Consider the following 57539-nt stretch of genomic DNA (forward strand, 5'->3'; position numbering starts at 1 on the left):
AGTCGTGACTGGAACTGGGATTCTTGTAACAACTGCAAAATGCTAAATCGTTTGAGGTCATGGTGCTCCGGACTAGATCTTAATCACTGCATTTTAATCCTTAATCCAAGCAATCTCTTACTGACGACTGATCGTCTGGCAGTACATGAACAATTTCCAGACAAGACCTAGTGGGTAGGCAGTAGCAATATATAGCCAGCTAATTTTAACATTGTCTGGTTTCCAAGTTAGAGACCTATAAGTGGTAAACTGGAATAAGGTCTTAAAACGGGAATGTAAAGTCGCCATAGTAACACGCTAACGATGCAAGTGCTTTTTTTTTTACATCAGTTCACTTCTTGCAACTTCAGCTTGACTTTCAGCAGTGAATCCCAGTATCAACAGAACTGATACATCATCAGATGTCTGAACGGATGTCCTGAATGGAACCTATTTTAAAAGGTTATTTAAATCCAAGGTGAAAAGCATCTCCAAGTAAGAGTACTTATCTAGAACCAGCCTTGTTATCAACTCATTACAATGTATATAAATCTGCAAAAAAAGTAATGCACTGATTGTACTTGATCCAAGCATCAACATTATTTCCACATGAATAAAATATTTTGCATCAAAAAAATACACAATTCTAATATAAATAAGTAAAATAGAAGACGAAGTTTTGCTGATGTGATATATTTTATTCATGTGGAACTGATGTACACATTTAAATCCAGTGAATTCAATGCATGATTTTTTTTTTGTTCTATATATAATTTAGCTGTCTTGACAACTTGTCCTCTAGGTCTGGGTCTCAGTAGCACAAACCAGTTATGCCCCAACTTGCCTATACTATGAACGAGCTATTGTTGCTATATTGTGGTTAGTATACATTATGGCTATATAACTGTGTTTAACTCATAGGGGTCTAACTCCCTCTGAGCCCAAGAAATTCTAAAAAGGCACCAGCATCACCAAACCACAACAAGGCTCTATTTATAGCCAGCTATATTTGGAATTTGTCCTTCCATAGGATAGTGCTGGAACAATTAAGCTGTGCATCAGTTCCTTGGCAAATCCGATGACTGCCAACTGATTCCTAACTGAATTTGACAACTGCACTGTGGCCCATGGCAGTGGGGCTTCCTCTCTTAGTGGAAAATGTTCCATTGTAGACACAGCAGCCTGCCCACATACAGCACTGCGCAAAAGTCAGAAACCATCCTTTCATTTAATTTCTAGTCAAAACAGCCTTTGAATACAAGTCACTCATTTTCAGCATCATGAAAAAGGCAGAAACAGAACAGAAAATTACCCAGAAGCTTCAACAAGTGAATATACTATTGAATTTTTCAGTATTTGGTGTACTATTTCAGTATTTGGTGTACCCTGTGCCTTTATTACAGCTACCATTCTTTTCAGAAGACTCGCTTTCAGTTTTTCAAAGAAATCTGCAAGGATATTGTTCAACATCTCCCGAGTTCAGTCTTAGAAGTTGGTTGCATTTTCTGTTTCTCACAATCCAATTCATTCCAAACACATTCAGCAATATTGAGGTCTGGACTCTGAGGTGGTCATTCCATTGTTCTGAGACCACCAGCAGCTTCTTTATTTGATAAGTATGTCTATAGAATGAACAACTTCCCAGAAGGTCTTGCATGATGTATGAAACTTTGCATATACTTCTCAGCATTCTTGATGCTTTCAATCAAAAACAAATCACAAACTCCAGATGTTGTTAAACATCCCCAAACTTGGTCTGATCAACCTCCATGTTTGACTGATGGTTGTAGATGTGGTTTGAAAAGTCATTGCTTAGACAGCATCCATACTGCCTTCTGATACTTCTAAAGATCTCAGATTTAGACTCATCAGCCCATAGAACCTTACTCCACATCTTAAGCATCTAGTTTCTGTGTTCTAGTACAAATATTCCTTTTCTTTGTCTATTTCCTTTTCTCAATATAGGTTTTTGACAGCCACACTCCTTCAGACCCCTACCACTGAGTTGTCTTCTCACAGTTTTTCAGATCAGAAGCAACAGCTATAACCTGTAGGTTTTTCAGATTAGAAGGATAGAATAGTTAAAGTGGCAGTAGAGTGCACAAAGAAAAGACTGGACAAATTAAATACTGAAAGACTGATATTATACTATATTATGTTGGAGACGTGCAATTTTCTGTTAAATACATGTTTCTTGCTTTTTTTCTGACAATGAAAAATCAATAACTTAATAGCTGTTTTGACTGGAAGTTAAAGTTTTGCAAATTAAAACTTTTGCACAGTACTTTCGCTTATAATTCTTTTTGGTCAAACAATCTGGCCCTATATCAGCACTTACTCCTAAAAGTTTATTATCCCAGTTATGTATATACAATATTTAAGAAGTGTTTCTGCTAAAAGTTAAGTAATAAAACCCTTTTACACTGAAAAAAGTCAACTTTGCGCAAGAGACGTTTGTAAGGCCGACTGTTATTTTAACACAGAGACAAATACGGTACGTTTTATACCACTGAACAAGAGCTATTAAGGGTGCTTTTACATATGCCGGTTTGATCCTTTTCAGGATGCATTTGAGACCCTGTAGTGACAAATATATGGCTACAACAAATAAACCCCAAAGGAATGCTGGTAAAAGCTGATGACACTGGTTAGGGACCTGCACCAGTGTACCAAAGGTTTATGAAGTTGCAACAAGGTTCATGGAACTTCCACCAACTACAACCAAGTTAAACATATAACTTAAGGACAGCAAAAACTAAACGTACCCTGTGTAAATTTCGTGAACAGTGTGTGAAGAACTGCACCAGAGAACTGAATTTCATATGTGAAAACACCCTACCAGAATTTGAAGGCAGTATCGTTTCAGATGTCTGATATCAAATCCAATAAACCAAAAGAGCAATAAATGACTAAGATTTCCCCGTTGGGGAAAAGTATTCTATGCTATACATTAGCGACTAAACGGCTAAACTTGAAGAAGAAGGCATGGATTGTTTCACAATCGAATCTAAGTGTAATATAGTATTGTTATCTCTTTCTAACCTCAAAAAAAAATTCCATTCTCACTTTCTCTCCCTTTAAGCTTCGGATTCGGACTGGTCTGTGGTGACGCTGCCATTCTGTTCCCCTACAACTGACTGGTCCTGGGTATCTGTGACTCCACCCACAATAAAAGTTGGCCCGTCTCCTTCCTTTTTTTCACTGACGGATTCAGAATCCGTAGGCTTTCTTGATTGCTCAGTCAGATTAGGCCCCTCCCATTTCTCCTCATCCAGCCGACTGGAGATTGACCAGTAGAGGTGAGCTTCCCGACGGGCAGCAGCCAAAGCCAGCTCTCGTGCAGAGCAAGAAGGTGTGTCCACCTATGAGAGAGAGGAAAGGTGAAGCTTTGTTAGCATTAACTGGCCTAGATGTAAAGCAGTGGGAGAGTCTGATTCACAACTTGCATCCAGCCAGCCATAGCACTGGAGACGCCAACAAAGTAATACTCAGCCTTTATATACAACACACAGGGTGACAAATATGACAATATTTTATCATTGATATTATGCCACAATACACTTGTGTCGTAAGTATTGTGAGCACTGAACGTCTCACAAAAGACTTTGACCAATGGATAGATTTAGACCAATTACAGAAAGCCAACAATGAATGTAAATCAGTTTGTTTAATGGTCATATAAACAATAAACCTCTCAAAAAAAGTAGCCAACAGTTTAAGAACAACATTCTTTAACAAGCGACTGCAAGGATTTTACATATTTCACCCTTTACAGTACAAAATATAATTAAAAGATTCAGAAATCCAGAGAAATCCAGAGTTTATAGGGCAAAGCCAAAAATCACAACTTAATTCCTTTAGATAGCACTGCATTAAAAATCAACATGCTTCTGTGATGGATATCACCATGTGAGCTCAAGGATACTTTGATAAACTGTCGTCAAAAAGCTAGTTTAATCTCTGCATCCGCTGTGTTTTCCAGGCCACAGAAGTAAAGGACCATCCAGATTGTTACCAGCATGAAGTTCAAAAGCCAGGGTCTGTCATGGTATGTCGATGTATTAATTCCCATGGCGTGCGTAACTGTGAAGACATCCTTAACGCTGAAATATATATACACATCTTGGAGCAACATATGCTTCTTTCTAGACAATGTATTTTTCAGGAACATCCATGTTTAATTCAAATGACAACAACAAGACACATTCTGCAAAAAATTCAAAATTTGATCAGTTGGTATCAGTCCTCAAACTATTAAGTGTTGTTAAACGGGAGTGATGTAACACAGTGGTAAACATGCTCCTGTCCCTAGTGCAGGCATCAAGCTTGGAACAAGCGTATATTTGCAAATAAAACAATAAAGTTCATAAGGTAAAAATACAGTGTTTTTGTTCTGATTTTCTGTATTTCAACTTAATACAACCCAAAGAGAAGTTACTAATCACTGTTTTTTTTTCCATTAACATTTCACATACTATCTCAACTTTTTTGGACCTGAGGATTGATTATTAGCTCAGGTATTCTTTTTGTACCTCAAAGGTGTGATGGAAGGCTCCATAGTCCACATCAAAGAATCCTTCAGCTAGGGACATCATCGGGCTGAACCTGTGACCCCACAACACCTCCTCTGCCAAGTAGGAGCTCCGTGCCTGACATGTCATACCTGTCAATCAGACAGACAGAGAGATAGGTTAATTTAGTGTTCTCCTTCTCTTAATCCAGGGGTCAGCAACACACGGCTCTTTTACTGCCCCGTATCGGCTCCACAGCAGAATTCGATTTTTAAGTAAAAATAATATTGCAGTAAAATAAAGCTCTGCTGATCATTCAACACAGTTTAAACAATAAATAGTCTTAAAAGCTGGAGTTTAAAGGTATAACTGCTAATTCACCCTTTAACCCTGAAGATCGGTGCACAGACTGCTGGTCAAAGAGGCAAAGAGATAGATTTAAAACTAACATCGATAATTTGGAGACGAATTGACTTATTTGCATTTATAAGCACTGTTTGCTGATATGTTTAATCTGCAATGAGAAACTGTCAAACAATTTTCCTGTTCCACCTTAAATGGTGCAGCAGTTACATTCTGGCGCCTCAGGCACCATTTAAGGTGGAACGAGAAAATTAGAACAAGAAGCTGGCGAATGAGAAGCTGAACGTTGACCAACATTTCAACGTTCAGCCGAACGTTGACCAACATTTTTTACAAGAAATTATTTTACTTTTGCGGTAAGGTTTCCTGCCTGAGATCCAAGAAAAGCGGCTACAGCTGAGCTAAAGCTTAAAGCAAAACAAAGTAAGTGTGCATTTTCGTTTATATTATATTTTTTAGTCTACACTGGGACATTAGCACAACCAAGATGGTAAAACGTTGCTTCAAGAAATAGACATAAAATGTTTTGGCTCACAAGGCGGATTGATTTTTGTTGAAAGGACAAAATGGCTCTTCTTGACATTTGGGTTGCCGACCCCTGGCTTACTCTCAAGATTCTGGATAGATGGCTTGACACTTTTTTCAAAACACAATCTAATCTGTGTATATTCATTTATTTCGAGAGTAATTACTTGGCATTTGTGTGAAACCTTATGTGTAACCTTAAGAGAGTTTGTATGTGTGTGCCTCACCCGTAGCCTCCACCATGCCCTCCAGAATAACGACTATCTCAAAGTCTTCTTTCTCCAGCTGAGCCTGGGACATGTCCCAGAACGGGGAGCGGGAATCGATCTCATGAGAGATGACCAGCGGTGACACCAGAAACAGACGATCATCCCCCGTCTCAAAGCCCACGCTGATGTCCGTCTGATCCAGAGGTATAAATTCACCTGAAGAGAAACAATGGGTAGATAAAAGAAGAGAAGCTGCTTAAACGGTCAGGCTAGTTTTTAAAACGTAATTCACAGATAAAACAGGAAAAATAACAATAAGAATTATAGCTGGCACCACACGTCTCCAGCAACCTTGAGGGAGTCAATGTGGCCCAAATACGGAGCTACTAGGGACAAGGGATGTCCAGACAATGACAAGGATGTATGTGAATTGGGAAGAGGCTAAAATACAGTATGAAATAAGTGACACATTCTATTATAACATTTAAATTAGAATAAAAAGACAGATATATAGTTGTAAACAAAGCTCAAGACCAGTCTACCTGCTTGGCTGAGTTGGAAAATCTACACCATGTATGTTTGCCTTCCTCCTTACTAATAAGCTGAGAGTTGGTCCTTTGATGACCATGGTGTTTCATCAATTCCTTATTGGTTTAGAGGACACAAGTCAACTCAGATCCAGGCAAATAAGGCAGCAGCACATAGGGATTCATGTTTCAATCATTCTCTTTATAGAAATAACCTACTTTTGGTAATTTCATCTAAGATTCCTCATTGGGAGTTTTTGCCAAACCCTGAGGTTACTGGGGGTGAATCATGAAAATGCTAACATTTGAGTTTCAAGGATGACATGATCTCCCAGATCATAGGTGGCCCACCAATAGGTGGCAGCATTGCATTCTTCAATAACTTCACTGATGAGCTACTGCAGTCGATGCCTTTGATTTCAGTTTAATGTTTTGTAGTCTTGATGATGTTACAGTTGGTGTCTCACCCTCTTGAGTCTGTTTGGATTTGATGAGTTTGGCTCTCATGTTGGCTCCCACAATGTGTGAAGATCTTAAATCCCCGACTCGGAACATCAGACACAGCTTATCGTCCCGCAGAGAGATGACCGCATTCCGGGAAAACACCAGCGTCTCTGCCCGCTTGTTTGGCTGAGAGATCTTCACAAACATGCATCCCACCTGACAGAGAAAAGGGAAGGGAATTAAAGAGTATAGAAACAAGGAGATACAACAAAGAGATGCAGAGACGCTCACTTAGAAGTCTGTTAGCCCCAACAGGTGTGACATTATAACAGTGGAACTGTGCCAGAAAGCAGGTTTCTGCATTTAAATTCATTCAACAGTAGCACTTTGTATCCTGGCAACATTAGACTAAATCTACATTTTCATAACCTCAAGTTATTCCTTTGTCCAGATGTCATAGTTTGAGGTGTACAGAAATAGTATTATGGCTTTTGGACAAGAGTTTTACGTCACAGCAGAAGGGAATGATAAAGAAAGATAAAATGCAGGGAGCGATAAAGAAAGATAAAACACAATTAAAAATGGATACTGGTAATATGAGGTAAAAAAACAACTAAAAACAGACACTGGTAATATGAGGTAAAAAAAAAACAATTAAAAACGGACACTGGTAACAGGAGGTAAAAACATTAGTAGCACAAAAAGTTAGGAACACATAAGATAATAATGATAATATCCGAGGGAAATCGTTAGGTTTTTGTGTTGGATGGGTAATTAAGGCTGCCCTTTCAGATGAGCTCATGAGCTAAAACTACAGCTACACCAGTACAACGCTGGACGTTGTCGAGGACTCGTCGTCTTCTAGCTCGTATTTCCTCAGTGAACGATGTGCCAAAGTGTGTCAGAGAAATATCTTTTCATTGTTTCTGGGCCGAGCTAACATCAGAGTAGTTAGCCAAGCTAGTGAAAAAGTCACACCAGAGCCGGTCAAGCTCTCTCTGCCCTCTCAGTCACAGCAGCTTAAGGCTAAACTTGCCACCCATCCAGGGTTTCCCTGGATTATCCAGGTTTTTGGTTGACTGTCCAGGAAAAAAATGAATTGTCCAGGAATCCAAGCATTTTCATTAGTATTAGAATTAGTAAATTAGTATTTATCATGCAGTTAAAACTGCTTCTTTTAATCCAGTCAAACTACAAGGACTGAGTTTGATTAGTTCAGACTACAAATGTTTGTGGAAAGGTGCCCTGCTGGTGACAAGTTTGGGCACCAGGCAGCACTGGAATGAAATAACTGAGAAGACTGGGTCCTATAGCTGAACTGACATCTGTCTACCTTAGATTCCATCATGAGCACAGCTACCTGTCCTCTGAATTTAGTACAAAGTCAAGCCACTGATCGAGTGTTCGAGAATTTTATAGGGCTGAGGTGGTAACCATAGTCATGGCACTCATGTTTCATAGTATCAAAGTGTAATAATACACTTAATCACAAATATGGGCAACATTACACACTTTACAATCTCTTAATGCATGAAATTTGTGTTCTATTGACATTTTGGTCTATATATGTTCTTGGTCGTCCTGTGCATGCCTACTAGCACCTCAAACAGAACCTGAATTTCTAAAAAATTAGGTTTTATTCTCACTCACTCCTGGTTACTTACTTTTTTTAATTTTAAAAAAGAAAATGTTTGTGTGATCATGCACATCATGTGTGTATGTGTGGGCTTGCACTGAAAAAGCATTAAATTCATTTGATTCAAATGTGTACATACATTTAAATTGATGAAATATATGATACCAACACAACATTGATGTAAACATTTATTTAACGTATTTTATTCATGTGGAAATTATGTACACATTTCAGTCAAGTAAATTCAGTGCATCACATATTTCAGTATGTTTTAAGAGAGTGTGTGTGGGTGTGTGTGTCAAATATATGGGTGAAACACAGCCTCAGGAAGAGACATTAAACCAGGACGCTTGGAACAAGACAAATTAACTCATCACACACACACACACACACACACACACGTGTACGTTTTTAGTCCTCATTAGAACCACAATCTCTTTACCACACTATTACACAAAATCAGGTTCAGAGACAATCTTAGTGACAAAGTAAGAAAGTAAATTAACTTCTGACAGAATAATAAAGGACAGAGAGAAAGAGAGAGAGAGAGATCATGAGAGAAAAAAGAGGTGTAAACATAGAGGAGGAGAGGGAGAATGAGGAACATCCTCTTTTTAAAATGTATGACTCATTTGGCTCTGTCTGAAATAACTCTCTCATACACACAAACACACACACACACACACACACATACACACACATATACTGTTGGCACTTTGGAGGATCTGTAGAGGAAAGAGAATCGAGTGAGATGAAAAATAGAACCTATTCTCTCACCTATAGCGCAGAAAAAGAATCCAATATGAAAAATTATACAGCCTGGCTCATATTTACAGAAGGAGAAAGAGAGGGGGAGAAAATCAGAGTGACAGAAGTGCATCTGGTGCAGAGATATGGTGTGAAGTTGAAGTGTTAACTGTCAAAATTAATATTAATCACTTTTCACCCTGAATACTACGCAACTACTCCGGTATGCTAATCACTATGCTAATCAGTATTTATACGATCTCCCTGCAGATGCATGCAGCCGGTAAATTCCACTATGAAAATGAAGGCTGCAAAGAACTAATATTTTGATAGGTGATTATTTATGTGAATTAATCAACAAATAATCTATTGTTGTATAATAAGTTAATAAAACGGTTGTATGTAGTTAGCTAGCTGGATAGATAGATAGATCACTTTATTAATCATAGAGGGAAGTCATCTATTACAGTGGCACAAAGTGTAGTAAACAGCAAAACGAGCAAAAGTATTGCCATGTGGTATTATGCAGATGCATAAATAGAAGACGTAAAGATATATAATAAAATATACTAATACAACCATAAAATATAACGCTGCGTCCAGTGAGTGCTAACTAACATATATAATGCTGTGACAGGATGAGCTGTCAAATGAAGTAGCTGCTAAAACTTTTAAATAACAGAAAATGATATGGCTTAGAATATTGTAACATAACATGATGAGCTTTATTGATGTTTGTAAAGCAAACATAAGCTCATTCTGACAAATCACTTACGGTGTGAACTCCATGTAAATGTAAATGTACCATAAGTGAATTGCTGCCCTTAGGTTAAGTTGTTAATGTTTGACAAACTTTTTTATTGTTGATATTATCGATAATGTAGACTAACTGTTTCAGCCCTAATGAAAATGCATTTGTAAGGCCACAATTCATAGTCTAAATCCAGTTCTGGAGGCTGCTTGTCTATAAATGACTGCATTCATTGTCTAAGTTTGTGTGCACTAAAAAAAGTAATATATTGAACTTTCTTGACTCAAATGTGTACATCATTCCCATATGAATAACTGTGAATAACTGAAATACTTATTGCCAAATGGACTGTCAACTTGGGCTGTCAACCTGGATCAAATTGGATCTAATTAAATCCAAATGTCAAATATTTGAATGTGTTTTTTTTAAGATACATTATTGTTTATAGATACATTATTTTTCAACACATTTTTTCTATGTATTTTTCTATGCAGGATACATGGCTGCAGTAAATGCCATATCAAATAAATATCAAGCATCCAGCATTCTCAAAAGCTCACAATGTAATAAACAGGTCATTCTCAACCTGGGATCACAAGACAACTGTCAAAAGAAAGGTACATAGGCCTATTCTGACATCTTTGAGAATGACTATTCCATAATATACCCCACAAGAAGGCCTGGCACGATATTTTAGCCGACAAGTAACTGTCATGTAAATAATTGTCTGTTGCTGTTCATTGGACTATTAAAAGTACAAGCTTGAGTGGCCACATTTTTTGTAACTAAAAATGTAATTTTACTCTCGTGTTGATGTATTATATTTATTCATGCACATTCACATGTACACATTCAACTCATGGAACATTCAATGCATTTCAGTAAATTCAATGCATTTTCTGTGTGCATATGTGTCTCTGTGTGTTCCTACCATAAAGGCATTGACCATAGAGCCGAGTATTGCTTGCAGCAGCAAAAGCATTGTGCCCACAGGACACTGGTCGGTGATGACACGATGGCCATAGCCGATGGTGGTCTCAGTCTCGATGGAAAATAGGAATGCAGAGATGAACCCGTTAACATTATTCACACACGGAGTCCATGTCTCGTCCTCTAAATGGTCCAGATCACCCCTGGAGAAAAAGATGCAGAGAGAGAGCGAGATAAGTGCACTAGCTTGAAATGGATGGACATAGACAATAGCTTTTCACGATATGCGATTGCGATACTTATTACAGTGTCTTGTTTTCTGGGGTTTGCTAAGTTGGAATGGACAAAATGCATTAGTAAAAATATGCCATGGTTAAAAAATGGCTTCAAAACTAAGTTTTTTTAATCCAACATTTCACGAACGTTGCACTACAACCAATTATGCTTTGGTGAACCCCTGGCATCACTGGGATTTGAACTTGTAATCTCTCAACAAAACGTTAAACCTTACACAGCTGTGCCACTTGGGGCCCTGGTCAAATTTCTTTTTAATTGAATTTGCAGTTGGTCAGTGTCTTCTAATGTAGAGATAAACAGATCCCATTTTTCTCACCCAATATTGATGCTGATACCTAAACTTAGGGTACTGGCCAATACAGAAAATCATTTTGACAGCGGTGCCATTTTACCCTTTAAATTTCAAATCTATACACTTCACTGTGAGAAACTGCTTAAGATCATGCTTCTGTATGTAAGGTAACATTGGGCTGTTGCTACTTACAAAAGAAACCTATAAAAGAAAAAAAAGTACATAAGACTGTGTATAACAAAGAAGGCTCTCATGCACTGTTACAATTGTACAACAACCACGAGTAAGAAACAGTAATGGATGTGGATAAGACCGGTCAATCCACTTAATAAGGACAGTAGTTGATAAAATTCAACAGTATTTTTTGAATATATCATGGTATCAGATGACATTTAAGTTTGCATTAATGAAGTAAATGAATGTTGCTGCTACTCTGTAGTAAAAGAACGTCTTATAAACCTCACATAGCCTCTTTTGACTGTTTTGTTTTCTTCTCTTAAAAAGGGAGTAAACCTTACACATACTGTAAATGGTGATCAGACAAAAAGCACATTTTCAGAACGAAAACTTACTATTCTTTCAACTGTTATAGATTTTAATGTTGATGTTAATAGAGTAGAATAGAATAGAATAGATAGAATAGAATATTTTCCAGCAACATTGGTAATTTGTCTTGACAAACAACATACAAACCTACAAGCATAAAACATCAATACCTACATGCTAAGAATAACTGATTCACAGTATCTTGGTTTACTAGTAAAAACGATACGTTGGCTAGCACAAAAGGGCAGTATCAGTGCAGACACTGATCCAGTGTATCAGAGCAATGCATCAGTACTTATGATATCCAAAATATGCTCAAAACTGATAATGATATCACATCATCATATCGGCCATGTGAGTCCAGTTCTGGAGAAGCACCAGCCAGGTCACACTCGCTCAAGACACTTGATCATACTGCTGTGGAACACTGATCATATCTCCTAAGAACTGGACTGAAACCCTGTGACCTCATGTTTAATACATTTTGTCAAAGCATAAGTTAACACTAAAATAATTATTTGGTTTCAGTAGTGCATTTTCATCCTGGCAAGCAGGAGGGCTTCTGTGAAACCTAGATTTAGATAGAGTGGAGAAAGCAGAGCAGAGAGAGAGAGAGAGAGAGAGAGAGAGAGAGAGAGAGAGAGAGAGAGAGAGAGAGAGAGGAGTAGGAGTGTGTTGTATTCATCTTCTCTAGTACTCACCCACTCAAATGACTGCAGGTTAATGTCAGGTGGGTATGTGTGTGTGTGTGCTTTATGTGTTTGTGCATGTTTTGTGTGAAGGTGTGTGTCCATGTGCATACATGTGTGTGTTCTTCTAACCTGCAGGCAACCCTGAAGAATACACTGCATAAGTGTGTGTATTAGTAATGCACAGAAATGAAAATTTCTAGTCTAAACCGAAAGTGAAAATTATATTTTTTATTATTGCCTATTTATTTATGCTTCTGAATGAACATACTAAACATTAGAACTAAAAACTACAGGTAAAAAAGGAAATATATTTGCATCATTGATAGTCTGCTCTCAATAGGAAACATTGAGCTTTACCATACAGTTTACAATTAAACAACAAATAAAACATTCTATACTGGATCATTAGAAAGACTGCAATAGCAGATATAGAAACATTTAAAAAAGGTAACCAGTTCAGAAACCTATAGCAGGGTTTAGTGGCATCATTCTTTGAAGAACATTTTTGCAACTTTAATATAACAATTCTGGTGGATTCTGGTGCACTCTAAGACTGCAGGATCAGGGTAATCACTGTGGAATTATTTCGTTCACTTAGTTGCAATACATGCAAATACAATGATGTCCAAGTGTTGAATTGTGTTCTAGGTATTCCGACTTTGTTGAAAATGTGTTGCTTTCCATAACAAACTGAAAAGGTCAGTGTGTTCTATTTGTTTTCTACTGGCTCCAAATGGTGTATCATGCTTGGACCCCGACGATTGCTATTTACAATATCATTTTTAGGCTTACTGTAAGTTCTCAAGACAGTTCAGAGAAGATAGCAGTTGACTGTCTTGGTTGTAAACAATGATACTTGACACATATTAACCTATTTTATCCCAATGCAACACAGCTCTCTTTTAATGTGAATTTTTAACGTGAATTTTTGTCACCGAACAAGTTTGCATACATATGAATTTTAGACTTTCATTCCGACAGCTAGACAGGTTGCGACATCACAAACATGATGAATACAAAACAGACTAATTTTGCAGTTTAGCTTCCATATATGGACTGTGTGGACTCAAAAGTGAGCAATATGTTTTGAAAGTAACAACAATGACAGTGCATTAACCCCTTAAATGGTCAGGGCCCACTGGCGGGCCTTAAGTTGTGTTACACACTTCTGTAACCTAAGAATAACTCCAGTTTGCATTGAAGTCCCTGTAGTTACTGAATAATGAGGTTTAGTGTGTAATAAGCCTGAGATTTTAGGGGGTTAAACTCTTATATCAAAAAAGCAAGGAGTACTCAGTTTCCCAGGATATGGGCCCTTGAAATAAATAAATGAATTGACTGTGTCTGTGAGTGTGTGTCTTCTGGGCTCTTTTACATACCTGCAGTACGCAATAAGGTACCAGATAGCTCCGAAGAAGAGCCAAGTGACGGCGTAGGCCATGACGAAGACGAAGAGCGAGCAGCGCCAGTTCAGGTCCACCAGCGTGGTGAAAATGTCTGTCAGGTAGCGGTACGTTTCCCGCATGTTACCATGTTGCACATTACAACGGCCGTTCTTCTCCACGTAGCGCTGCCGCTTACGCTTACTACGCGCTACAGACAGAAAGAGAGAGGAAGGATAAAGAAAGGAATATAGGAGAGAAAACCAGAGCCAGAACGAGAGAGGGAAGAAAAGAAAGGGTCAGAGAAACAGCGGAGAATGAGAGAAAAATTGGAATGGAGAAGCATAACAGATGTAAAGCATAAGAGAGCAGAGCCAGTGTGAAAAAAAAGACAGAATAGGAGAGAATGTGGATGAAGAAAGACATACAGCAGAGTTACATCACACTGATTTTTCTTCTCATACATACACACATACACATACACAAATTGTCACACAGCAACAGAACAGACCCCCAGTCCAAATCCTGCAGTGTCTTGATTCTGCAGGGGGGAGGATGCAGAGGCTGCGCTTTCTGAAAAACATGGTAGTGGCGCAGATATTTTCACTACACATAATGTCGCTGTCGTAAGCTCGTATCTGTGAAACGGTAACTTTATAGAAGAAGAGAAAAACATTCTTAAGCCTTTTAAATGCTTAGAGCCAAATCCTCATTCTAACAGCTACATAACTTACATATTAGATTCACAGTAGTAACTAGGGGTGGGCAACATAAAGTGAAAAAAGTTGGGAGGGTATGTGAGATGCCAATAAAGCAAAAAGCAGTTCTTAGTACATTCTGTTTGACCTGTATTTAAGGGCGCTTTCACAATGTGCAAGTTACCTATACCATGGGCACTAATACACCATTTGAACTTTACGCTGGTAACAGTCTGGCCAGTCCTTTACCAGAGAATACAACATCCATTATTTCCATAAACAATCTGAAAGGTTGACTCATCAGACCACAGTACACGTTTCCACTGTTCATCAGTCCATTTCAGTTGAGCTTAAGCACAGAGAAATTGGGCATGTGGCTTCCACTGTGCATAGTACAGTCTTAACTTGCATTTGTGAATGCAGCAATGAACAGCGTTTATTGACAATAATTTGTCAAAGTATTCCTGAGCCCATGTGGTGATCCGTCACAGTAGCATGCTGGTTTTTAAGGCAGTGCTTTTTGAGGGACTGAAGGGCACTCGGCTGTGATTTCATCCTTGCTTTTTACAGATGGCCTGAATCTTTTAACAACATTATGAACAGTTGAGAGTGAAATACCTAACATCTTTACAAATGCTTAGTGAGGAACGTTTTTAATAGTTGGACTATTTGCTGATGCATTTTTTGACTAAGTGGTGGGCCTCAACCCATTCTTGTTTATAAAGGTCTAGGCCTTTTATAGATGCTCCTTTTATACCCAAGCATGATTACATGTTGTCAGATGATTTAACAACGTTCCTAGTATTAAATTTCCCTGTTCCAACTTTTTTGGAATGTGTTGCAGGCATCAATTTCAGAATTAACATATATTTATGGAAACAATGAAGCTGATCAGGGATTAAATATCTTCGTACTGCTTCTGTTTAAATGCAAGTTGAAGTGGATTTAAAGACGACTGCTTACTGTTTTTATTTGCATTTGGTATTTAGAGACCTCTCTGGTGGAAATGTGTAATTGCACAACATTTTGTGACGTCGGTTGTGCTTTGGACCCCCACAAGCGGATAAATCTGATGATTGGGAGTGTGTTGAAAGAGTATTCAAAGGGAACTCAGTCAAAATGTGGTGAAGGACGTGTCTTGCGATGATGTAACAGAATTTTCTACTACTGTTATCTTCATTATTATAAAGTTGATTTTGCATTTGAAACCCAAACATCGAGCCAGACCTTCTTTTTGACTCTGTGCATGTGACGTGGTCTGAAAAACTCCTCCGAAATCCAACTTGACACCTCTGACTTTTAATTAATCATTTTCATGCTGTACAGGGTGACTCACAGCAGCGCATGCACACCATATTTTAGCGTGTTGTTTTTCTATTGACTCAGTAATGCTACTTCAATTTTAAAAGTCTAATTTTAAGTCTTACATAGTGCAGCTTTAAAATCTACATGAATCTATTTCTATTGGTCCACTTATCATGTTAACACATATAAAGGGCAGCTGGCTTTATTAAACTGTGTAAACAAAGAAACAAGGAAAAACAGAAATGGAGTTATGAGATTTTCTAATGACAGCCACGCTAAATTCACAAAGCAAAGAGGATACAATCTCTTACCCCAGCCAAACTTTCCCCGCTCCTGCCCCGCCCCCTGCAGCTTCTTCCGGGGCTGATTGGCTTGCGCCTCCCGCGCGGCCATCTTGGCCTGGAAGGACAAGTTGTTATTGGTGGACGGTTGCGGGGGTGTTGACGTCTCTGTGGTAACCACGTGCCCGAGCTCCTCGGATACGTTAAAAACACTGGTGGGTGGGGCATCTTCTTTGGCCTCCTGCGCAGGCTCCTCCCCTTTCTCTGGGACCGGCAGAGAAAGTGACTCTGGACGGGAAGAGAAGGTGGAGTTTTCTAGCGCCATCTGTGTGTGTGAGCGTGTGTGTACGTGTGTATATGTGGGGCTGGTTGTTGGCGTGTGTGTGTTGGTGGGCGGACAGCTATGTGTGTGTCCCAATGTGTTAATGATCTCTCTCGGTACGTTATTCTCAGCCGCAGAAGCTCATCCGCGCCAATTTGCTTCCTGCACAGAAACAGAACGGAAAAAAAAACACATCAAAGAGGTCCGATTAGTCAGATAGAAGAGTTTCCATAAAGCACTGAACACAATACCTCCCTGAATAGCTTGGCATTATTCTTAAGGATTGAGAATAGATCTTCATAGCAGGCCTTTAAAATGAGTCATAGTGTCAACCGGCTTAAAAAGACATTTCTTCACCTTGCCATACATGGTAACAGTTTCTACGCGAGGCAGAACGCACTATACAAAGTGACCAAGGTTGGCAAAACAAGATTTGGTCTCTCTCCCTCCTGCAGACTGAGTTTGCACAGCAAGGCTGGCTGTTTGGCCAAGTGAAAGGCTATTGATGCTCACTCTAGTGTTAATGTAGTTTATCTCATTACAGCTGATGGACATGCTTTACAACAACACCATGGAACAGCTGCACAATAGATTGTTTTTAATTCTTATCATGGAGTAGGCGATCACAATACTTGAAGACGTTGTCATGGTATACTGTAGGGGTGTGTGATATTACAAAAATATACCATGATACTTCAAGATATTTTCACAATATGCATGATATGCGTCACAATACTTACTTTTTCTGAGATTTAATAAGTAGGAACAGACAAAGCTGAATCTGTTCAGCCACATATAAAACTAGAATTATAATAATAACAATAAACCTACAGCAATGATTTTTATTCAGTGTTTTGCAAGCTGCACTGCACTAAATCCAATTGAACAGGTCTAATTATACACTCGTTGTAATGAAACATGCAATTAATTAATGTTCTTTAAGTACTGACTATATTGACAATATTCTTGTGACATAATTTATCATGATAACAATAATATATTGTCATATTGCCCAACCCTAATACACTATATGATCTAGATATTTCTTTCTTGCTGAGGTTTTCAAAGAATATTATCAAAAACTACAACTGTAGTGATTTTTGTTTGGCATGTCACATTGAACTACAGTAAATCCAGTTAAACAGGACTAATTTTTTACCACTTTCTCTTTTCCAATACTGATACCAATATTGAAGCTCTGTGTATCAGCCAACACTAATCAGTTTTTTAAGAACTACTAAGCTTTAAAATGAGCTGGTTTTCAATTGAAGCACTTAAGATGAGCATCTAAAAGTAATCCGTCATGTACACACTCCTCAAACACTGTACAAAGGGGTGGGCAAAACAGAAAAAAATATCATCTCACAATGGTTAAAGACATTTTCACGAAGCATGATGCGTATCATGATATTCTGACACACAGACAATATTATGAGCACAATGATTTTTATTCAACATTTCCATAGTGTACTACACTCTAGTGCCACTGTACTAAATCTGAGTAAACAGGGTTAATTTTGCTCTCTTTATAATCTAACAGTTGCAGTTGGTCGGTGTTTTTTAAGCAATGAGAATATCCAAGATATGCTCAGAAAGGCATATTGTGGCATTGATGCAGAAGAAGACGACAAAGGAAATAGGGCCGAGCAATATGACAATATATATCATTATTGCGATAAATTATGTCACAATACAGTACAATATTGTTTCTGAACATATTGTGGATATCATTAGTGCTTGTAGAACACCGACCAACTGCATGTTTCATTATAAAGAGAGCAAAATTGGTCCTGTTTAACTGGATTTAGTGCCAAATATTGAATAAAAAATCTTTGTTAATTTTTGACAGTATTTTTGAAAATGTAGCTCTACTGATTCTATTTTCTCTGCTCCAACTGATCAGACGTCTGAAAAAATAAATAGTGAATATTGTGTATCCTGAAAGTTTCTTAAAGTATCATGACATTACATTTTACAGCCATATTGCCCACCCCTAGTCAGAAACAGAGCTTTAAATAAATGCTCTTTTATTTACATGCAGCAGGGGAAACCCACCGCTCAGTGCTACTGACACGGCCGAGACAACAGGCAGGTCATCAACAGCCATGCACTTCACCCTGATGGCAGGCACCAACACTGCCCCAACTACCCCACAGCCCAGCACAGTAGCACACATATACATATGTGCGTCTTTTAACCGCATAATAACTATTTAAAATTAAAGTCTCTCTCACTGCTGCCATGGCAGGAACCCATGGTGCTCCATGCTACAATACTGTTTGTCACGATAATAACATTTAGCACGATACCGAAAATAAAATATCTTCATATTACCGTCCTCTACCTCTACTACCCTACAGGAAGAAGTACAAAGGTAACAACATCACATCACACAGCGTGAGTGTGTGCTTTTTCATGATAGATTTGTTACAGGAATGAATCAGATTAATTCCTTTTTTTTCACTCCAATATCCAATCCAATATTTTTTGCTGTACTGATACTGCTCAATAGCGTTATGCCATCTCTCCTAATTATTTGAGAAGCACAAATGTCTGCCACTGATATTTTTATCTGAAAATCGTAAAAAAATTGCACGTTCAACAAAGGTAGAATAGTCCTACAACAAAGTGTCAAAATCAAAGACTTTACCAATGATATAATGGTGATACAAAAGAGAAATAGTTATTAAAAATGCTGTTTGTTTCCTTTGCTGTCCTGCAGCAGTCAGTGCAGACAGCAGAGAGAGAAGTAACAAGATGCCCAAGAAAGTCCTCCATTACTGGTTTGATACACCTTTTAAAAAATGACATCCCACTCGATATAGAGAAAACAGGAATGGTTTATGGAATGTATAGAATATAGCCATCTTGTTTGTAATGATGAAAAAATCACTAACTGCCAAAGTGCAAAGTGCTGAATGATAAATTGTTCTCAGTTGTCAATGATGTTGGCACATTTAATTATTTTAATTTTTATATATTTTAAATTTGGTAATTCTTACTAGTTTATATTTTGTCTTTTTTACTGGTTCCTATGTTTTACCTTTTTATTTTAATGTTTTTTCAATCAAACTCTTTTCAATCCTTTGTTCTTTGTTCTAATACTTGGCTACATTGCAAATGAGAGTCACCCTCAATGTACTCCAACTTTAAATAAAGTTTGAATGATTGATACTGAAGCCTATAATACTAGCACTATAATATTTTTTTATTTTTTTATGTAATTTGCTCTCAGATTTTAGGCAAGAATTTGCATCATAACTAATTATGTTCTCTTTGTAATGATACAAGCATCTGGTCAGTGTTTTGCTTAAAAGTCACAATATCCATAACATGCGCAGAAAAGTGTACTGTACAGAAAATATTGTCATATTGCCTGTCTCTATGTTATTGGATAATGACCTTTAATGATAAAACATTCTTAACTTCTAATGGAAGTTAATGTAATTTTAGACAAGTTAATGTCATTTTGGACCAATTCATATTAGTCTGTTCATCATGAAATTTTAACATGAGGCAAAGGGTTACTAGACTTCTCAAATCACCAAAAAAAATGTGAAAAATGTAGAGACTAAATGGTTTTTGCTCAACAGAGGTGATACAGTTGTAGGCTTACCTTTTAGATGACAGCACTGGAGGTTCAAATTTGAAACATGTTTTATAAAAACAGATGGGGGAAACTGATAAGTTTTGAGCTAACACAAACTGGTACAACAATAGATGCTGATTGAGATACGCATTCTTATACACAAGATCTTTTCTCCTCAGTGGATGATGTGTCAACATGTGAATTTGTCAGAGAAATACATTTTCACTGTTTTGGACCTAGCTAACATCAGCTAGACTAGTTAGCTGAGTTAGCAATAAAGCTGTGCTATTTTTCCCTTCTCAGTCATGTGCTTAACAATTCAGTACCCATGTTTATAGCACCAAAATATGTATGTACTCACAAATATGAAGAAACTCACATTTTGCAGCCCTATTAAAGAGAAAATTGGTGTGCACATCCCTATTGTACAGTATGTATATAATATTAAAGTTCAAGCAAATGAAATGGACACTTTTCTCTCTCTTTAAAACACCCCCTCTATTTATTTATCTGTGACACACACATAAACCGTATCTGTTTATCTCTCTCTGTCCACCTCTTTGTATCTGAGACCTTTATCATCATACGAGGAAGTCAGAGCCAGAGGCTGCGTCTCTCTCTCCTCGTCTCCTTTCATGTGCTCCCACACACCAGTTACTCTCCGAGACGCTCTTATTATATCAATATTGATTATTCTATAAACTGCACCATGAAACATATCGTATAGCATAGCATCGTTGCATTCTACCTGTGTACATCTCTCCGTGTCTACATGTGATCATACTGCAGCGAGGCCGAGCCTATCCTAGCCTCCGAGTCACTCTCTCTCTCTCGCTCGGTGTGTGTGTGCGTGTGTGTGTGTTTACTTTAGGGACAAAGCGATGTGAAGTCCAGCTTGCTTCTATATTTAGCACAGATGGTTTAGCTGGAGTAATTGTGCCTACTCATGCATCGACCACAGCCCTGATCCTTTGTCCAGCCTATATTTAGAGCCGCGGATCTTGTCCGAGATGGTGTGTTTGTGTGTGTGCATAGATTAGGGATAATCAAATATGATCGAACATAACGATAGTTTAAATGGGACAGCAAAAAAAATCTCATATTTTGATAGTCGATTATTCCTGTGAATTAATTGACAAATAGCTGATTATTTGGCTTAAAATAGCAAATGAAGAGCTACAGCAGAAAACGTTTGCCACTGTGCTTTACTGTTTTCAATAAAATGATGTAAAAAACAGCTGTATGCAAAAGCTTGAACACAGCCAGTCAGATCATGTTTTGTTAATTTTCTAAGTGAGAATAAGTTAACACCTCCTCTACAGTAAACACTTAAATATGGCATTTTTCTGCACTTTTCAGTGCACAATTTCTATTTATTTGCTGAGTTTAACATATTGGAAAAATGAGTGCATTCACACAGGCCACATGTTATGTTATATTTTGTCCCCCAATTCAGCAAATAAACAGTAATTGTGCATTAAGATTGCAGTGTGTTCTCAATAGATGATGTGTGAACTTATTTTCACCTAGAAAATCAACAAAACATGTAGTTTGACCAGGGGTGTACATACAACTGCATACGACTGTAAAACTTTGAGAAATAACATTATTATAGACATTTTGTTACTGTACTGACTTTAGCACTAAATTTCAAGAAAAACCTTTTTTTAAATAAAATTCAAAATTCCTTGCAATGTTCTGACAGAGTGAGGTTCTAGTCTATCAAAATTGTTTTTAAGTTATTCCCAAAGTTTTACAGTTGTATGTAGTCGAATCATCAAATAAGTAAGCCCATAATTTGAAGCTACAGTAAGTAATAAGCAATTAAGTAATGAAGTAACATTATAGCTCTTCAGCCTACATCACCATTTAACCAGTTTAACATTTTAACTTGCCAGTTCATTTGGCGAGCTGTGTGACAAGGTTTCAAGGATGAGCAGATGGCTTTTTTTTACATGTTCACAAAATAAGTTGTATTTTAAGCTAATGAACCAGTTGTACATTGTTAGCTAGCTAATATATGTAATGGTGTAACAGGACGAGCTGATGACTTCCAACTAACAGAAACCGACATTTCTTATAATATTCCAGTGACTAACTTTAGTAATGTACCACGAGGAGCTTTAGTGATGTTTGTAAGGGTAACGATTCTGACGAATCACTTAGTGTGAACTGCACGTCTTCAGGGAGTAGTTGGGTTTGTCAGAACACCGACATGGAGGGAAAGCTAACATTTACTGACTGTTCTGCTGCTTCAGAATCAACAAAGGCATGTTTTCATTTCCTGTGGTCGAAGATAACGCTGTGCTTCTGTCATTAAGTCATTTACATATGTTGTTTGTGACTACTTTATCTCACTTCAGGAAAAAGTTCTCAGACTTACCCTTTCGACTTTCAGCCATAACTGACCTTTTTTTTGCTATCTGCTCACATAGATACAACACTATAAGTGAACTGCTGCCCCCTTCAGGTTAAGTCATTTACTCGACAAAAATCGACAATGGAAATATTTGTCGAATAATTGTTTGTTGCTCTTTATTGAAATGAGTGCCAATATCAAGCAAAGCATTGTTATTTCGTTCTCTTTCACATGCCATGTGATTTTTTTTTATTGTGTCGCCTTTATTTAACATTTCCCTTTGTAGAAACATTCTAATCTATGGTTCGTTCAGAAGTGTCTACAATAGTAAAGACTGCACTTAATTAAAGGTTATACAGACAGAACATCACCAACTAATTATCTACACAGATACATACTTTGAAAACCACTTTTAACATAGATCTTAACGTAGATTTTTAGCCTGGCCAAGAACACTGAAGTACGGCTCTAATGCCAAAAAAGTTAGGACAGTATGTAAAATGGGAATGAAAAAGTCATTGGTAAATTCTGTTTGAATTTGTATTAAATTGAAAAGACACAATTTCATGTTTTATCTTACGAACTTATATCTTATCTATATTAAATTATACTGCTTTTTGTAAATATACATTTATTCCAAATTTGATGCCTGCAACATGTTCCAAAAAAGTTGGCACAAAATGATATTAACCTGTTGTTGACCTTTAAAGCCTTGCATGGCCTTGCACCTACTTATCTCTCTGCTTTGTTACATCCTCGAGCCCCATCGTGCAAGTTAAGGTCCTCTGATACTGGTCCTCTAGCTGTTCCTAGGTTCAGGCTTTCCGTTAGTGGCAGGTCTTTCAGTGTTGCTGCCCCCAAACTCTGGAACTCTTTACCCTCATCTATTCACTCTTCTACCTCTCTTTCCATCTGCAAAGCTAAGCCAAAAACCTAAAAATCTTTTTTCAGAATGATTTCACCCTCTCTAGTTTATCTTTTTTTCCATTAAATTGTAAAGCGACCTTGGGTATATAAAAGGTGTTATATAAGTCTAACATATTATTATTATTATTATTATGTTTACCACTGTGTTTTATCACCCTTCCTTTTAACAGCACTTGATAATCATTTAGGGACTGAAGACTCAAACTGATCCAGTTTTTAAAGTGGATTTTTTTGCCATTCTTCGGTTATACAAGTCTTCTGCTATGCTACTGTACAGGTCCTTTCTTGTCATATTTTGAGCCCAATGAGACACACATTTTCAGTCTGAGACTGTTCTGGTCTGGTCCTGGCTTTTGAACTTTATGCTGGTAACAGTCTAGATCAGGGGTGTCCAATCTTATCTGCAGAGGGACAGCGTGGCTGCAGGTTTTCACTCCAACAAAGCAGGTGACCACATTATCAAATGTTTGAAGTCTGAGTGTAAGTGATTAAACTAATGGAATCAGGTGTGCTTTAGCTTGTTTGGAGTGAAAACCTGCAGCCACACCAGCCCTTCGTGGATAAGACTGGACACCCCTGGTCTAGACGTTTCTTTTCTTCTTTGGCCTTTGGTCAGAGAACAGAATTATATAGAATTATTATGTCCATAAACAATCTGAAAGGCTTACTCATCAAACCACAATACACGTTTCCCTAAACTGTTCATCAGTCCGTTTCAGATGAGCTTGAGAAGCTGCCAGCATTTCTGGATGTTGTTGACATATGGCTTCCACTGTGCACAGTACAGTCTTAACTTGCATTTGTAGTCACTTAGTTGTAGTTTATTGATAATGGTTTGTCAAAGAACTCCTGAGCCCATGAGGTGATATCACAGAAGCGTATCGTTTTTAGTGCAGTGCTGTCTGAGGGGTTGGAGGCTGTGGTTTTCGGCTTTGTCGTTTACATGCAGATTTCTCTGAATTCCCTGAATCTTTTGTAGTTTTATGCACTGTAGAGGGGGAAATATCTAAAATCCTTGCAATCCCTGGCTGAGGAATATTATTTTTAAACTGTACGATTTTTTCAGATGCACTTTTGGTAAAGTGGCAAGCCTCAAGCCATCATCACTCATAAAGGCCTAGGCCTTTCCTGGATATCCAAGCATAACCGCATCACCTGCTTAATATGTTTTTTGACATTTCACTACATTTTTAGTGTTAAATTACCCCTGACACAAGTTTTTGGTACATGTTACAGGCATCAATTTCAGAATGAATGTATATTAAACAACAATGAAGCTGATAAGGTAAAACATTAAATATCTTTCTACAGTTTTTTTCAATTACAGGTCAAAGTAGATTTAAAAATCAATGCTTTCTGTTTTTTATTTTCATATTTTCATTGTCACAACTTTTTTGGAAATGGGTTTGGACATGCAAATGAAACAAAGAAACTTTGATACATTAGATTTAGTAGAGAGGAAAATGGACAAGCTTGTCTTGTATTTTAGTTACCAACTAAACAAATGTGAAGAACCACTGAATGTTAACAGTGTTACATGCCATCTGTGCAGAACATAGTTATCATTTTGAAAGATTAAGTAATATTAGTAGCTCGCCCAAATGGCAATTATATGATAATTAAATGACCATCAGGGAAAATGCAAGCTATAGGGTAAGGTTCTGTAACACTCACAAGGATAAGTGAAACTGGATCACAGTGATATTGTTTATCATGGTAATTCTGCAGCTGATAGTCCAGTTATTAATTTTTCAGCATCAGAAAAAAATCAGAAAACATATATTAGGCAGAACATTACTAAACTGAACTAAATTTTTTTTATTTATTACTTTATTATAGCTTCCATTCTTTTTGGAGACTTGCTTTCAGTTTTTCAAAGAAATCTTTAAGGATATTCAAAGTTCAGTCCTAGAATTTAGTCTGTCTGTTTGGTTTTGTTTTTTTTGTCTCTTTGGTTCCTTATCTCAGTAACTGCTTCTTCACAGCTACACATCCTTTCAGACCCACAGCGCTGAACTGTCATCCATGGATAGATCACCTGTAGATTTTTTCACATCTAAAGCAAGATCAGAGATTGATTTTCCGCTCTCCTTCTAAGATGCAAGTATTGTTTATCTGATGGCAACAGTTTTTGTGGTCTGCTACGTCTTGCATGGTTCTTAGAAGTCCCATTTTCTCTGTAGCCTCCTGTTTTATCCTTTATTTTCCTCTTACTTTCTCCTTCCTTAGGCGAGTGTATTATCTTACATCTAATCTCCTTAGAAATATCTACTGAAAAAAGAATAACTTGTTCTTAAGGGCTGTTGAAACTGTAAATTAAATAAATGAAGGGTGGTTTCTGACATTTGCACAGTACTGAAACTAGAAGCTTAATGCAGACATGGTCACTTTCCGGCCAGTATTCAGAACGCACAGAGCAGAGGCAGCAGACGTTGAGATGAGTTGAAATCTCTTCCCTCTGGCCCTTCTGGATGTTCTAATTTTGGGTTATCAACTGATGAACATATGTGCCCTCACACACACACACACACACACAGATGCAGACACACATTCAGGCATCACAAGAGCAGATCGTTTATACTGAGGTAATACTGAGACACTCCGGATATGGAACATGTCAAATGGGCTAAATTAGACCTGCCCCAAATAAAGCATCAGGATTAGCCAATTCTGGTAATTGTGTGTGTGTGTGTGTGTGTGTGTGTGTGTGTGTGTGTGTGTGTTGGGGAGGGTGGTAGTCTGCAGTGGACACACATGCATTTTAAATTTGCTCCCCAATCAGAAGAAGAGAAGGTCAGATTCACCCAAAGATGCTAATACTGTGGAACAAAGGAGAAAAAAAATCACCCATGTATCTCCTTCTCCTTTTTTGGCAGCAGTAGCTGTGTCAAAATAATGACTTAGTGTCTCTAAATAATGACATTTTCTCATAATATCTCATAGTATCTTGAAATTATGACTTATTTTCTCAAAATATTGCCTCAGTATCTCAACAAAACAACTTATTTTTCTCAAAATAAAGACTTAGTATCTCAAAATAATGATTTATTTTGTCAAAATATTGACTCAATGTGTCAAAATAATGATTTATTTTCTTTTTAATTGATTCTTTTTACTGCTACATGACAAGTTGGTGGTACTTCATGTAAATAATCAACATGTAATTCAACTCTGTAGCAGCACAACATACATAAACAAACATATAATAAATAAACAACATAAACAAACATTATTTTGACATAGCAAGTCAATTTTTTGAGAGAATATGTAATTATTTCAAAACACTGTCAACATTTTAAGAAAATGAATCACTACTTAGAGATAATAAGTCAAAATTGTGAGACAATAAGTCTGTTTTTATATACAAAGTCAAAATTAGAGAAAACGGATCTCTTACTTTCTCAACACAGCCAGTCAAAAGTCCTAGAAAACAAGTCACTATTTGGAGATACTAAGTAAAAATGTAGAAAAAATGTGTCTCTTACATTTTCAACATAGCAAGTCAAAATTCTGAGAAAATGTCAGTATTTCGAGATAGTAAGTCTTTTGATATTCTGCTGCCAGAACGAGAGAAGCAAGAAAAAACAGGCGATTTGTTTCCCCTCTACCTGCCAGGAATGGCTCCCATCTGATCTACACCAACACTTCCAACCACAAAAACAAATCCCTACCACATTACACACAACAACTAGCCCGAGGAGTGTGTAGGTGTGTGTTTATGTGTGCGTGTGTAGAGTGTTTACGTGACAGAGAGGGAGATATGGAGAGAGATCATTTACTTAGCCTAATTTGTTTATTTGGTTTCTACGTGTGATTATTTCCCAGCCTCATTCATTAAAGATTAATGCCGCAGATTAATACAGCAGTTCAGCACCAAACGGAACCAGAGCGCGTTGCTTTAAGCTGAGCGTTCGCTCGGTTTAGATCTGGGATGCTGGAACCAGCAGGCAGAAACCTGACACACCTGCAGAGCCGCACAGAGGCGGCACAAAAGGAGCAGAGCTGCCGGTCAAACAGCAGCTGCACCACAGCTCTGTCCACAAACCCACAACAATGATGGCCATATTCCCAACACTCACCTCAGCCTCCTCTGCCTTTCTCTCCACAGCGCTCGGCTCCAGAGCAGCCCTTTAAACGCTGTTCCTGCTGTGTTTTCGTCTTTCTCCTCAACCCGCCTGGCCTTCCCCCAACACCTCCTGCTCCCTCAGCTCACGGTCGTGCTGACAGGGTCCGTCATGTCGTGGCCGTCACCGCTGCTGCTGCTTTCCGAGGAGACTGGAGCCCTTAGCGGGGAACAGAGAGAAGCAGCAGCCTCTCCGAGACCCGGCGACGAGGCCAAACTCGTCCGATACGAACGAGCTCTGAGGGGGAGCGACCCGGCACACCGTTTAAAATGGAGGCGCTTCGTCGCTGCCTCAGAGAAACTGAAGGGGCTCGAGCGTGATTCACCGGCGCAAGAGGAGTGTGCGCGCGCGCAGGTGGCGGCTGGCGGCGGCGCGAGCGCCGAGTGCGTTCGGGGTTTGTGGGGAAGTGGGGGGGTGGGGGGTGTGCGCACGCGTATCTGTGTTTCGCCGTTTGTGTTGAACAGATGTCCTCAGGATGCTGAACAACAGGCTGACGTTGTGGGGACCTTCTGACGTCCTGGGGACGTTCGGCTGGTCCCCGTTTCTTAACGCAGCTTCATTTGAAAAAGTAGAAGACAATTCAAAACGATTTGGGGGCTGGAAAAGATATTAATACGGTGCAACATGAACGTGAATTAAACTTAGGCCTAATATAGTCCGGCGTCGGCGTAGAAGAAACATTGGCAACTTAAGGCAAGTGCTCTTTTATTGAACAGCCAGCAAGAGAGGATAGATAGATAGATAGATAGATAGATAGATAGATAGATAGATAGATAGATAGATCACTTTATAAATCCATAGTGGGAAAGTCCTCTATTGCAGCAGTACAAAGTACAGTAAAGAGCAAAACAGGAACAAAAGTATTGCCGTATGCTATTTACAGATGCATAAATAGAAGAAGATAAATAATAAAATATACTAAAACAACAATAAAAATATATTGTGCAGTACAAAAAAAAGTAGTAAACTGCCAGCCCAGCGCTATGCAAACACAGCTGGAAAAGCGGGATGGTCACTTCTAGCCCTACATCTTCCCTCCGTGGTGAACTATAAACTCACCCAAAACAACCCACAACATGACCCTGTAAAATGCAGCCGACACATACACACATCTGAAACTAACAATCAACAACAAAAACAGCAACAACAACAATAACAAATGTCCTTTCTTAATGGAGGGGAGGTGCCCCTAAAACCCCCTCAGAAATGCAGAGCATGTGATGCCACAGCAAATATTATATCGCTATTAGGGACGCATTGATACCAATACTGGGATCGGATATCGGCCCGATACTGTGTGCATTTACTTGTACTCATAAAAAGGCACCGATACCAGCTGATACCTGGACTGCTTTTTGAAAGAGACACAATACAGGCCAGCCAATCAGAACAGAGAGGTCATTGACTTAAATGGACAATAACAAGAATAGTCCGTTTGATTTTTAGGAATATATAGAGGCTGGAAAATGGTCATGTAAACGTTAATTAGGACTGTTTTGGAATATAAAACTACACAAATGTTAGAAGCAGCCCCCAGGAGAAATAATAAAATACAACAAAATGTGGGATTGGGGCCCTTAATAATGTTAGAACCCCCAACAAAACACCTTCCTGCATCCCTCTGTGTGTGTGTGTGTGTTTGTGTGCATTTAGCTTTTTGTGTGGAACAACAGTCTCCATGGTAATGGAGGACATTTTGACATTGTGGGGACATCTGGATTATCTTTGCCTGGATTTTGTTTTGGTTTTAATAACAAATAAAGCTTTATTTGAAAAAGTAAGAGCCAAACTCTTTCTTGTTGGGTCCTGAGGTGAAAGTTAGGGCTGGTGGGTGTAGAACAGCAACATTTCGCTGTAGAAACCAGGAGGCAATTAAAAGACCCCAGAGCAACAGGAATACCAAATAGTGTGTGTATGTGTGGAGGGGGAGGGTCCTGTCAGCACTTCACAAATTAAACTCCATCATAACGTTACTCAGCCTAGCGACCATAGACAATAACTATTGATTAGTACTGATCATATTAGACTAGCAGTCTAATTATGTTTTTTCTTAATTGCATTAGAAGAGAAAAAAATCTTTTTTTCACTTCATCATCAAGAAGAGTATTTAATAAGAAGCGATAAATTTCACTCTTTTTTTAATCTTTTTTTTTTTTTTGAGGCTGTAGGCTAAACGGACACTATGAGCAGTTACCTCACTAAAGAGGTAAAACTCATAATTGTCATTATTGAGATCATTAAGATAATTTACAATAATTATTTATTATTGTTTGTAAGGCAAACACACTAAAATGTGTGTAAATTGCACCCTGAAATGAGGTCAGTTTCCTAGACGTGTATTAAGCCTAGACTTGGACTAAGCTGCGGTGCCAATGGTAAACAACCACAAGAAATACTTTAATCACGATTTCCTTCGCTGGATGTTGACTTACCTCAACCACATTCGGTCAGACGGCCTGTTCAACAGTGATTTACACTGAAAATCAGCTCATAATTTCAGTCCATGGTTTAGTACCTTAAACACAGCAGTCATGTTGTATTTGGTAATCATGCAGTCTTCATCTCTCTTTAGTCCTTCTGTGCTGCCCCCTGCTGGGTTAAATGAGGCACAGCTGATCTGTGAGTCTCAAAAGAGTGTGTTTCTCAAATATGCACCATTTCACCTCAGTACCAGTCACTGTTAAAGCAGTCTGATTTTTTTTAATGTTAAAACAAAGTTTCTATTGATTTTTATTTCACTGTAGAAATTACAATGAATCCGTCTTTTTGTGCCCAAGAACACTTTCAAAAATATTTATATTGTTTATATTATTTATATTGTTATATTGTTATATTTATACTGTTGGACCAGCATAACTTAACTGGTCAACCAGCATGACCAAGCAAGTCCACCAACATGACCAAGCTTGTCAACCAACATAACCAAGCTAGTCAACCAGCGTGATCAAGCTGGTCAACCAGCATTACCAGTATGACCAAGCTAGTCAACCAACATGACTTAACTGGTCAACCAACGTGACCAATCTAGTCAACCAGCATGACCAGTATGACCAAGGTAGTCGACCAACATGACCAAGTTGGTCATCCAGTATGACCAAGCTATTTGACCAGCATGACCAAGCTGGTCAACCAGCATGAACAGTATGACCAAGCTAGTTGACCAACATGACCAAGCTGGTCAACCAGCATGACCAAGCTGGTCAATCAACATGACCAAGTTAGTCAACCAGCATGAAAAGTATGACCAAGCCAGTCGACCAACATGACCAAACTGGTCATCCAGTGTGACCAAGCTAGTCGACCAACATGACCAAGCTGGTCAACCAGCATGACTAGTTTGACCAACATAGTTGACCTACATGACCAAGGTGGTCAACCAGCATGACTCGCGTGACCAAGCTAGTCAACCAGCATGACCAAACTGACGGACCCGCATGACCAGTATGTCATGCTCGCAGAACAGCATAACCATTACACTCAAATGAAAACATACACTATGCTGGTCAACCGGCTTAACTGATCTGCCAGCTTAACCAGCTGACTGACCAGCCTACGGTATGTCCTCGTCTAGTCCAGATGCATGTTCGGCTTGTCAACCATTAAAGATCAGAACAGTCCATCTGAAACCAGCTACCGGCGAAAGCTGGTCTTGTTCAGCATCGTGGTTAAATACAGCTCTACACAGCGGTTCATCCTGGCTGCGCTCTGAATTGTTAACACAGTTCCGCTATTGGTCCGGTCCGTCTAAATTACCCTGCGCAGTGGGCGGAGTCAGCAATAACCCCCTCCCCACTAGACGGTTGTCCGCCTTCGCGTTGAGCGCTTCAGCTAACCTGCATGTCTGAGTCTTCTGTTGCCTTTTATCCAACAGCACTGCCCGCTGCGGTTCAGCTCAAGCGTAGCTGTCTTTGTGAATCCATGTGCCGCCTGGCTTAGAGCTGCTTAGGGCGTTTTTTTGCATAACTGTACCACCTCCGGTGAGTCGACGGCTCAGGATGGGTCCGACCGTGCGGAGCGGCCGGAATACAGAGAGCGAGAAGGGCTACGAGGAGCTTTTCGAGAAACTGGACACGAATAAAGACGGGAAGGTGGACGTGGCCGAGCTCCGAGCAGGCCTCATAGCCATGGGCATCTCTCTGCGGACAGGAGCAGCTCAGGTAGCGTTAGACCTCCTCCTTCTCCTCCTCCTCCTCTTCCACCCCATCCACCCCATGCGCTTCATTCAGTCTAGATAAGCTCGGCTGGTGTGGAGCAGCGAGGGGAAGCCGAACACGGCTACTGGAAATGGCCTGAGGTTTCCGTGTCTGGCTGATTTTGTCCCAAAATGCGCTGCCCTGTGCTTCTCTGCTGAGGCCGTGCTTGAACGGCAACAATCTAATCTTTGGGGTCGTTTTAAAAGCTGCTGAAGGATGCATTTCATTCCCTCAGATCACGTGACTGCGTGACGCCGAGCAGGTTGCATTTCAATGGAGGGAATTATGTTGTAAGACAAATAGAATATAATATAATCTCTTACAGATTCAGTAGAATATCATGTTTAATAGTAGGACACTGTAATATAATATCTGTAATGTAGAGCCAGTGGGATACAATATAATATCTAATGTAAGGTCTATATGATATAATATAACTTCAGATATATAATCAATCAGTCAACCTTTATTTAAACTCGGAGTGCATTAAGGGTCACCCTCATTTACAGTGTAGCCGAGCCAATACAGAAATGTCTAATCAGGATCAGTGGAGTATAATATAATGTCTAATATAAGGTCACTGAGATGTAATGTAGTGTCTGATATGGGGATATGTCTAATGTAGGGTCAGTGAGATGTAATGTAGTGTCTGATAATGGGATATATCTAATGTAGGGTCAGTGAGATGTAATGTAGTGTCTAATATGAGATATAGTGTCTAATTTAGGGTCAGTGACGTGTAATGTAGTGTCTGATATGAGATATAGTGTCTAATTTAGGGTCAGTGTGATGTAATGTAGTGTCTGATATGGACTATAATGTCTAATGTAGGGTCAGTGAGATGTAATATAGTGTCTGATATGGGATATAATGTCCAATGTAGAGTCAGTGAGATGGGATTTAATGTCTGATAATGGGATATAGTGTCTAATTTAGGGTCAGTGAAGTGTAATGTAGTGTCTAATATAGGATATAGTGTCTAATTTAGGGTCAGTGAAGTGTAATGTAGTGTCAGATATGAGACATAGTGTCTAATTTAGGGTCAGTGAGATGTAATATAGTGTCTGATATGGAACATAGTGTTTAATGTAGGGTCAGAGAGATGTAATATAGTGTCTGGCATGGAATATAATGTCTAATTTAGGGTCGGTGAGATGTAATATAATGTCTGACATGGAATATAATGTCTAATTTGGGGTCAGTGAGCTGTAATGTAGTGTCTCATATGGGATATAATGTCTAACGTAAGATCAGTGGAGTATAATATGTCTGATGTGGGGTCAGTGAGTAATATAATGTCTGATATGGATAAATCGTCTAATATAAGGTCATGGGGCTTTAATATAATGTTTAATATAGGGTGATTATATATGTGAGTTTTTTAATGTCTGAAATAGGGCTGAATAGCAGGGTTCAGTACTTTTATGGTATTGATGAAATTACTCTAATTACTCCAAATTACTCCAATACTATATAATATCGAAAAAATAAAATTTAATTCAGTACTTAGACTTATGTCTAATTTTTTATTACTGCCTAACTTATGTCTATTTTTATTTCTGTTTTTTTATTTTCTGCATAGTATATGTAAGTTTATGTGCAATTATATGTCTTGCTACTGAAACACTGCAATTTCCCTTCAGGATCAATGAAGTTATATCTGTCTATCTATCTCTATCTACCAAATTTCAATACATAAATATTCAGTCTTATCCCCATCAGTGAGCCAATAAGCATGCTTGTTTCCAAATCCAGACTGCTGATTGGCTGTCTATAATTACATTCTGTGTATGTGTTATTAACATGCTTCTTAAGCAGTCTGCAGTCCGTTACAGTCAGAAAATACATCCACTTTCTGCAAATTACAGTAATTTCTGCACAACTTTAAGGCATTTTCACACCGAGTCTGAGTTTTAAACGAACAAACAAAAACAAAACAAAGTGTAAATGAAGTAAAAACAGGACTGGAGATTCAGATAACAAATCAGAGCGCAGAACACTTATGCATGCAAAATGGAAACAAAAAATTCTAGTTATTGATTTCATGGCTGTTATCGATAATCATCAGTAAATCGATAAGTGGTCCCAGCCTTATTTCACTTCTTGGTCAGAGTGTTTCAGGATGAGATTTCATAGATAATAATAATTTCATGGATGATAATAAGCAATAATAAAGGGTAAAATGTATTAATTTTTTCATATGCAAGTCCATAACCTTATGGTTAATTATACAGATAATGCTGTAGCCCCCTTTCTTGGTCAGAAGGCTTCATGATACGGCTGAAAGATTAATATTTTTTATATTGAAATCGCAATTTGAGAGATTGCAATTTAAAAAAAAACAACAACTGCAGTTATAATTATACCTATCTTAACATGGTTTAAGTGCTTAAGCTGTTGCCTTAACATGGTTTAAGTGCTTAAATTTAACAACATAACTAATAACATGGAGCCTATGAACTAGTGGATAAAAAAAGTGGATATGCTGGTCTTCTTGACCAAAATAACAGTGTTTGACCTTAATTTGTAGAAAATATTAGCGATTTTTAATGTCAAAGTCACAACATTGGTCTGAAAAAAGTAGAATTTTTTTCCCAAATCACCTGGACCTGCTTCATAAAAAAATTGATGATAAATGGGAAGATGTAGGCAGTTTGTAATGTATGTAGTATGTAACGTAAAATGTAGTTCATTCTTGAAATCAGATGTATAATTGAAAGCACATGAGCTAAGAAGTCTTCAAATACGTTTATGATGTACAATATTGTGCTATGACGTCCAACTTTAAAAACAGACAAAACAGTCCACAGTAATGCTTATAAAATGTAAATGGTACATATTATGCAGCCTTTGGACTGTCCAGGTTCCTGAAGTGTTAAAACAATAGAAAAATTTAGCTTTAGCACTCATTCCGTTGTCTGCCAGGCTATAAAACAAGTCTGCATAAACAAATGCCATAGTGGTAAATAATCTACAAATTTAATACTGACAAACTTTCTGTTTTTTGTCAAGCAACAACAGTGTTGCACCTTTTTGACTCTACAGCTTTGCTCAGTTATACAGTTCACACCTCAACTATTTGTCTGCATTTCTTGACAGAAAATAGTCACCACTGGAGACAAAAACAAGGACGGCGTTCTTGACTTCAGCGAGTTCGCCAGATACCTGAAAGAACACGAGAAGAAGCTGTGGCTCACTTTCAAGAGCTTGGACAAGAATGATGATGGTAGTGTTGTTCACATTCCTCGGGCTTATAATGAGGCTAATCTCCCAAAGCCTCATGATTGTAAAAGGGCGTTAAAGCAACAACTCTGTGTTTTTGGACAGGAGTCAAATTAAACCACTTTGTGTGCTTATAGTTTACCATTCTGTTAAAGCTGACCAAAGGAGCAGAAAAGATGTAGCAGCAAAATCTATCACTGCTGCAACAAACCTTTGATTTTCCAAAATAGTAACTGTCAAAGAGAAGAAAAAAGGTTTTAACTTGATTGTATGATCATAGAAGCAAAAGTAATTTTGGATTTTATAGATCCATTTGTCACACAGAGTTCTTTGCCATAGAAGAACCATTTTTTGGTTGAACCATGTTTGAAAAGGAGTGTGAAGAACCTTCTAAAGGCTAGTTTACAGCTGCTCAGTGCTCTCTGCAGCTGTTAGCTGTTAGCTTATCAGTCTGCTAAACTTTGTAGAAGATAAATATGTCCAAAATTAGTAAAAACAAAACGGTGTTTGGTCAAATCACTCTTCGTTTATTATGGATGAGCCTTTTATTTCGTTTTAAAAGGTTCAAAAATAGTACATTTAAATGCATAAAAATTGTAACCTATAATGTTGCAGTTATTTTGATGTTACTTGCATAAATGCCAAAATATACAGGACTGTGATTGACCACACAGTCAGATTTTATGTCCTTTTGCAGTTAGATGTTTTTATTATTGTTTTATTCCTTATGCTATTGTGTGCTTTTATGTGTTTGTGTTACCTCCTCTTATTCGCCCAGTTTTTCTCTCTAGTGGGTGCATGAGGTTAATAAAAAGTTCTGAATTTTTTAAGTACATGGACATTTTTACAGCTAATATTTTTAATGGTTTTGGTTGCAAAAGTAAATCTGTGCTACTTATGCATTATTCTCTCTTATTCTCTCTTTAAATAGGTAGTTCAACAGGCATGTGGGTGTTCATAAGGGTGAGGATGCGGAACCCACGAATGAGACAAATCACTTGAGAAAGTCGGCTTCTTATTTGAATTTCCCATTCCACCTTAAATGCTACAGCAGTTACATACAAGTGCCTGTGGTTGCCAAAATGTAACTGCTGCTGTATTTAAGGTGGAATGAAAAATTATAGCTAAAAGCTGGCAAATAAGCCAGTTTCAGCCTGGTAGAAAATAAGACAAGAAATACATTTTTATTACACACTTCTATAACCTAAGCTCAGCCAGTTTGTATTGAAGTCCTTGTAGTTACTGAAAAGTAGGCCTTAGTGTGTAATGATCCTGGGGTATTAAGGGGTTAAGCATCCAAAATGGTTTATTTGGAGAAAAAAAACATATATATATATATATATATATATATATATATATATATATATATAGGGAGTATAACCAAATCCATCAGAAATTTTAATTATAGTATGATGTACATTTTTGGGCATACCCTTAACTACTCATAAGAATTAACACCCAGATAATGTTCTTTTGAGCAAATATTTCACTGTAAAGAGGTTCTTCACCCTCACACACCTCATTTACAAAATTGGTTATTTAAAGAACCATCCATTGAAAGGTACTGTAGAGAAAAATGGTTCTTCTATGGTTTGTCTCAATTTAGTACATCTTTTTAATACAGCAAAAATAAAAAGAATGCTTGAAAATGTGTGTTACGCTAATCTTTTTTTATTTTCAGTTTATTAGAGTTTATTAGAGCATTCAAGCTTAACTTCTGCATATTCAGCATAGCTTCACCACTCTAACAGCATTTTCCTGGTGGTTTTCTTGCATTAGGCCCTGTGTCTCTTAATTAGACTGTATTAGTGAAGTGTTTGGAGCTGTTATATCTCTACCTGTCTGCCTTCAGGCCGTCTGGACGTCTGTGAGATAAAACAGTCCCTGGCCGAACTGGGAATGGACATATCCACTGAAGCAGCACAGAAAATCCTACAGAGGTTGGTGGTCTGGACATCGGTCTGATGTTTATGATGTATAAGTTTGTGATGCATGCAAAGGGATGTTGCTTGCATTTTTCTGTAAGATGAGGTGGTAGGCAGTTCCAGATTAAAAGCCCTGGATGAGAAAGTGTAAACTGTCCAAGTGACGCCCTAAAGAAAGCTGTATGAAGGTTATTAGAAGATCTTGTGGAGGTAATGATGAACTTCACAGACGTATTGAAAACTGTTTTCAAAGCAGTCAGGAAGAAAATTGTGTGTGGTTAATTGGTTAATTTCATACACTTTAAGTATTTGAGGTCAGCGAGAGTTTACATGGTAGTTGCTGAAGTGACCATTCTAACAAAGCGCTTCTGAAGAATATGTTAACAGCTGATATTACTTTTGAAAGTGCTGGCCCAAATAATATTACAGGAAGAGAGGATAAATCAATGTGTAATACAAGTAAAGAAGTATTTTTGTAACAGTATGCATTTGATTCATCTGATGATTAAGAAATTAAGTTATAACCTCTTGAACTCTGGCTTTATTATTCAGTTATTAAGACTAAAGACTTACTAAGGCTTATTAACCCCTTAAAATCCCAGGCTTATTACATACTAAGGCTTATTATTCAGTAACTACACAGACAAACTGTGCAAAAGTTATTCTTAGGTCATTATTATGGCACGTTTTATGTTTTATAGTTTATGTTGTACTTTTTTCCCCAATATGTGAAACCCAGAAAATAAAATTTTGCACTAAAATTTGCAGAAAAATGTCCTATTTAAGTGTGATCTCTATAGAGGATGTGTTAACTTATTTTCACTTAGAAAATCAACAAAACACAGCCACTTTTGCATATGACCGTACATTATTCAAAGTAATCGATTTAAACCAATTTATAATGCAGATTATGGTAATACATGAAATTACAAATATATTTACAAATAAATTAGTTTGCATTAATACAAACAGAATCTTTAGACTTACATCCGCTGTTCTTATCCAAACAAATCACTCACTTAAGTACAAACTAGGGATGCAAAATGATATCAGAATCATATCAGCATCTACAGATATTTGCATAAAAATATCAGCATTAGACAGGTGTTTACATTTGACTATTTGTTTACATTTGAATATTTGATAATTCAAAACGATATTTGATGACGTATTTATTGTACACTGGAAGAGCAGAATGTTTAAGTGACTCTACTGCTCTGAAATGTTACTCATTACATTTTAATGCATTTATAACCCTCTACAATAACCCTCTGTAACTCTAATACAAGTAGTTTTAGTCTACATTTTATAAATGTTTATGTATCAGCATCAGCATCAGAATTGGCATCTCCATTGAGGTACAGTAAAGATATGTAGCGTATATGTACATTTATACAACAGTTAGTTCCGACCACGCAAGCTGATTGGTTGAGAAGCGTTCTAATCGTGCTGTTATTTCGCCATAACATCGCGGTTTTTTGACAGCTGTAGGAGACGCTCAAGCCATTTGGACGTTTTTACTTCTTACTTTGCCACAAACAGAAAAGGGACACTTTAAAGATCACATTTGACCAACAGCCGATTTGGTCAGACTCTGAAGATGAGACTACACTGAATTCCCAAACTGTCATTACCACGGAGCAGCCAACTGGAATTAGCCAGAAATGAACCGAATACTATTCGCCAAACATGTAGTCTCACCTTCGGCTCGTGCCTGCGACCAAATCACAGCTGTGATGTTATTTCGCGATAAAACACTCCCTCTCGTGTTCTGTTGCTTAAATAAAACACTGGTTATCGACATTGGCTCAAGATTCCCATATCGGTGCATTGTTAGTTCAAACTTTTATAGGAGTCCCACTTTTTACGTGAATGTACTTTCATAATAAATACATTACTTCATTATAATGACGTGTGGTATTAAAACTATGTAGGGTCATGTTATTGCATTGGGCTGTGATATCATGTGAGACTGTCAGGATGCATTTTTTCACTGATAATGCGCATAAAGAACTGCACTTCATAGCAACTTCACATCTTGCCTACCAAGTAACAAATACACATTTTACTTTAATACATACATTTGGCTGACATAAAGTAACTATAATAAAAAAGTAAGAGGCATCTTCCCTATCAGTGTTATTGACTCCCAGTACTTAAAGGGGAATTCCACCCAGTTTTCAAAATGTCTGCATGAATAATTCATTGTAAAGAAAGACGTTCAGAGCAAATTAATGTCAAATGGTTCATTGTAGAGAAACTTACAGACTCAGATTCCTTTTTAGTAGTGGAAAAGGGAACCAGGGGTCATGATATCTACACATGTATTTTTATTTTTTAGTCATATTTTGTATTAATCGAAATAAGAACCTATGTGTGTATTCTGAGTTTTTTATATGTAATGTTAATGATGATAAAATAGTGGAAAATCTGAAAAAAATAGTTTTTCATTGGGAATTGTTTTCCTTGTACCTCTCTACCATTAATCCACTGAAAGAAATACAGTGTGGCCCAAAACCTAATGTTAAAGCTATCAGGTATCAAGCAGCATATTCATAACTATTTTATGTAATAACTTTCTGAGTCACCTCTTTGGATGTCTGGTTCCTATCAGCACTGCTGTGAAAAGGTCTGACTCAGAAAGTTTCTCTAGATTGGAATGTTTCACATCAAGCAACTTTAAATGACTTTGTTTACTCCTCAACTATTATATTATGGAGAACCTTGGTAACATTTGGAAAACGGTAGATGTATTATATTCTATTAAAGTGAAATATGTGGCAGTCGCAATTTGTAATTTTCTGTGTGCCGTTCAGTGATAGCTTGCAACATGGACAGGGTTCTCCTCAAACATGGTCCTCGTTCATAAAGTGGAAGGAATGACTGGGGTTGAGAGGAGGGCGAGGGGTGGCACAATGACACGCACTATCCACAAAAGGGGGACAAAATCTTGAGAAATGCTGATCTACCCCGCCTGATTTGAGTTATTAGCCATTGATTAATCAGGTGTCTGATTAATCAAACACTAAAGTGATGAACATATTTCTCTTTATGTGGAGTAATAGATGTTTGAGGTCATTATCCTCACATCATTTGACTATGTTCTCCAGCATTGACAGTGATGGCACCATGACTGTGGACTGGAACGAGTGGAGGGAGCACTTCCTGTTTAACCCTGCCACAGACCTGGAAGAAATTATTCGATACTGGAAACACTCCTCGGTCAGTTACTCAGCAAATACTCTCACCTTCCACCTTCCAGCTAAAACATTCTAAGACATTCTGGTTTAGGCGTGCTCTTCATTTTAGCTTTAGAGCTAAATACATTCCACACTGCATGTGTTTTTTCTGTGTTTGTTATTGTTCTATTAATATTACAAGCTGAATCAGGTGTTCTGGAGCAGTTGGCAACTGCTGTGCTGTCTGTAGAGCATGTGTGCAGCCTATACATCTCTTAGTACCTCGGTATTATGAGCTTGCTGTACACCCTCATTTATCCATGGGTACCATCCTCTTATGTGGCAGAAAGAAGAACTGTAGAACACAAATTCTAGTTACACAGAACTATTTAAATGTTGTAAAACTAAAATCTAATGCTACAAACTCTCGTAGTCCAGCCACAGCAAGTGGCAGATTTTTACTGCCATAGGAAAACATATTTCAGAAATTGTAACTTTAAAAGAGAAGGAAAAAAATGATCTTCACATCTATAAATGTCGGAGATACACTGAAATTTCAGCCACTGAAAAGTGGCACTTTCAGTTTTAGGCTACAAGAGAAAAAAAGGCAAAATTTTGGCTGAAAAAAACAGGATTAAGTAGGACTACAGTGAAATTTTAAAATCTAATGCTTAAATCATTAGATTAACAATGGAAACAGGCAACAGTGATGAAAAAATTGTGCCAGTCAGTGCAGACATGTTCAAACAGTTTGAGCAGTAGCAGATCAACAGTTCAGTTTCTGTGAGGAAGATTAGACAAGCGATTTATAATCTCTGTTCATGTCAACTATTAAGAGAAGGTACAACGATCAAGAACTTCTCCACCACAGGTTTGATACCATTTGAAGACACAACATCCTCAATATGCAGAATACAGCACAATGATTGACGTAGCCTCAGCTTTTGAAGTACCAAAAAAATCACAAATGACAGCTTAATCTTATAACTAGAAAATAATGTAATTATTAAAATGGCCAACCGTTCTCTGTTGTCAAGGACATTGGATTTCATAGCACATAACCGTAACCTACACACTTTATTTAAGTTTATTTTTACGTAAACGTTTTTTTGCTATGTGTTATCAACTCAGCTTTGTCTTATTGAAAGCAGATTTTTTTTAATAATAAAAGTGTCAATTTTTTTTATTGCCTAGTAATTTTATGTTTAGCTTGTTTATTCAAAACCACATCACTGGTGTGGGAACAAAACCTTGTATCTCCAAAATTGTAACTTTACAGAAGAAGAAAAAAACATACTGTAATTTTTATGTAAGTCAACAGAACCAGATTTTCATTTTGTTCCATCTGTTTTAGTCCATTCATCATTAAATTTACACACAATGTAAAGGGCAACAGGCATTTTCAAATTATGACAAAAACTGTAAAATGACAAAAATGAAGATACAAGGTTTTGTTCTGACAACAGCTTAACAACTTAATTTTCATTTCCCTGCATCTCTAGTTAGTGTAACTTTAAAAAGCAACAACAAACATTTCTGTTGCTCTGTGCATGAATAACTGATTTACAAGGTTTTCTTATGGCAGTGACAAAGTTAAGAATCAAACGTTGAATAAATGGTGATTAACAGTCAGTCAGTCTTAACTGCAAAGGCTGTGGTAGGACTTCAAGTCTTTGGGCAAATTGGAAAGAGTAGAGAAAAGAACATTTCTGGTGACCTCCTGTAGCATTTGGCTTTTGCCTTTTCTATGATTAAATTTCCTGAACAGTTTGTCTCTTTCAACATACTCATATGATTAACATTACAGTTTCTGGCTCTCTAAGTTAGCAGCTGGACATTGGTGACAATCTAGCCGTTCCTGATGAGTTTACCAGCGAGGAGAAGATCTCTGGCGGCTGGTGGAAACAGCTGGTTGCTGGGGCAGCAGCAGGGGCTGTCTCTAGAACAGGCACTGCCCCTCTGGACAGAATAAAGGTTTTTATGCAGGTACAAGCACTTTAATATCCCGTGATGAATTACCTCCTACGGAGTCAAATTAACAGATACCTTTTTTCAAAATGTATGCGTTATGTATTATCATTAATCTTGACTGAGTTTTATTAATGATGTGCTGTTTATCTTGCTGCAGGTTCATGCTTCCAAGTCAAACCGAATCGGTCTGCTGGGGGGCTTCAGACGAATGCTTAGGGAAGGGGGAGTGACGTCTCTGTGGAGAGGGAACGGCCTTAATGTGTTAAAAATGGCCCCTGAGACTGCCATCAAATTCATGGCTTATGAACAGGTAGGCTGCTGTGGACGCTTTGATCCAACATTTCCCAGTAAACAAACCTAATACAGCTCATCATTTACCTTTAAAGCTCATGAGAAGATGGATCAACTGTGTCTGAGCGTAATGACAGAACAGGGGTGGGGAAATACTGCTCTAATGATACAGGACTTTACGTAACTGTTATAACGCCTGATGATATTTACAACCCCATTTCCAAAAAAAGTTGGGACGCTGTGCAAAATGTAAATAAAAACAAAATGATTTGCACCTCATTGCATTTTGTTTTTCATTTACATTTTACCCAGTGTCCCAACTTTTTTGGAAATGGGGTTTTACATAAATCACTGAGTGATTGAGTTAATTTGGATTGTAAAGCATTCTATATAACAAAGCTCTACCGCCCAACATTTTAGTGTACAACAATAAATCAAGAACCAGTGATGGTGTAGTATTTAGATTAGCCTCATCTCTGTCTGCTGCATCTGTACCATTTGGCCAATTTCCACAGACATAATTCTGTTGTGCTTCCCTGTATTTAGAAAAGAGCTGAAACCCCATTAACTCTAAGTTACAGTAGAAAACAGTGTTCAGTTCCAAATTCATGCCTAAATGCATTTCCCAACCCCAGTTCAGCACTGGGGGCAAAAAAAAATAAAACATAAAGTGTGGCCTGTGAAAAAGTTTCAGCACATGCTGCAAAAAGGTATATCTTAACAAGTGGAAACTAGTCTAGTACTATATATATATGAAAACTGGAATATATATATATATGGAAACTACTATCTACTATTTCTCATTATGAGATTGTTGTAAGAATATTCTAAAATTATTAAACCCTTTTCTATACAATTTTATTCATGTGTTAAAAGCAGTTTTATCTAGTGAAAGTGTCTTGTTTTATTGGCAGATCATTGTAGTTGTTTTAAGAAATAATGCAGATAGTTTAGCTTATTTCACATATTTCGAGAAATAATGCATGAAACAAGTACAGGTATTGGTCAATAGAAAAAGGCACTTTCACAAGATAATTTTTTTTAAAAACACTTAGAAATGTCTAAAAATAAGTCATCTGAGAATTTATCTCACAATGAGAAATATTAGATATATTGATTACATTTCAATGCTTTCACTTGCTAAGATATCTAGGCAGTGCATTTTATATTTTGTGTTTTATTTTTTCTGATATATTAAATTTAGTAAACAAATAGAAATCATGCACTAAAACTTGCAGAAAAATACCCTTTTTGTGTTAAGTTATTTTTACTTAGAAGATCATCAAAACATGTAATTTGGGTTGCTCAAACTTTTGCATACATCTGTACATCATGAGGAAAGTGGTTCATTGCATTTTGGAGCAAAACATTTCAAATGTTTATGCAAAACATATTTTTGTGGAACACTTTTGTGTATTCTTCAGTCAGATTTGTAAGTTAACCTGTAATCTGTCATGATACTGTTTTTTTTTATAGTGAGGAGTTTGTGGTAATATATTAGAAGCGTTGTGGTGTGGCTGGTGTTTTCACAAGTTCCTGATTTTACATGGACACCAGAGAATCTTAAGAAAAGCCAAAGTGTCCAGATCTACTTTTCATAAAAACGTAAAATATATAATGCACTGCAGAAATGTCAAAGTGAAAACCTCTTAATATAGTCAATATTTCTCATAATGAGATTGTGGTAAGAAACATTTTCTTATGTCTGTCTTATCCTAGGAGCTGCACTGATAGACTGTAATGGTTGTAGTTTTGAATTTGCGTTATATAGTCAAACATTTATTCACGGAATTCAGAAACTGCCCAATGACTTCAAGTTGGTAGGTTTTTATTTTTTCAGTTTTTTCGGGCAAATAGCGAGTAGGTTGAAAATCACTAGAGTGATCCTTTCACTGATTGGGTGTTCAAAGTTGCCTTCTTCCGTTAACCTCTGGAGAAACTCTCCTTGTGGCTTATAATGCTAAGCGGTTTTGTCCACTCTACTGAATTAACATGATCACTTGAAATTAACCGTTTACCTCTCTGTGCTCATGTTCAGTAAATCCTATCTGTATTTTTCCCGTCAGTATAAGAAGTTTCTGGCATCAGAGGGGGATCAAATAGAGACTGCACAGAGATTCATGGCCGGCTCATTAGCTGGAGCCACAGCGCAAACGGCCATTTACCCCCTAGAGGTGAGACCACTGTATGACTTGTATTATATCACTGTATTACACATGATCTTCGGGCCACTGTATAAGGGCCACTGTCAGACATACATCCCACAGGATTTAAGGACTTTTAGGAGTGTATTCATTTGTGTTTGGTTTGGCACATTTATTAAACTATTATAGGTTACTATATAGCTTTCAACAGTACTGATAGTTTTCCACTATGACTCATTCCACTATGAGGATTTTGAGTAACAGAGGTGACTCTGAGATGGTAGGATGTAATCAGAGAGTTAAAGGGGAATCCACTGATTTTTTAAAAATTTCTGCATAATTAAATGGCTAATATATAAAAAGTCATTTAGAGTAGTTAGATGTGAAATGCACCATTCTAAATATACAGAGTCAAAATTGTTCACGGTGGTGGTGATAGGAACCAGACGTCTGAAGAGTTTAATTCCTCTGAAAGCTCCCTCGTTCAAAGTTATAACATGAAGTGGTTATGAATATGTTGCCTGATGCCTGAAACATTGTTTTACAATAGATTTGAGATTAGCAGTTGGCCTAAAATGTATACATAACATGTACTTTTTAAAAATATATTCATGGCGGAGAGATACATGCAGGGAGTTATATGCAAGGCAAAATGATCCCCAAAGAAAACATATTTTTTGAGATTTGACACTATTTTACATAAACATACTATTCAACATAAATATAAAAAATTTTGAAGACACAAGTAGGTTCACTGGTGGTTTTGGATTAAAAAATAAAATTAATTTTGCATTGTAGACATTGTGACTCCTGGTTCCTATCACCACCACTGTAAAGAAATCAGAGTAGGCAAGTTTATTAGTAGGTAGGTTTATTTACATCTTAACGGTTAAATTATACAGAAATTTTGAAAATGTTGAATTCCCCTTTAGCTTAGAAGGACTTAAGACCAACTTAGATGTTATGCAATTATACCCCACTGCTTAATACTTTAATACATTTATTACTTAAGCACAACATTCTTTTGATTTTCTCTTGTTTTAGTTACTTTAAAGCATTTCAATCTGAAAGAGTCATCACTTTAAACATTAACATGATACTGCATATCGTCGCTGTCCAAAGAAAAACATGTATCTCCAAAATAGTAACTTTACAGGAGAGAGCAAAAACTTTCTTTACTTTCAATGTAAGTTAATGGAAAGAGATTTTATTGTAAGCAATTTTGGAGCATTTCTATTGGTCCAGTCATCATGGAATTTTCACACAATGTAAAGAACAGCTGCTGAGCTCGACTGATGCAGAAAAGTAAAAATCGCAAAAAATGGAGATACATGTTTTTCATTGGACAGCGACAATATATTAGGCAATATACAAGTGTCTAAGAGTTTAAGGGGTTAATTGAAAAGTAGCAATGAAAATCAATTACTTGGAACATGTCAAGGCAAATTAACTGTGTATAGAATATAAACTGTATATATGATTGACATTCTGTCATTTGTAGGTAATGAAGACGAGACTGACTCTGAGAAGTACCGGCCAATATTCTGGAATGTTGGACTGCGCCAGGTCCATTCTGCAGAGGGAAGGCATCAAGGCCTTCTATAAAGGCTACGTCCCTAATATCCTGGGCATCATCCCTTATGCTGGCATCGACCTCGCTGTTTATGAGGTACATGCAGCAACAGCCACAGACTGTCAACGGCTTTTTGTAGTCCATTATCTTATAATGGAATTGGCTTGTTATTTCATCCTTGGAACATTCCGTTGATAATCGATCCCAGAACATTGCTGTGCCACGTATTTGTACTGTTTTGTGTAATCAGTTTCAGCATGTCAGCACGCCACTGCGTTAGGGTGTCACAGCAACCTGATAGTTAATGCATCTAATCTTAAAGGGCCCACATTCCAGGGACACAGGAAGGTGTTTTAAATTGGGGGTGCTAAATTTTTAAGGATTATATGTGTGATATGAAAGTATGATATATGTAAAGGCCATCATACAACAATATTTGCCTTTTTTCTTTTTATTTTGTTTGATAATTTACATAATGCAGTAAAAGACAACAATAAGCCCATATAACTGGCACATTATGAAGGATTTAAATATTCTCCATCTTCTAGATGATGTATGTTCATATTTTCAGTTTGAGTTTTGTTACGTTTATGTCACGCCTTATTCTGTGAGTTTATTGGCTGTTTGCAAAGCAGAAATCTGATTACTGCCCGACTCATGTAGACCTGGAATTTCTCATTATCTGATTACTTAAGTGCATGTAAACGTGTTGATCGGATTACTGACAAAATCTGATTTCTGCAGTTATCGGATTATTAAGTGCATGTAAACACACTCAATGTTTTTGTTTCTGGGTGGAGTCTTAAAATTGTCGCAGTTTTAACCCCCTAAAACTGCAAATGGCTGTATGTTGGCCCAATTTATAGTTTTTCACATAACTTTCATATTAGTTTCATAGTAGTTAATAATTTATAGTACTTACTGAATATTTAAAGATTAATACTTAAAACATAAGTTTATGGGATTAATGTATTACGAATTCATTATATTGTATTATGTCGAGAATTATTTGCACAAATGTGTAAGATCAGTAGATAATTTACTGTAGCTGTCGTAACAGAACTTTTTAGCCACAAAATGGTTACAGGAGAGAAAAAAACATTCTTAACTGTTCATGACAGTTAACTCTTAAAATCACAGGCTTATTATTTAGTAACTAAATGGACTTAATGGCAAACTGATTAAGCTATTCTTAGGTTATAGAAGTGTGTAATAAAACTTTGGGCCTGGCCTGTTAAGGAGTTAATGTATGCTATATGTCCAAACGTAGCCCTTCTGATGAATTCAGCCACTTTAAGGCGCACCTGTTGCTGACACAGGTGTTCTACTGCACACTCAATGTTTGTATAATCTCCATAGAAAAGCACAGTTAATAGAATAGGGACGCTCTGAAGCAGCTGCACATGAGCCTATGGTCACCATGTCTAATGCCAAGCATCAGCTAGAGGGGTATAAAACCCCCCAGCACTGGGCCTGTAGTGCAGCGGAACTGTGTTCTCTGGAGTTATGCAGCTCCATCCAGTACATTTGGACACACAGCTGGAGTGATCCAGAACTAATCATCCAACATCAGTACCTGACCTCTCTAATGTTCTTGTGGTTGAATGCAATCAAATCCTCACAGAACTGTTCCAGCATCTAGTGTAAAGCCTTCTCAGAAGAGTAGAGACTGTTACTGCAGCGAAGAGGGCACAAACTGCCTATTAGCACTCTTGATTTTACAAGAAACATTGATGAGCAGGTATCTACAAACTTTTGGAATGAGTAACAAGTTTATTACAAGCAATTTTATTCCATTCGTCATGAAAAGTCACACCTGAAATGTTCAGGTTAAGGCTGACTGTACATGGTGAATCTTCTGTGCAACTGTAAATTGCACAAGTTGCATAATGTAAAGTGTCCTGCAACTCACTTAAAACTTAGCTGCAACAGTTGCAAGCGTCTCAACTTTGTGGCAGACTGATCAAATAATAATGATCATGTGACGTTATCAGCCAATCACAAGGCTGATAGCGTCACATGATCATTATTTCTTTATCAAGCTGTGATCTACAGAGCTAGATTATTTGTTTTCTGCTCTCTTGACGCCCCCTAATATTACACAGAGTACATCACACCTTGAGGGCGACTTTGAAGCGAGAACAATACAGTGTACCAAAAAACACAAACTGCTAAACAGTGGAGTAATCAAATTCAAATTCCTGTAAATGTCAAGTACACCGGCCAGGCATAACATTATGACCACCTCCTTGTTTCTACGCTCATTGTCTGTTTTATCAGCTCCACTTACTATATAGGTGCACTTTGTAGTTCTACAATTACAGACTGTAGTCCATCTGTTTCTCTGCATGCTTTGTTAGCCCCCTTTTACCCTGTTCTTCAGTGGTCAGGACCCCCATGGACCCTCACAGAGCAGGTACTATTTGGGTGGTGGATCATTCTCAGCACCACAGTAACACTGACTGGTGGTAGTGTGTTAGTGTGTGTTGTGCTGGTACGAGTGGATCAGACACAGCAGTGCTGCTGGAGTTTTTAAACACTGTCCACTCATTGTCCACTCTATTAGACACTCCTACCTTGACAGTCCACCTTGTAGATGTAAAGTCAGAGATGATAGCTCATCTGCTGCTGCACAGTTTGTGTTGGTCATCCTCTGGTCCTTCATCAGTGGTCACTGGACGCTGTTGGCTGGGTATTTTTGGTTGGTGGACTATTCTCAGTCCAGCAGTGACACTGAGGTGTTTAAAAACTCCAACAGCACTGCTGTGTCTGATCCACTCAGACCAGCGCAACACACTAACACACCACGACCATGTCAGTGTTACGGCAGTGCTGAGAATGATCCACCACCCAAATAGTACCTGCTCTGTGAGGGTCCATGGGGGTCCTGACCACTGAAGAACAGGGTAAAAGGGGGCTAACAAAGCATGCAGAGAAACAGATGGACTACAGTCTGTAATTGTAGAACTACAAAGTGCACCTAAAATGGACAATGAGCATAGAAACAAGGAGGTGGTCATAATGTTATGCCTGATCGGTGTATGTTAAGCTCAGTAAATAAATATAAATTGTGCACTAAAATATGTAATAGAATGCCATATTGACCATTTTGTTCTCTTTAGAGGACGTGTTAACTTATTTTCAAACATAATGTGAAGAAATGTTTCATAGCTAATGTGAGCCATACGGCACACTTACCAGGAAGAATCAGAAAAGATTTTAACTTTTTCCTGGAGTTTATTTTATCAGTCATTATATAGATGGTTCCTTTTCCTTCATGGCAAACCTCTATTTCTATTATTGCCATTCTGTCTTTGCCGTACTGACCCTGATTTTGTCTCTCTCTCTCTCTCTCTCTCTCTCTCTCTCTCTCTCGCTCTCTCGCTCTCTCTCTCTCTCTCTCTCTCTCTCTCTGTCTCTGTCTCTCTCTCTCTCCCTCGCTCTCTCTCGCTTGCGGCCTTTCCAGAGTCTGAAGAATGCCTGGCTGTCAAACTACGCCACAGACACGGCCAACCCCGGCGTCCTGGTACTGCTGGGCTGTGGGACTGTGTCCAGCACATGCGGGCAGCTGGCCAGCTACCCTCTGGCCCTGGTGCGCACCCGCATGCAAGCACAAGGTAAGCCCTGTGCCCCTTTAAAAGCCCTGAAGAGCTTAGAGAGGCACTCTTGAATGCTAAATGGAGGACAAATCTGCCACCGTGCTGCCTGTGTGTGAGGAAGGGCTGGCGAGAATGCAGAGACGTGTGGCATTTAAGAAGGCATTTAGAGACTTGGCGTTTGGCAGTGAGGGATGGGGCACTAGCGAGTAAGGTCGCTAAGTGCTCGAGGGCCAGGTTTCTCCAAACAGTGATTAAGCCTAGCCTTGGACTAAGCTTCACCAATCCTTTTGGTCAAGGACCTTTTTAAGTCTAGTCGAGTTATTACTGTCATTTTTGCAATACCATTTAAATGTAATTACATAAATACACAGTTGCGTAATGAATTACATCAAAATTCAGTTCACACTCTGTATCGACAGCTTCAAGTCTGCACCGCTGTTGTTGTCCATTTGTTTCAGTTTCAAGAAAGAATAAATGGCAGAATGGTAAAGGATGATTTTTCTCTTCACAAAAAAAAGACTAAAGCAATATTTGAGCCAGATTAGTTTAACATGGGAAGGAGAGGATAATGTAATTATTACCAGTGTCTCCCTGTGATTTAGCCCTGTCCAAATCCGCCATTTCAGATGTTTTTATGGACTGCATAGTCCCATGTCAGTAGATTTTGCCAGCTTTTATTTTCTGTAAAATGAAGCATAGAAATCACCTCAGGTTATATTAATTTAGTGCTAAATGTATATCAGCCAATATTAAATTATATCCAATAGAAAAGGAGTTTTCCTTAAGTATGTGGCTTAAATCAGTATGTATTTTCTCCAGAATACATCTCCAAACAGAAAAGAATGTGATTTAATGCAGCAATACTGAATTCCCAAGCTAATGATAATGCTAATGACACGTTGCATTCACTTATGACAGCGAGGAAGCTGGTCAGAGCAAACGAATTAGGATTAAATCAAATATTTGGACATGTTTTCTACTTCTACAAATAGTACTTAAGTCTTAAGTGTTGGCCCTGTTGTCAGCAGATCATGAGTTGCCTGACGATGCACGAGTATAACTGACCTTGCTCTTTCTGGGTGGTTAGGACAGCCGTCCATCTTCCCATCACTCAAAGATGTTTTATAGTGACTCTACTGTGCCCTGTGCCCATTTAACCAGTACAGTGCCATCTAAATACATTAGATGGCGCTGTACTGGTTAAAATCCTTAAGGAAATGTTGGCAATTTAGCTTAGTCATAGACAATGTTTTTCTTTTGAATATGATATTTACCCACTAAGCACAATGCTGGCCACCGTTAGCTGACATAACAGAACTGACAGTTAGCGTTCTCCTCCAAGTGTGTTGAGCTGTCTACAGACGTTGCGTTATCACCTGCTCTGGAAAACAAATGTGTCATCAGTTAAGAGTTTAGAATCCGAATTTCAACAAAACCTCTCTGTTTGTTTCAAAGAGCTACAGGTGAGAAGTAATTAATATAAAATTACACCATGACTTTGTTATCACTAACAACTGTGATAATTCTTAAGTATTAATTTGTGACTGGAAAACCAACAGTTGATAACATGTTTAAACAAAGATCATTTACAAGATGCTTTGAATGCCTTTGTATGATTGTTTCCAGTAGCCTTCTGGGAAGGATTTGTGAAGACCCCTGTGTACTGGTTGCTTTATCACATTTTTCTCATCTTGAATTGTAAAAATGGACTTTCTTAATTTTCTTTAATTTTCTTGTCCTTTGTTGTTCAGCGTCTCTTAATAACTCGGAGCAGCTCTCCATGCGCTCGCTGGTGAAGAGCATAGTGGCGAAGGAAGGCTTCTTCGGCCTGTACCGGGGCATCCTGCCCAACTTCATGAAGGTCATCCCTGCTGTGAGCATTAGCTATGTGGTGTATGAATACACAAAGTCATTTTTGGGTATCTCAAAGTGAATGTCACAGACAATATTCAGGCATTTCAGTGCAGGAGTTCTGATTAAAGGGATAGTTCAGTGAAAAAATAATTAATTTTCACATTTTCTCCCATAAATGTAGTCGATCGGCCGAGACATGCTTAGTGTCTGAAATTTGTGTCATTCGTTTTGCACTGTAGCTACGAGGCTAATGTGGCTAACAAGTAATGGAGGCTTAGACCCCATAAATTAGCATCATGCGTATTGCATGCTGAAATGTTAGTAGCCTTGCAGCACACTTTTGTTCATGTTTATAGATAACAATATGTTGTCAGTGTCAGAAACCACATAAGCAAGTTTATTTGAGATTACATAAAAGTTCACAGTTTGAAGCAAATGTTTGATGAATTAAGCGTGCAGTTTGCGCAGTGCTAATTCATGGGGAATTAACTTCTATTATTTGTTAGCTACATTAGCTTTGTAGTTCCAGCACAGAATTAATGAAGCAGGTTTCAGGCACCAAACATCTGCCCATTCCTATACTGTTTTAAACTACCCTTGTAAACTTTGCCTCACCGTTTCCCCTCAAAGGAATCCCCGGCACCATCTTAAGCTGGCTTACAATTAGCATACGTGGCTTACAATTAGCATTCGACCACAGGGGGCAATTCAACTCAATAGACAGAATAGACTCATATTAAACAGAGGCAACTAGAGAACTGAGAAACTGAGAAATTGTTCAGTGGTTCTTTTTTATATGCGTTGATTAGAACAGTTCTGGAGGAAATCATTAGCTGATTAAGTCAGACAGGAGGAGATCATGTATTCTCTCCCAGCCTGTTTGGTTAGCTAGAGTTTCTTTATTGTTTGTAGCAGACTGTAACGGCTCACAAGCCTCAGTATAGCTGTTAGCCTAACTTGTCTTAGTAAGTTAGCTACTGTCAGACTCAGTAAGCTAATGATTTCTCTCAGAGCTGATATAATTAACATTTATCAAAATAACTACTGAACAGTTTGACTCACCTGTAACTGAGTGAAGGCCAGTTCTCTAGTTGTCTCTGGATTAGCAGTCTGGTGTAGGTCTGGTGTAGCGTGCTAAAAATTAGCCAGTTAGCTTCCCAGCAATTTTTTTCACCTGCTGCACAAAGGGTAAGCTAATCTTCTGCTGGTCAAAGCTGGTATTATATTGTAAGTGTTTTTTCATACAGTAGAGGAAAAAAATGGAGGTTTTTGGTGGCTGAAATTGTACGAATGATGTTAGAAATATTTTTTTGGCTGTTTTTGTTAAGTTATACGGACAGAAAAAAATAAGTAAAGTGGAACACACTTTCATTTTGGTTTCATCTTATCCTTCAGGGCTTCTGTACTGTCTATAATATAATACAGTACAATATAATATAATATAATAAAAGAAAAACGTGTATCTCCAACAGTAACTTTACAGGAAAAGGCAAAAACATTCTTGAATTTTAATGTGTGTGGATAGAGATTTTATTCCAAGTCATTGTGGGGCATTTCTATCGGTCCAATTGTCAAGGACAGCTGCTGAGTTGAAATGGTGTTAGAACAATGAAAATTGACAAAATTGAAGATGCCCATTTTTCTTTGGACAGTGATGAGGTAATATAAGTGATATGTTTTATGTTATTTTGATTACATGTTCACGTTTCAGCTGTGCAGGATGAGAATGACAGTTCATTATCAGTCTTGACTGAGTAGTTCAGGATTTCCTAACTTGATTCTTTAAGATTCTGTAAGATAAAAGCCCTACATTCATTTAAGATTTGCTTTTTTAACACGAATTTGTGAAAAATCTTATCTTGACCTTGTCAGATCTTAGTTTAGGACTAAAAATAGGAAGTTGAGGCTCCTGTCCTTGATTGAGTGTAAATATTGTATGAGTGTAAATAACTGCCCGGCATTGTTGCCAAGATGGCCGCTGACTGAGCAGACTTTCTGCTCCTGTCCTTGAACCGCTAGCAGCCACCTGTGTAACCTAGATATGGTGCTCTTCTAGGTGGTGAGTCCAAGTTGGCGAGGGCATGTTAAAAAAGTACTGAAAGGAGGCCTGTGTGCTGACTTCCTTAGGGGGAAATTGTGTGAACTTTTTGCTGAACTATTCTTTTAATTCTCAGTTTTATCTTTTTAAACACTTGGTGAAAGTCTGTGAAGAACGCAGGAAAACTGATCCTAGACCAGCGCTCCTGTTCAGAGAGGCTTTATGAATATAGGCTGCTGACGTATTATCATTTTGAAGCACTTTGATTGAACATGCTGTTTCATGTCCGTTAACGTGAGACTGAGCTTATCTAGACTCGACTACTGAATTAGGCTTCGGAAACCCATTTGTATTGTTTTAGTTCAAGGAAACAAGACTGTTGTATGAAGCAGTGGGATGGACTCTCACAGGTTTACACACATACTTTGTCAGGTATTTCTATTGTGACTAATGTCTTGCGTATTTCTATTTGTAGCAATAGGAGAAACAGGCCACCGCACTGAAAAAATCTTAGACTGTGCCTTACAGCCTGCATAGTATTAAGTCTTCTTTTTGTCCGTCTATGCATGATGTTTCGTTGTTTTACTATTTATTTATTCTACAGAGTCCCAAAAATGTACAACTATATGCCCTTGACCATTAACAAAGAGGAATTTCCACAGATTTTCCAATATATGAGCATAATTTAACTGTTAAGATGTAAACAGTTATTCTGAGTGGTTTGGTATGAAATGCTCCATTCTAGAGAAACTCACTGAGTCAAAATTGTGTACAATGGTGGTGATAGGAACCAGACTGAAGAGTTTAATGCTTCTAAAAGCTACATCACTGAAAGTGACAAATATGCTGCCCGATGAACCTTTTTTTTGGTGCTATATAGAACCACACACATTCTCCATCTGTCCGTCTGAAAAACTGCAAAGAGGGACCAACTCCATATTAATGCCTATGGATTTAAAATGGAATCTCATAAAGGCTCCTGTAGGTGTAAAGTGTAGGTGTCCCAATACTTTTGTCCACATAGTGTAGGTAATAAACAGGTACGTACTATTTGACTCTTTGTACATTGTGTACAATCTTTTTTTTTTTAAATCATATAACTACCTGCTACCTTTTAACCAGAGTAACACACAGTATCAGTTAATAGCTACAGTATTTAAAAAAGATGGTTCTTCAAGGGTTCTTTAGTAAAGAAAATGGTTCTTTATAGAATCATGAACTCTCAGAGAACACTTTGCATGATTAAAGGGTTGTGTGCATTGTGAAAGCGTTCTTCAGATTGATGGAGAATATGTTGTGTATGGTTCTATATAGAACCTGTTTGAAAAGAGTGCTATATAGCACCAAAAAGGGTTCCCCTATTGTTACAATATCAAGATTGTAACAGTAGAAGACTCCTTTTTGGTGCTACATAGAACCATATACAGCACATTCTCCATCAACCTCAAGAACCTTTTAATCATGCAAAGGGTTCTTTGAGTGTTTCCTTACTAAAGAACCCTTAAAGAACCATCTTTTTAAGAGTACATTGTTTTTTCTAGTTCCCATCAATTTAATTACACTGAATTTTTTTGAAAATTGGGTGGAATTCCACTTTATAATGGATAGTTCAGCTAAATGCGGCTAACAGTGAATGAAAGCGAGTGGTGGCGGTGGTTAGCGTGACATTGTGCTATATCTGAACTGTCATTCGTTGGTGGCCACGTAATTGGCATGTAATTGGCAATTACTGACAAAAAGCTGACGAAATGATACAGTTACACTCAGCCTATATTTTGAACCTCTGAAATTTTCTCAGAGCGACAATCAGCTAAAAGACTGGTTAACCTTATATTTATCAGTGTAGCATGAGCCTGTGGATATATATGTTTTAATTTAAATATCGTTCCACACTGCTGAGCCGGTTACAAGCCTTTACGTTTGCTGTCCTGTAAACATTTGCTAAAGCTACAAAAAAAGAAAAAGAAAACGCTAAAAACAGCTGGCTTGAATGACTCCTTTGATGTTCTTATGTAGATCTGTGCCTCTGTTTAAAACATATAGCCTGATAGGAGACAGTTGAACAAATGACTGGGCTTCAGGTGCTAGCAGAATGTCAGTGTTGTCATGGTAACAGTGCTGCCCTGACTGACAGTGAACCAAAGTCTGCAGAACAACTTTGTGTCTCAGTGCTGCTGGAAAAACTGCAATGCTACTGCTCTTTCTGTTTCCATATTGTTCTCATTTTTTAAAATAAAACACATCGTATCTCGGCATGTGAGTGGTGTCTTTAGTGCTAGCACTGCATAAGAGTATTTGCCCTAAGAAATAGTCCAACACAGGTTGTATAATCACCATAGAAAAGCATTGCCAGTAGAGTGGGACGCTCTGGAGCAGCCACACATGAGCCTGAAGTCACCATGCCCAATACTAATCGTTGGTTACAGGGCTATAAAGACCCCCAGAGTTGGGCTGTGGAGCAGTGGAACTGTGTTCTATGGAGTAATGGAGCTCCATCCAGGACCTTTGAGACGAGCTGGATTGGATTTTGTTATCCAGAACTAATCATCCAACATAAGTACCTGACCTCACTTATGCTCTTGTGGCTGCAATCAAATCCTCACAGCAATGTTCCAATATCTTAAGCCTTCTCAGAGGAGTAGAGGCTGGAACTGCAGCAAAGTGGGACAAACTCTATTAATGCCCCTGACTTCAGAAGAAATGCTGGTTAAGCAGGTGCCTATAAACTTTATCAGTTAATTACCAGGTTTAGTAGGTTTTAGAGTAGAAAAATGTAATGCCTACACTAATGAAGAGGGAAAAGCCAGCATTGGAGCATTTAAAGACCAACATGTGCTGATCAGAGACACTAGCAAGTCAGTGTCTTGCATAATTTAACCAAAAAAAAAGAGCTAAAACTGAGGTTCCCAGTCTGCACATTTTTGAGTATTCTTTGCTCTAAAACACCTGGCTTAAACCACTGAAACCACTTTTTGGAAATAAAGTTTCAAAATCATCTTTCAATCCTCAGTCCACGTCATCCATAAATAGAAACTAAGCTGCAAAAACAGCCTATTTTGAATTCATTGTTCCTGTGATGTCATGAAAATCAAGACATTTCCATTATCTCCACCTATTCAGGCTACAGCAGTTTATCTCCGCCCTTTCACACTGAAGTTATAAGGAGTGTTTCAGCTCTGAGTGCTTTTTGAAGCACAATACAAGGCAGCCAATCAAAACAGAGCTTACATACGTGTATATCAGTCTTAAAGGCACAGTAACAGAAACAACCAAGAGAGGTTGGAAGATGGTCATGTCAAAATGAACAATGACTGTTCTGGGTAGATAAGCCCACACCAAGCTTGTAAGTAGAGATTTAGAGACCACTGGTGTGAAGAATATTTTTGCTTGAGTTTAAAGATACTATGTGCAGTGTGTGAAAAACAAAGCAAATGAGTTGCTTTGTAGCTGTTAAGAGACCCACTGATTCAGATAGAGTTGAATGAGACATGTAAGTAATATCCAAAGTTGTCTGAGAACTGCTGGCTATGATCTTCAGGGGAAAACTCAGACTGGCACATATGGAATATTTACCAGTAAGCAAAGTCTGGCTAATTACCATCATATAGTAATTTACACCAAGAATCAGAATGTTGGAACTTTGGGTAGGTAAAGTTAGTTTCCATGTCTAAGTATTGAAAGTATTGTTTACCAGGGGTACACAACTCGTTCTCGAGGGCTGGTGTCCAGTACAGTTTGGATGTTTCCCCTGCTCAAACACACCAACTAAACCCAGCAATTAACATATAAAAGTAATCTTTTACATTACATTTACAGCATTTGGCAGACGCTCTTATCCAGAGCGACTTACAATTTGATACTTTTACACAGGTAGGCGAAGGTAGTGTTAGGAGTCTTGCCCAAGGATTTTACTGGTATAGTGTAGGTTCTTGCCCAGATGGGGGATTAAACCCCAATCTACAGCATAGAAGGCAACGGTGTTACTCACTACACTATACCAACCACTTAATCCTGTGTGTTTGAGTAAGTAAATCAACAAACTGTGCTACATACTGGCCCTCCAGGACTGGAACTGTGCACCTCTGCTGTATACAGTCGCATACAAAAGTATGAA

The 57539-nt window shown here is 37.9% G+C and overlaps 2 protein-coding genes across 2 annotated transcripts; one reads left to right on the forward strand and one right to left on the reverse strand.

The window, feature by feature from the left end:
- Positions 1–1530: 1530 nt before the first annotated feature.
- Positions 1531–27723, reverse strand: kcnj9 (potassium inwardly rectifying channel subfamily J member 9). The gene is made up of 8 exons (XM_036561562.1): positions 27392–27723; positions 16146–16599; positions 13829–14042; positions 10624–10825; positions 6582–6774; positions 5606–5803; positions 4512–4642; positions 1531–3341 (listed from the first exon to the last, which is right to left on the reverse strand). The coding sequence occupies exons 2-8, from the start codon at positions 16438–16440 to the stop codon at positions 3057–3059; spliced, it is 1518 nt and encodes a 505-aa protein (XP_036417455.1). The 5' UTR covers positions 16441–16599; positions 27392–27723; the 3' UTR covers positions 1531–3056.
- Positions 27724–31460: 3737 nt separating this feature from the next.
- On the forward strand, positions 31461–51853 carry LOC118801308 (calcium-binding mitochondrial carrier protein SCaMC-1-like). The gene is made up of 10 exons (XM_036561561.1): positions 31461–31593; positions 34729–34863; positions 36724–36791; positions 39887–39998; positions 41783–41941; positions 42084–42236; positions 44284–44391; positions 45863–46030; positions 49401–49551; positions 51285–51853. Exons 1-10 carry the CDS (start codon positions 31561–31563, stop codon positions 51464–51466), a joined length of 1269 nt encoding a protein of 422 aa, XP_036417454.1. The 5' UTR covers positions 31461–31560; the 3' UTR covers positions 51467–51853.
- Positions 51854–57539: the final 5686 nt, after the last annotated feature.

Source organism: Colossoma macropomum, unplaced genomic scaffold, assembly GCF_904425465.1.
Source record: "Colossoma macropomum unplaced genomic scaffold, Colossoma_macropomum, whole genome shotgun sequence".
In the NCBI taxonomy this organism is placed as follows: domain Eukaryota; kingdom Metazoa; phylum Chordata; class Actinopteri; order Characiformes; family Serrasalmidae; genus Colossoma; species Colossoma macropomum.

Excerpts from the sequence above, each read along its gene's own strand:
- kcnj9 (XM_036561562.1), bottom strand. The coding sequence starts at position 16,440 with ATGGCGCTAGAAAACTCCACCTTCTCTTCCCGTCCAGAGTCACTTTCT. Across the intron at positions 4,643-5,605 it reads GGGCATGGTGGAGGCTACGG|GTATGACATGTCAGGCACGG; the intron begins GTGAGGCACACA and ends TCTGATTGACAG. Across the intron at positions 3,342-4,511 it reads CCTTCCATCACACCTTTGAG|GTGGACACACCTTCTTGCTC; the intron begins GTACAAAAAGAA and ends TCTCTCTCATAG.
- LOC118801308 (XM_036561561.1), top strand. The coding sequence starts at position 31,561 with ATGGGCATCTCTCTGCGGACAGGAGCAGCTCAG. Across the intron at positions 42,237-44,283 it reads AATTCATGGCTTATGAACAG|TATAAGAAGTTTCTGGCATC; the intron begins GTAGGCTGCTGT and ends TTTTCCCGTCAG. Across the intron at positions 49,552-51,284 it reads CACCCGCATGCAAGCACAAG|CGTCTCTTAATAACTCGGAG; the intron begins GTAAGCCCTGTG and ends TTTGTTGTTCAG.